At 41.9% G+C, this 71,443-nt stretch overlaps 3 protein-coding genes across 8 annotated transcripts in view; all 3 read right to left on the bottom strand.

Annotated features, from left to right (window-relative positions):
• The window catches only part of IFNAR1 (interferon alpha and beta receptor subunit 1), a 22,365-nt gene extending 16,192 nt beyond the window's left edge, over positions 1 to 6,173 (bottom strand). The window contains exon 1 of the mRNA XM_055702075.1: positions 5,879 to 6,173. Within this exon, the coding sequence (XP_055558050.1) occupies positions 5,879 to 6,098 (220 nt within the window). The 5' untranslated portion in view covers positions 6,099 to 6,173. The remainder of the gene's footprint in view (positions 1 to 5,878) is intronic.
• A 10,711-nt stretch (positions 6,174 to 16,884) lies between these two features.
• Positions 16,885 to 29,673, bottom strand: IL10RB (interleukin 10 receptor subunit beta). 2 transcript variants are annotated; one of them, XM_055701311.1, is made up of 7 exons: positions 29,450 to 29,673; positions 27,223 to 27,346; positions 25,745 to 25,914; positions 23,300 to 23,484; positions 21,536 to 21,686; positions 19,847 to 20,004; positions 16,885 to 17,646 (listed from the first exon to the last, which is right to left on the bottom strand). In XM_055701311.1, the coding sequence occupies exons 1-7, from the start codon at positions 29,496 to 29,498 to the stop codon at positions 17,434 to 17,436; spliced, it is 1,050 nt and encodes a 349-aa protein (XP_055557286.1). In that variant the 5' UTR covers positions 29,499 to 29,673; the 3' UTR covers positions 16,885 to 17,433. The 2 variants fall into 2 exon arrangements, with proteins under 2 accessions (XP_055557286.1, XP_014134992.2); XM_014279517.3 differs by lacking the exon at positions 29,450 to 29,673 and having other exon boundaries at positions 27,223 to 28,390.
• Positions 29,674 to 30,667: 994 nt separating this feature from the next.
• IFNAR2 (interferon alpha and beta receptor subunit 2) lies at positions 30,668 to 47,529 on the bottom strand. Of its 5 annotated transcripts, none has more exons than XM_055701307.1 (10): positions 46,936 to 47,066; positions 45,804 to 46,042; positions 43,837 to 43,933; positions 40,535 to 40,576; positions 40,074 to 40,203; positions 38,887 to 39,050; positions 36,406 to 36,578; positions 35,494 to 35,656; positions 34,934 to 35,058; positions 30,668 to 31,946 (listed from the first exon to the last, which is right to left on the bottom strand). In XM_055701307.1, the coding sequence occupies exons 3-10, from the start codon at positions 43,925 to 43,927 to the stop codon at positions 31,260 to 31,262; spliced, it is 1,575 nt and encodes a 524-aa protein (XP_055557282.1). In that variant the 5' UTR covers positions 43,928 to 43,933; positions 45,804 to 46,042; positions 46,936 to 47,066; the 3' UTR covers positions 30,668 to 31,259. The 5 variants fall into 5 exon arrangements, with proteins under 5 accessions (XP_055557282.1, XP_055557281.1, XP_055557285.1 ...); XM_055701306.1 differs by having other exon boundaries at positions 45,804 to 46,037; positions 46,936 to 47,065; XM_055701310.1 differs by having other exon boundaries at positions 45,804 to 45,991; positions 46,936 to 47,052.
• Between the last annotated feature and the right edge of the window lie 23,914 nt (positions 47,530 to 71,443).

Here is a 71,443-nt window from a genome sequence, read left to right as displayed (position 1 = left end):
AAACTACATTAGATCATCAGAAGACAAGAAAGCAAAGGAAATAACTTTTTATCCCCTCCAGATATTTATCCAACACATGGTTACACTTCAGCCGAAAAGCTTATGATAACAAAGGCAGCTATCTCAGATTTTGGCAAATAGAAAATTTGAATATTTATATCCTTCACAAAGAAAATACTTCATGGGAAAACATGATTTTTCACTTTGAGAATGTTTGCATTAAATTTAAGAATCCAAAAGCCTGGAACAAAAAAGTTCCACTAGCTTTTAACTCTGCTATTACCATAGAAAGTACAAACCTGTCAGAGCTGCCTGGAAGAAAAAAAAAAAAATTAATTTGAAGAATACCACCACCTATGGTAACTGACAGACTGAAAATTATAATCTTGCATAGTAAAATTAATTGCCTTATGATGCAGTGGAAGATCATTTAAGTGTTGTGATACAGCACAACACAGTTCTAAAGAAACATCAACAGATTGACATCTTTCATATCTGAAGTGCAGGCTAGTGCTTTTGTCTGGTATTCACCTATTTGCAGACTTTAAAAAAATATCACTCATACACTCAATCTGTTTAAATATTTATTTGTAAAAGATCTTAAACAGTATAACAGAAAACCTGTTTCAAACCACCTTTTTGGAATGCAATTCGACTGCTCACATTTGAACAGCTTCCTAAAGAAGACAGAAAGTGAGATACAGTTTCCTCAGATCTCTAACAGTACACATATACCAGGTTTAAAAACCTGCCATGGCAGTACTAAACAGAAGCAGTCTTTACTACAGGAGATTCCCAAGCTAGATTCTTTACCCTGAACAACACAGAACCTTGAAGTAAGCAGTAAGAAGGCAGGATTAGCATAGTATTGGCTGAGAACCACACTGCACCTACAGAGCTCCAACACTACTATATGTTAAGGCTATTATTTTTTGTTTGCCTTGGGTAGAAAATAAAATACTACACTTCCAGAGTATATTTCCCACATTGTAAAGCTTCATTCATGCGATGTTTAAGATAAGGATTTGACAATAACTCCTGTTAGACCTTTTCCATTTGACGTCAGATGGGAAAAGGAAGACTGGAAAGAGAAACAAAATAATTTCAAGATTCATGTTCTAAGGAGATACACCTTCTCTCCAAGTTACAAAAAAATATGCTGACGTAAAATATCCAACTAACTTTTTAAGCTAGGCCAGCTTTTTCTAAAGCTGGTGAATACCACAGCAAATAATCATATCCTCCCTGCGGATACAAACAATGTTGTAAAAACACAGCTCTGGATTCTGGCATTTGGGAGAAGACAGTGTTCCAGTCCTGTAGTAAAAGCACACACAATGAATTAGAAGGGATTTATTCCAGATTAGCTTTGGTTAACGGCCCAAAAGACGACTGTCACAAGTCTCAGATTAGACTGCCTCTTTCTCCGAGAGCTTCCTCATCCAAGTTTGAACAAGGTTGGACTCAGTCTTGACATTTATTCTTTTTTTAATCCTCCTTACAAACTCCTGAAACCAGGCATGAAGGAGCTGTTTTCAGTGGCACATGATAGGCTTTACAGTACAGAGCTTTAATAAACAGAAACGTGCTACTCAGAGGCATCACCCGTAAAATTCAAATCCACTACAGTTACAAGTAACTTGTACCAATTGCTCAGGGAAGACCCTATAGTTTTCAGGGAATTCTCAGGAAGTTGTTCAGTGTCATGTTCAACAACAATGTACAAGTGTGAGAACTTGCAATCAGTGCTCAACAGTAGTCAAAAAGGGGGAAAAGTTAGAAATGGATATGGAATTAAGGGATTAAAAAAGAAAGCTTAATGTCATTATATAAGTTCATTACAGACTTCTCTTAAACACCAAGTGCAGCTCTATAGAGTACCCACTCTCATAAGCAGATAGCAGAACAGAATAAGGTAGAGAAGGGTGACAAGGGCAATCCAAGGTATGGAAGGTATCCTGGAAGGAATCAGGCTATGATTCTTCAGCCTGGAAAGGGTATTGAGGGCAGGATATGACAGATCTACAAAGACTTAAAAGTGGCATGGCGAATGCAACTGGCAAAAGATGATTTGCTGTGTTCTTAACACCAAGCCAGAAGCATCAGAACAAGCCCCGCTCTTGTGCCAACAAAGTGAAACAAACATGAAACTGTTGCTTCACTGCAGGCTTCGGCTGTGGAATTCCTTCCCCTAGGAGCCTCTGAAGGCTCAACTCTTACCTGGCTTACCAGCTCAGAGTCAGATACAAAGTCTCAATGCTACAGATTGCTGTAACACCACCTTGCCAAGTGCAACCAAACTAACTTTCTTCCTCTTTCTACTCTCCCACCAACCACTGCTGTAGATGAACACTGGACTGGATGGTCTTTCGGCTTCACCTAGTATAAAACCTAACAGGGGGAAAAAAAACCCCAAAAACCCAACCACCTGAAAAAAGCCACAATACTCTTTGTAGATCTCTCTCAAACTTCATTAGGTACTTTCGTCCTTGACCTGGTCAGAAAATCAGATTATTGCTTCAGAAGGATCTCCCAGTTCTGACAGACAACCCTGATACAATTATGCTCTTTCTACTCACTTAATCTCCTGTTGCAGGTAAAAAGAGATATAATCAGAGAACCAACTATACTTTTATACTCTGAGGAAAGTATTTGGTTGACATTTATTATAAGTTAATGATCACCATTTTGCAATTCAACACTTCATAACCACCCATTCATATACTGGAAGCATAGAAACAGCCAGAATAAATCTTGCAAGTTCACCTATATTTCATATTGGAGAAAGCAGGTGGCCTTTTCTATATACATCATCAGATGTTTGTGTAGGGAAGTCCTACAGTTTCTATCACTGCATAATCTATCTTTACAGGCTTCCAATCCCTGAAATATTTTGCTATCCTTACCATCAGAAAGCTTTCTGTAAATCAAAAGCAAGGAACTCCCAAATCAGATCTAGTAGATCCAAGTCTCCTTACAGCAAGGATGCTTGCTTAGTTGTTGTTCATAGTCCATGGAAAAGACTGCAAAAACCCAGAGTCCAACCTGTGTCTCCTCTATGCACATTTAGCCCACGTACTTTTTGGCTATGGATATTAAAGCACATTACCCTTTACATCAGATGTATTTGAAAACTATGTTAAACATGACTAACAATGAAAACTGAATGGCAGCAACAATTCTTTCAGTTTTCTTTTTAAGCCATATTTTCTAGCTCTCTGAAGGTCTTTTATTGTCCTCTTTTGTATTCGCTCCAAGTGGCTCAACTTGCTTGAAACAGTCTATTTCAGAACATCGCAGTACTCCAGCTGAGATCAGTAAATGGAAGTCTAGCTTACAAAACACACAACCTAACCTTTTCATTCTAATTAGCACTGCTGTGCCCCAATACTTTTGGGCTTTTCTACAGTGTAGCACTTAAACTTCTACACATAAATTACAAGACATTGTAACATTGTGGTTTTTCCCCCCAGAACTGATCTTTAGACTAACCTTTGTCATCTGTTTGCCTAAGTACACAGCCCGGCATTGTGCCCTTTTTTCAATACCACTGTACCTTTTCCTGGAGTATTTCTCCAGTTTGAGGATACTTCCCAATTCTATGTCTGCTTTTGAAAAAAACTGTGAGCTCCTCCCACTTAGTTATATATGGATTTAATAAGATTATAATGTTTTATCACACAGATTATTAGCATGTCCCTACTCTATACATCCTTACTGCTTGAAAGCGAACTGTAAAAAATTTTGATGAGCTGGAAAAAAAATAAAATCATACTTAAACAGTTCAACATAATTTTTTCCAGTATGCTTATGAAGTTAGTATACAATATAGATTCAAAAGCAACACTAAGTCAAAATACATGCTATTGGAGCTCCTCTACCAACACAGCCTATTATTTCAGAATAGCAGATATTCATGTTGCTTTAATGTAACATTTATTCTCAATACTACAGACACACATAGGTGGTCCACCCATCCATCCTTTCACACAGTACTCTTTATTTCCAGTAAGTGCTTTGTGTTTCCTTCCCTAAATTAATTTCTTAAATCCCAACGAACAGTAATCTGGGAACGAAGGAATAAAGTCATCAACATTTAATTACCACAGGAATGTCATGATTTAACTAGAAAACAGATACACAAAGTAATGTCTAAAAATCAAGACTTCTTCCTGGTTTATTTTACTAATATTAAAAGCCTGACTTTTAAAATCAATTAATGTTTCTTCACTTAAAGCATGATGACACTTTGGTGCTAAGGACAACATTATAAGAGATTCTTTTTATGGAAAGAAGAGATTAAAGACCAGAAAAGCTTTTAGCACAATTGCCTACCTCCCTTCCCCTGTCAAATTTTCATAAACTAAAATAAATACAAACCTGTTCTAATAAATAAACATCACTACTTAATTTACAATATTTTAATTAATATTTTCAATAAATTATGGTTAAAATAATAATGATTATATATCAATAAGAAACAACAAGAGACATTCAACAACAGGAGAAAGTAGTCTTAGCGAATCAGAAATAAACTCTCTCAGGAGACAATGAAGGGGAAATCCTGTGAAGGATACACAATGGCTCACTGCATATTAGATTAAGTATGTGGTAGAAGCAATGGAAACTTTAATTTAACATTTCCATGTAGGAAGGGAGGCCTTTTATATGTGATAAAAAATACCACAAAGCCACAACCAAACACACATCAACAATGACCCAACTGTTACTGGTACTGTGAGCAGAAAGGTGCTCTAGAGAACCAAGAACTCTTACTGCAAGAACTTTTATTACAGGAGCAGCGAAGGGGAACTGCTGGTTTTGACAAGGCAGAAGGTAAGAGGTCACTGCAGCACAGCAATTCTAACTCTATGTGGCATGTTGGTCGTTTGTTATAACACCCATAGGTTAATCAAAGGAGCTAACACCTATCACAAGGCATCCAGTTTTGGGATGAAATGCAGGGCTGATGTACCAAGAATTCACCTACAAATCAAACAGCTGAAAGAAAACAAAAAGAAGTGGTCCCAGAGCTGCTTCTCTGCCTGAATCCTACCGTGAATGCAAAGTGTTGCCCCTGAAAACAGCCTCACCTTAGTCTCCTGGGTATGCCCAACCAGAACAACACAATCCTACAGTCAATTCAAGAGTTTAGGTGGCATCAGAAGCAGCGCACGCACACCAGCCCACGGCTATAATACTTCCATTATCCGAACTAGCTTAGCCCATATACTCTCCGTTGCATGTCACAACGCCCTGTAAATACACAGGCAGGGAATTTACGACTTCTCTGGGCTGCATAATACTTCCCCCTTGCAGAAGGTTTTGCACAATAGTTGTTTCTGGCTGTCTAAGGGTGTAAGAAGAGGCTCATGCCACCATCCTGCCAGACAGAAATTCTCACCCTGAAGTTTTACTTTTCTCATTTCCGTATTTACGGTTCGGGCTCCGCCAGGCCAGGCTGTGATGCCTTTCATCCAAATCAACACGATTCGAAGCCCGTTTGCCCCACACCGGCGCTGGAGCCGCTACGCTTCACAGGCAGCGCGCAAGCCCGAAGCGGACGGGACGAAGCCAGACCACCGAGCTGCGAGTAAAGCCCGCGGCACCGGGCCCCGCTTACTCCCGGGACAGTCACCCCGACCCACGGCCCGGGTGCCACCGGTCCCCGCAGCGACACCTACGCGGCCGGCTGCGGTTCCGCGCCGCCCCCCCACCCCCGCACGCCGCGGCACCGGGTAGCCGCGGCAGGACCGAAGCGGGCAGGGCCCGCAGCCGAGCAGCGGCGGCACGAACCCCCAACCCCTGGGGAACGGGCACCGCGGCAGCCCCCAGCCGCCGCCCGGGTGCCGCACCCCGCCCGCTCACCGGGACCTACCTCCGCAGCGCAGGGGCAGCACGGCCAGCAGGCAGGACAGCAGAGCCGTCGGGGCCCCGCGCCCGCCGCCCGCCGCCGCTCCGCCACCCATCCGCCCCGCGGTACCGCCGGCCCCGCAGCGCTGCCGGAAGCCCCGGGCGGCTGCGCATGCGCGGGGCGCCGCCGCGGCGCGCGGCCGGCGGGGGGGCGGGGCCGGCGGGAGCACGAGGCGCTGGCCCATGGCCGCGGCAGGGCGGGAGCCCGTTGGTCTTCGGAGCGGGCGGGGAGCGACGCGCCGCGGGGACCGGCGCCCCTCAGGCGTTTATTCTGCGCTCCGGCAACAGGAGGTGCCGCTTAAGGGGCGGGGCGGGGCGGGGCGGGGCGGGAGGCTGGGCGCTCCGCGGAAAGCCCCGGCAGGTGGGCGGCTGCCCGCGTCCCCCCCTCCGTCCGTGACCGGCCGTCAGCCCTTGAACCGGCGACCACGCTGTGGCCGCTGCCCCAGGCCCAGTGCAGGCGGCAGAGGGCCGGCGTAGCCCCGGCGCGGGATGTCCCCTCGCAGGGCCCCTGTATCTGCTGTCGGGTTAACTGCGGTCCCGCCTGCCCGTAGCAGCCTCCGCCTGGCTGGCTGGGGCCCAGGTAGCGCGAACGGACTGTGTCGCTGCGGCTGGCGGCCCGGTACCGGCAGGGCGGGTGCCCGGTGTTCGGGGCGGGCAGGCCCGGCGGGAGTCTGCCCTGCAGGGCAGGGGTCAGCGGCTGTGCAGCTCTCACACGCTGTCCTCACAGCGCTCGCGTTTCCTCCCTTTGTTCTGCCCTGGCTTTCTGGTCACATACTCCGTGCCAACCGATAAATGTCAATAGAGCCTATTCACACAGCTCACATGAAAAAGTGCGCTGTTCAGCTTAATCAAAAAATTAAAAATCGTGAAACCACAAGATGCATTGATTCCTGGAGAAGGATCTTAATTCCTCTCATTCAACAGTTAGGGTGCCTGTCTGTGGAGGGGGAAATCTGTGTTCTGGTGCTGCCTGCCCTGACTCTTGAACGAACGAGTGCTGCAGTGAGTATTGAATGCAAGCCTGCATGCTACAGTCCCTGAAGTGAGCCTTGGACTCAGCTCACTTTTTGCAGGCAGAAGTTCCGGGTTTATGTCTAAAGAGCTCATCTTTTTTTTCTGTTTGTTATTTTTACAAGATCACCCCAGCTGCAGTGGTTGGGAGTGTAGCAATCAGGGTTTACCTTTCACTTCCTACCTCCTCAAAGGAACAATACTCCTAAGTGGTCATAGCAATGTATTCAGAGATGAGGATTTGTAACTGTCATAGGCAAAAGTCTATGCCCTCTACATCCTAGGTGTTACAAACATTACACCTTTTATTGCTTGAGGAGATGACAATCCTTCCAGTCATACTTCTGGATAAAGGTGTTCCTAACCTGCTGTTGATGCCTCTTGTGCTATGAGGTGTTCACACATACTCTCAGCATGTCTGCAGCACCTAGGCTCTCCTGGGACACAGATGAAGATATGCATAACTGGAGCTTTAATTCTTTTGGTCTGAAATTTTTAAGAAATGTTTGAAGATTGCTAAAGGGCAAGATAGAAAAATCAACAAAATTATCTTGCGTTCTGAGTGCAGGGATCCCTCCCACATCTGTGAAGCAGTCAAGTCACGTGTACCATCTAAGATGGAAAAAATTGATCCAGACAGAATATGTCTATGGTTTGCATAATTTTTTTTGTGTGTGATAACCTCTCAGTGATTTCCTTTTCTGAGATGGTCATCAACAGGTAACCACAATGTCAGTTTTGCTTGTTAAAAGCCAGTACCATTAACTAACTGTGCTCGTGAAATGCAGATGCTGTTGATACCTGTAAATGAATTAGCATTAGCCAACTCAGGGTTGTAAAAGCTGCAAACCTGTCCTATCATACAGACTGATGATTGAGAAGGGGCTGATAGCATTATAGCGAAGGCTGTGGACAGGAGGTTGTGGATAGCCATGTCCTTTGAAACATACGATGTCTAACATTATCTAGTGTGCTACAGGTGCCTGTACCTAGCACAGTTTCTTTAAAGAAAATGTAGTTCATGGAATGCTTAAACAATCAATGTAATTTTAGTTTCTAGTTTCTATTATTAATTTACTTGGATCAATAATTATGCAATGCAATAAATATGTAATTTAGTATATTTATTATTAAAAGTGTATTATGTAACAGAACTGAGTGAAGAATGGCTATTAAGTACCCCTTGGTGTGGACTGTCATATCTATCACGATCATCGTGTGACACAGTTAATAGACAATTAGCGAGGAGAAAGCATGTTGTGATGAAAGTAGCAAAGTAGGACATAATCTGTGAAACAGTCAGCTCCACCACAACTTCCTGTGTGATTTTATGTAAACTGATTCTCTTTAAGATAGAGGCTGTTATTTATCCTTTTCCTGAGGCTGTACAAAAAAGAAGTCAGTATATTAGTATTGCTGAAGTACCTTTGAAATCTCAAACGAGAGGATTTCAAAGCAACATTCAGCATAGCTGTTGTACTGTCACTGCTCTTTGGTAAATGGAGTGAAATGACAACCTTTTACTAGTTTGTAAATATTAGGAATGCCATTTTCAGGAGATAAGCCTTTCCCATGGCAGTCACATTCCTGTTAGTCTGCTGTGGACAATTTTTTGGTAATTTTCTAGTATTAATCTTGACTGGGGCTCTTCAGGTTGGCAGTCTCCTTGAGAAGGAGCCCAAATGACATACTGTTATGTCCAGTGTTAATGGCTGACACCAAACAGGCCTTCGCTTTGTGCATCACTGATGCTATGCTTCTCCAGCTGAGGAAGACCACCAAGCATCTTATGGAGTCAAATGGAGCCAAGACAGCTAGCTCTTTCCCATGATAAGGTGGGCATTATTGCTTATAAGCAGCAGACTTGTCCCACAAGAGTCGCTCCACACTTTCCCAGGGGTGCTGGATTTGCTGTACCTGTGCAGACCATGTGTGCAACATATGCACACAAGGCTCATTGTTTGCTGGAAGTGTCACATCTTCTGACGCACATGCACTTACAGGAACACTTACACTGACACCTGCGAGAAGCGTGCTGCTTCTGTGCCTGCAGCCTGTTGCTGCAGAGATCTGAGCAACGCTCAAGAAGTGTGAGTAGGAGCAGGCTGCTGCTATCAGAGTGGCTCATGTGGCCTCTCTCAGCTTCCCACACACCTACACGCTCTTGAAACCAAGGTGGGGAGCCCAAGGCTATGGGCTGTGGTGGCAGCACTTGCTACATGATGAGAAGGCGGCTTTGGACAATTGAAGATGTTGGTAGCTGAGAGTATGTGACTGCCAGCTCTTGGCTAGTACAGGCATGAAGTGCTAAAAGCTGAGAGACGTACTTAGTACATGTTTTTTCCATCTTAGTGGAAAAAAACCTGTGCCCTTTAAAGTTAGGAGTTGGCTGCAAGAATTATGCAAAATGTATTCTTGCAAGATACAGGGTATTATGATACTAAAATGCTGACTTTGGTTAAAAACATCTATAAGGCAGAGCTGATCATGGTAAAGTCTGCTCAGCTATGAAAGCCTTGCCAGAAAAAAACCTCCAAAATTCCATTCTGCCCATCAAGAGTGAGCTATTACTGAAATAAGTGATGTGTTGTGGTTGAGCCTGTAGAAGATAAATGCATGGATGTAACATTATACTTAGGAGAATATAGTGTTGCGGGGCATTTCTGACCTTGAGTCAGATTTATGCTATGATAATTTGTTATCTTGTGCTCAGACAGTTTATAGGGAAACATTTTTCTGGCAAGTTATTTATGTAAACCACACTTCACCGTAACCACTTTGTAGTCTAGATCATGAACTACAACTAGCTTACTAGTTTATTACTGGTAGAAATATCTAGTAACCTGCTAAATTTACATTTTATATTCTGGTAAGTTTGAATGCAACTTCCTCACTGATTTTATAGAAGAAACAAACAGAAACTGGTGTTGATAGAATCTTTTAGAAGAGAAGCTCTATCTCAATTACACAGGCAACTAAACAAGGAAAGACAATGTCCACTCCAGTGGCCATCAATGTCAATACTAAAACATATGTGTGATGGAGGAAACTAACCCATGCAGGCCTCAATGAATTTATTTCAGTTGGCTGACAGACAAAGGAGAAATCTTTTGCTTGTTTCTTCTTATGACAGCTCTGGAACAGGATGAAAGAAGCAAATGCAGTGTTTCATCTCATTTGAAAAGTGTAGAAACAAAGGTTCAGGAAGGAAGCACCTTAAGGAGTGCAGTGGTTTATTGTACAGGCCCAAGGGAGGATCCGTTGGATCTACCCCCTCCCTAATGCACACTCGGTTTTAGTTGTTGGGTTTGTAGGTCTGGGGGTGGGGGTGGTTTGTTTTTTTGGTTGTTTTTTGTTTGTTTGGTTGTTTTGGGTTTTTTTGTTGTTTTTTTTTTTTTTAATAAGCCACTTCTCAGGTAATATCTCCTATACTTTTTCTGTTTTCATCACTAGAAAGCTTTCTCATTTCTGTCTTGTTGCAGCCCTGTAACTGCTTTCATGTCTGTCATGGACATATAGCATACTAATTTCCTGTTTTCAGATGCCTTTCACATTTTTGAAGATTGTCATGTTGTCATCAGACTTCCTTTTGCCAGACCACATAATACCATATTCCTTCACAAAGCATTTTTTTGTCCTCATGCTGACTTTTCCCAGCACTGGTTATAGCTCTTCACATGGCCTTACTAGTGCTAAATAACAGAAAGGATTATTTCATGTGTTTCATGGACTATAGTGTAGTTTGTGTATTCTGTTTGGCATTTGCCTCTTTCACAACAGTGAGACATTGTCTCATTTATAGTTTGTGACCCAGTATAAGCTCCACATTTGTCTCCTTTTGCCTAGACCAGTTTTCCTTAGTTTGTCTGTGACAGTATCTTGTAAGAAATTATGAAAAATCTTGCTAAGGTCAAAATATAACTTACTACTTCTGCCTTGTGCACAAAGTTCGTTGATGTTCACTGAAAGGAATTAGATAAAATTTTTATTAATAAATTGATATTCTGCAGGTGAGTGATAGTTTTTCTAGTTTTACAAGTGTAGTATATATTAAAAATACCCCACCTGCTTCTTTCCCAGCACTGTGCTTGTATATTTGGCCTCAATTTCTACATCTCAAATTTTCCAAAATATTTTCCAAATTTTCCAAACTACAGTTTAAATTTTCCAAAATATTTCAATATCCCTCTCATTCTAATTTGCACTTCAATCTGTCCAACTGCTCTGTGGTTTTTATTGTGGCAAAGATGGGATGTTACATCCCTGGATTCTGATACTGGTTTGTGCATCTTTGCAGGTTTGTACCACAGTGGGAATTTCTCCCCGATTTTGCTGGTATTGTCCAGGACACGGTTATAATTTGAGATGCAAACTGATCAGGTAACTTCAGCCTTCCAGGTAGCGCTTCTCCTCTACCTTGCAAACGCCACCTCTTTTTCTTCTACAGTTTCTTAAGGAGTAAATTCCTCCATGTGGTCTGGGTGTCCTGTTAAAGACTTCAGCCACCAGCAGAGGAGCAAGTGAGTCTTCTAGGTAAGGGGGAAATGCCTGACACCAGTCTTAATCTTTTTATTTGTTGCTCCAGCAAACTGCCCTTTCTCTTTAAGAAAAATGTGAACAAGATCTTGCTTCCAGGAGAGGCTTCCAGAGGAGTGAGAGTGGCTCTTGCTGCTCCAGAGTCAGAAGGCCCAGTTCCTGCTACTGTAGATGCTCCAGTGCAATGACAAAAGCTGAAGTAATTTATTTCTCACAGCTGCTCCCATACTGGTGCTGAGATGACACGCTTTGCCTGCTCTGTGCACCCTTCTGGTCTTGCCTTTGCTGTGTTCTGGACATACTGAACTGCAGATGCCAGTTTATCAGTTTTCAGAAAGGAGCAGGATACAATGAGCAAGGTCGGGCTTAGAGCTGCAACAGTAAAGATGGTAGAGCTACACTGCAGGACTTGATTATTAAGGGTATTTCAAAGGATATTTCCCACATCAGTATTTTATTTTCACACTCATGGTGTTCTAGAAAGACCCTTAGGTTTAACTCTTACCCTTTCTTTTTGACCCTCCATCCTAAGATCTACAAGGATAAAATTGGGTTTGGAACAGATGCATTTCTGTGTATCAGAAATGTTTTTAGCCATGAGACAGCTGAACGTTTCAGTACATGAGAAAACTCAGGTAAATAAAACACAGGCATCTGGTCAGAACAGTGCATTAAGTTTTGAAGGATGCCTGAAAAGGTGTTATAATTTGCATTAATCAGGCTGAAAGAATGTGGAAAGCCTGCTGTCAGCTTGTATTTTTGCAGACTGTGAAGACCTATCTAGTATCTTAAAAATGTCTGACTGTAATACATCTACAACATTCATCTTCATAGATAATATTTCATAATGACCAGCAAGTTGTGCTTGATTAGGGCGAGTTTCAGAGCCTGGTTGCTCTGTTCCGTCAGCATGTCTGAAAATATAACCCATGTGCAAAGCTCCAGTTGTGATTCACATAGTTTTTATGATTATGTTACATAGATTAGAAAAGAAAGTCCCTACTCTGAGATCCTTGGAATCTAGTTTTAGGAAGTGTAATTTAAATAACAGGAGCTCAGAGAGGCAAGTAGAAATGAGAGACCATATTGGAGTGCTGCAATGTCAGTCGATGGGAAAATGGAAGAGCTGGAAGTTATTAGACAGATTCTTTGGTCTGGTGATTTGTTCAGGGTGAAATTCTAGCATTAGTGAATGCACATCAGTGCTGCTAGACCCACAGTTTCTTCTGTAAGATTTCTCCAATGGTTTCTCATTTGTCTTTTTTAATATCATTATCATTCCATGCCTTCAGTCTTTTACAGTAATTGCTTGAAAGCATGCAAAATTAACTGAAGGAGATCTAATTTGTAAGGAACAAATAAGAAAGGACTCTGTATTAGGAAGTGCAGATGAGTGATTTCCAGTATATTGCATGCAGGTGCTCAGCTAAGCCAGTTATTTACAGTTCTTCCTGTAAAACAGCTATTTTCACCTTCCTTTTTCAAGACAGTGCAATATCAAGGGAAGGTGCCTTGATCTGCACAGACACTCCATACCACTTATTCAATAACCAATCATTACTAGAAAATTACCCTTTGCCAAGTAATAACGGTTCATTCCCAACCTGCCTCAGAAAAAAATGGGTAACTATCACAAATTCTTATGCTGTATTTCTGGTTAAGAGTCTATGTAAAAGCTTTTCCTATAGCTTGTCATGGATGCAGGGGTCCTCAAACTTTTTAAACGGGGCCGGCGTGCAGATGAAGTGGCAGGCAGTCATCTGTGGCTGCTTGGCTTCCCCCCCCAACCCCTGGCGGGTGGGGGACAGGATGGGACGGGTTCTGTAAATACCGGGGGCCAGATTGAGGACCCTGGGGGGCCGTATCCAGCCCGCGGGCCGTGGTTTGAGGACCCCTGATCTAGAATTAAAGTTTCTGAAAGCCTTTCTGGCTATGCTGATCAGCTGGAGTCCTCCTGGCCAGGCAGGCAGCAGATGTGGATTGCACTCTGCAGCCAGCCAGCCTATCTTCCCTCCTGCCTCTAGGACCTGCTGTGGAGGAAAGACACCAAAGTTACCAATATGGAGAGCAAACAGAAAAACGTGGAGCTGGTGGGTGACCTCATCCTTTGTCCTTCAGTTGGCTGTGTGCTCTGCTATTGTCTTTCTCCCTGAAATACTCGCTCCACTCCATTGACCAGAACCTACTGAACTGCTGATCCTTCTCTTACTGTCTTAACTTGCTGCCCTCTTCTATAATCCGTTTTGTTCACCAGAAGCCTAGATGGCTCGCCCTCAGTTTTCCCCACTTCTCCATTCCTTAATCATCCTGCTCTGCTTTGCATTTCATGTCTGAAATATTTTCCCAATAATCTCCAGGTCTTCAAAGTGGTCTGTCTTACTCATCACTTTGCCAAAACCGCTGGCATGCTGGGCCAGTTAGCAAATTGCTGTACTTTGCAGTTTAAATCATAGCACAGTTAGAAGTTCACCTATTTATTGATTCATTTTCATTGTACTCACCACAAGCTTAGCTTAAGATCAACTCTCCTCTACATTATTGATTCTCTGAAAAGACACTAGGTGCTTTGTACTGCCTGGGTTACCTGTGGGGCCATGCAGCCCGTTTAGGTGCAGTGTCTGGCTTTCCCTTTTCATAGGGCTGTGAATTCTTCATATCCTTGTTGCAATGCTCTGTATTTGTGTTTTGTATCATGTTTCTGAAATTTTACATAAAGTTCCTTCTACGTGTGGTAGAAGAACCTCTTTTGTCTGTGGCAGGTTCTTTCAACTCCTGTGGATCAGCCTGGAGGTGAACATGCTCCACGTTTACTGCAAGTCAGGTCTCAATGAGCACCACATGTAGGAGCTCTGAAGTACAGCTTATCACCATCTTTTTAGTCATGAACCCTCTTGTGAGATCAGATGAGTGAAATTTAGCAAAGAAAATAGGAGTCATCCAAGAAATGCCTCACCTGGTTCAGCAAGCTCAATCTGTCTTCTAACAGTCACTGACCACACATCCTCCCCTGTCCCCCTCACGGTGTGTTCAGCAGCCTTGCTGAGATGTCTCGGGTGCTGTATGTGTTAGCTATAGGCCGTACGCCTCTCCTGCTTCCTCTGTCATTACTCACACAACGTCCATTTGCTTACCTGGGGAGCTTCCGTTTCTCCCATAACTCTTGTATCTGCATACATAATCCTCATTTAAGAGTTGAGGGAATTATAAGAACAGTGTAGCTAAGCAATTGAACCTGAGGAAAGAATTCAGCAATGAAGCACTAATCACAGTCCTCCACAAGGTCAAATCATTCTTTAACATTACTTTTGAATTCCTTTATAAACAGAAACACAAATGATGCTTTACTGCACTGCACAAATGCACATGCTGGATGCTTATATGACTGCAGGGAGAGCAGACAAGCAAGCAGACATCAGTGTTAGAGGATGCCCTGACTACAAGGTTAGCTCTACATGAAATAAGACTCCTGGCACCAAATAATTGAATCAAGATTTCACAGAATATCTCGCTGCCCTTTCAGGATGATCTTTATTAAATATATCCTGCATTGGAGCCTTCATTTCTGTTCTGTGTGGCATATAATCTCCTAATTTTATTTACCAAGTTATCTGCATTAGAATAACACTAGCAATGGTGTAGTCAAAGAGCTCTGTCAACTTGATGTCCTCAGACACCTGTAGCATGGTATGATTGAGGGTTGAACCTCTGCTAGGATCATACAGGTCTCTGGACTTTCTGGAAATGTTGGCAACTTACTGAGATGCAGAGTCAGGGAATTAATTCCTATTTCATACTAGTCACGGTGCAGCTGGAATCTTAATATAGTTTTAATTTTGGTATTCACTATAGAAAGGCTTTTTGATGATGACATAGTAGGTTACAGATGGGCTCACATGAACTTAAAACAGCTGTTTCTTTAAAGACACCATGTTCCATATGAAAAAAAAGTTAAACAAAGCAGTCAGGACAAATCCTTCCTTCCCCCACCTGTCTGGATACATTGAAAGGAGAAGTATTCTGAGAACGGTCTTTCCCTCTTCTGTCATATGATAGTAGAACAATTGGTATTGGCAAAGATGTGAGGGGAAACGCTTCCTCTTTCTAACTGAGGGAAACCAACCCCTCAAAATTTCAGACTATGTTCTTGCACACATCCTTCCTGCTTTAATCTAAAAAGACTGTATCTCTGAATACCTAAGATTTTTTTTTTCTCTCCCACAATTTGGCTTACCAATAAACCTGTAATGATGTGGCACAGCACATGGGATTGCCTTATGTGCCCTCATCATAACCTTTGAACCAGCTGACTGATTTCAGCCACATTAGATGGACAGTAACTTCCTGCTCTTCCATAAAAATAAGCCACCGCATAGATGAAAGCAGCTCTACTGAGAGTGAGGAAAAGGCAGGGAAATCTCAGCCCCCTTCGGACAGCAGCTGGCCAGCCAACTAGCATGTGCATTGGGCATATGAGCTCTGCTACATGTTTTTTGCCTTTCTGAAAGCCAAAAACCAAAAAAACCAAACCCATCCCAAAACAAACCAGAAGCTCCCACTGCAGAAGAAGGGATAGGGAACACACAGGGAGCTGAATTTTTACAGTGGGGAGGTGTACTAGGCACAGGACATCAGCCTTCATTAGGATCAGCACTCACAGAGCAGCTTTGGTGAGAGGTGAAGAAAAGCACTGATGAAGCAAAATGCCTTAAGAAAACCAAACCGAAAATGATTCCCCATTTTTTCCATTATTTCACAATTAAAAAGTGCAGAAATACACATGCAGATTACATATAGCTGGCTGGTAGAAAGAATCGGTGCCTGCTCTCCTTATGTTTTCTTCCTGCAACAGTTCCCAAGAAGTGATTATTTATGCATAAATTAACAAACCTCAAAACTGTAGCCAGGCAATTCCTACATGAAATCATGATGTACGCTCTACTTAACTAGTGGCAAGTTACTTTTGCTGACAGAATTTAATTTTTCACTCTCATTTTGATGCAATAATGCCCACAAAAAGATTTGCATCACTCACAAAATTAGTACACAGTGCAAAGATCATATTTTATGCCCCAATGTCAGCGTGGACATAACCTTCAGATACATGAACAGGGCTATGCAGGTAAGATTGTATTATGTAGCATGGGAGTCACATCAACCTGGATTTATTTTTTTTTAATTAAGAATACCTATCAGTAGATAAATAAAATGAACCTACCTTTTAACTTCCACTTCAGCTGCAAAATTTTCCACAGACTTCAGTGGACTCTGGATTAGGTAGGGAAAATTTAATTAGCCATAGAAACCACAGGGCAGAGAATTGGGGACTGAGCAATACTTGAACATGGAGGGCTACCTGGAAGTACACTGCTGTGTTCCTATTATCCTTTAGTGATGAAGTATGAGTTAACACCTTGCAAAACACACTGAATACTTGTGCTTTGTTTATTCATACCAAGTTCATACCATCATAACAGCTTTACAATTTTGCATCAGGTAAAAAAATATTCAATATGGCGCTAGGGATATCCTTAAGAAGTACACATAATTTCTCATTAAAAAAAATGTCAGCTCAGGTCTCTCTTTACAAAATAAGATTTTCTTTTACAAACCTTATCCTATATGCCATTTTGATTAGCTTTGGTAATAAATAGTTCATCAAAGTTAAATTAATATTTTATATATATAAAAATTATATATATATAATTGCTTTTTAAATTAATGTCATAACACAGTCACAGGTATTGCTACAACTGAACAGTGAACCACTATAAACAGTGGCAAAAATCATGTATCGTTTAATTCCTCACTTATAGTCAAGTTTCTTGCACTTTAAAAAAATAATGATTCCATCCAAAGTCTGTGTACACATCTTTCTGTATGAATTTTTACTGTCTTAAGAATGCAGCAATAAGAAGACAAACTCAACAGCCCATTTGCTTTTCTTTTGGCATGAGTGAAGCATAAGGAGGGCGTTTATGCCTTTTCTAAAGCTGGTACTATTCTTGAATCAGAATCTTCTTGTTCAGAGTCCTGAAGGTGCTCTGTTCTCTTGTTGGCCTCATCCCCAGTCTCATCACTGTGATTTTTGGATTCTTCTGAAATGACAGTTACCTTGTCACAAAAAAGATGCTCTTCTTGTGGGAAGGGAGAAAAAAGCTGTGAACCACTGGGAGGCTTGCTCAAAAACTGTGAAGGGAAGAGGAAATGAGAGTTAGGCTGCACCAACCATAGCATCCTGTTAGCTTACAAATATTTTTATATTGTTTTCCACACATCAATTGGCTTTCTCAATCCTTAGAAGTCCCAGAGTGGTGACAACATAATAACCTCTCTGCTTGCTTCAACATCCTTTGCAAGGCTTGGAAGCAAGTCAGAAGTGCCTTTATTTGCAAGAAGATACCCCAGGGGTTAGTGACTTCTTTGGAATATAAACTTTCCTAAAAAAAAAAAAAATACCTAGGTTCTGTACAAAACTAAAAAAAGGTGCCTTGACTGTCAGTGAAGAAGTTCGCAGAGAGATTTTTCAAATGGTTTTAAGAGATGTGAACTGTTCCTGCCACCTCAGAGAGCTGTCTGCTCACACATCAAATAGTGACACTTTAAATGTCAATATAAACCATAACCATTTAGTCAAGGAGAGGCAGGGAGATTTCCAGGGCTATGCAGTTCAGTGACAAAGATAACTTAATTTTAGTACCAAAACATCACAACTTCCACCCACTCCCTGTCCTATTGACTAGAAGAAGCCACCTTCAAGAATCAACACGGACTTCACAGGATGTCATGACTGTATTTTGAATGTCAACACAAGAATAGCACATCTACTCAACAGAGTAATAACATGTCAACCACTCATTTTTGCAGCTGAAGTGGCAGTTCATTTTATTGGTAGCAGCTTAAGGAGTGCAACTACATTTTGTTCTCATGAGCTGACCACTGTCTATTACTTTAGTGCATTTTATGTAAGAAACAAGCTGCTTGATCAGGAGTCATCTTCAGATTTTTGTATTGAGAAGTATTACAATAACAAATACTAATATTATCACTATTAGACCTTTTTCTAGCAAACTGTGATTTGAAATGTTCTGTCAGTAACCTGCAAACTCAAATGTTCATGTAGTGAAATCACTGCCTTTGATAAATGTCATTTTAGGTAAGCATGACTGACCTTAGATTACTGTGATTAATCACTATAACCTACTAGCACAAAATGAAAATTCTCCCTTTCTTGTGTAAACAGCATGTCATCTGACCCCATCCTGTATTGATCAGAGCAACGCTACCCTCCTGACAGCTGGGCTCCAGGTTCAGCAAATTACTGTGCTGAGGATGTGCTCAACTTAAAGCACAAGACGATTGCTAAGTCAGCAGCAAATCCTTAGTCTCTGACCTCTAGATGAGTCAAAATTAAGGACCCAGAGAAAGTGCAGGAAACTCAGAAGAGTAGAGGTTGTTAGCTTTAGTGTACGTAACACACTGTACAGCCTTGTCTCTTGGAGGAGATTCTGATACAGCCTTTTTATGTTGCTATATGGATAACAGGGTCAGTGGTATACCCCAACAGTAATGCCTAACATCTATTGCTCTTGTTTTATCTTGAATTTCAGATTTCACTACATTCTTAAGTTAAAATTCATTATGTTTGTGAAATAACTTTGTCCAAGGAGAACAAATGTGTACTTTTATGTCTAAAATGGGATACAGGAGTTTCTCAGTCATTCACTATCTAAAAAGAGGAACTAGAGGTTAACACCTGTTACTCTCACTTTAAAATGAAAGAAAACATCCTGTTTCAAAGCCATATAAATATTCATATTACAAATTATGCAGTTGCTTTAGAAATAAAAAGTCTATGCCAAGCAACTTTTAAATATTTTGGACCATTCTGTGCAGAACAGTGCAAAATGACAGTATTTTAAAGTTTATTATACATCAGTTTACTTCAAAGGGAAGTGTAATTTCCCTGCTTTTTACTTACGTCTGTGCAGCACCACAGAACTTGATGAAAAAACAGAGGTAACATTCATGTAAATTTTTGATCTTATAAAGCCAGAAATTAGATATTAAGTGAACTAACTTCCACTACCTTTCTCATACTGAGAAGTACCTTTGTTTGTCACCTTTTTCCAAAGTTCATGACTTCATCACTTATGCTCATTTGAATGGCTTTTTATGTTTGGCAGAAGAGCAAGTTTTACCATACACAACTATATAACAATAGATAACCAGCATTGCTCCTTATAGTCTAAAACCCCCTCAGAACAGTCTGCACTTTACAGATGCCCAATGATTGGGTGCAAATGCAAGAAGGCAAAATGTAAGAAGCTCTAAAGATTTTGGCACACAGAGCCTTTGAAAAGCAAATTGCATTAGGTAGAAAACAAACCTCTTTCAAGTGTTGTGGGAAAATATATGAAGGGCAGAAAACATGTTTGGTGAGTCGATACAGATACAAAAAAGAAAAGAAACAAACAGGAACAGATATTATAACGACCAACATTGATCCTATAAGAACGGCCACAATTACCCACGTGGGAGTTATACCTGCAAGATACAATAAAAAAAATTTAAACGGTGATATTAATTTTTGAATGTATTTTTTCAAATTTTCACTTTTTCTAAGGAATTAAAAAAAAAACCAAACTATTACAAAACTGCAAACATATGTCTGTTTCCAGATGCAAAACACTTCTTAGCTCTTAAATTTTTAGTCTGGATAGGCTGAGGAGGTTCTCAATAAAGTAAGCTTACAAGCCATCATATATAGACATTTACAGTTACACGTGCTGGTGATTCTACATGTAATACTAGGCAAATGATTAAAGGAAAAAAGACCAACAGAGTCATCCACAAGGTAACATCACTTAAAAAGCTACTGTACACTCTTTGGTGGTTCAGGAGTGTAGGACAGACAGAACACTACCAGACTATGGGCTTCCACTGTTCTCCTAAAGAGACTTGTAAAATGGCAGGAAGTAAAGACAGAAGGGGACAAAAGTCTGTAAAATTATAGACTACTGAGCTTTTGCAAAAAATTATGTCATGCCCAGGGATGTCACAACAGGCAAGGGGAATGAAGACGTATCCATACATCACTTTTAAACCAACCTATGCTTACTAAGCACTGTTCTATCTACAACTAACAAGCAACACCGCCACCAAAGCCTACCTGTAATTCAACTGCACTGCATGCAGATAATATACATGTAGGAAATATATATGAGGCAACATTTTATGAGGAAAAACATATGAGAAACAGGTTAGCCCAGTAGCTTCCCCATGCCTTCCCTGGATGGCCTCCTCATTAACTTGTGTTTCTGCCTCTGATTTTCCACACATTATCTGAGGGTGTAAGTTAGCTAAAATACACATTATGCCTGTGAAAAAACCAGTATCTAGGACCCCATCCTTTCTTTTAACTAGGGACATGAAGCTCCCAGCTAAGATGACAGGGTCAGACCACATGGTGGTTGTGGCTGGATCCCACATGCAGCAGCTAAGGTGGCATGGCTGAAAAGGAAAGCGCTTTTGGTATTTAACTGCCTTCAAAATGAGAAGGAAAGTATCTAAATAAAGTATTTGTTCATATTATTGATTAATAACTGCTGTGTTTGACAGAGAAAGGGCATCATGGCCTAGCCTCGTGACAGACACTGGCGATATCACCACAAATGAAGCAGACCGCAACACAGGGTTCAATTCCTTTCTCAGTTACAAATACATGGAACAACGGCTTCCATAGGATGAATACAGCTGACTGTAGAAGAAATTCAGACACACAGTGTGAAGAGCCTATGTTCCATTTAACTCTTGATTTTCAGAGTGTGAGGAACACAGAGGCCTCTGCAGCAAAGTCAAGCATCATGCCGCTGGTGCCATACGGCTTGTAGTTTTCATTTCCAACTCCTTTGCTCCAAAAGTACACATGTATTAACGACCAAACAATACAAAAGTAACAGACATATCCATTTTTTGAAGGTTATACATTACACCTATTTTAATTTTGAACAGCGTTGCACATTTCCCAGTTCCGTACAGTACTCCCCAGCTCCCACTGTGATGCACAAGGTATTACCGTTGTGGGTTGTCTGCTCACAAAGTTCTTTGCTCAGTTTCCCTGTTTTGTTCCACTCGGGGATAACTGCTTGCACTTGAATACAATATACTGTCCATGGTTCCAACTGAGATAATATTTCAGAGTTATGTTTAGTATCTATGTGAGTTACCTAATAACAGAGAAAAACACAAAAAGTTTGAAAAGCACAAGTCCAGTGAATGGACTAATTAATTAAAATTACATTTAGTAAGACAAATCCTAGAAGTTACAACTGCAACATGAATAAGCCTTTTAAAGGCAGAATGAAATGCCCTGCCTATGTCAAAAAACTGATACCTCTACATTGATTTCACCTGTGGTTACTGTGAGACCATTCACACCACCGACTTTCTGGCTGCTCCTAGCAACACTAATGAAGGTTTAGGCTAAAGAGCCCTACAGAGAAGAGATAAATGAGAGAAACAACTGCCTGACCAAATGAGATCAGCTAAGAATGCTGTTACAGACAAACATAATTTAATTTGAGACAGAGCAAGTAGGATGGATGATCTAGACAAAAAAATCCCTGAAAAAATAAAAAGAGAAAGAAAGAAAAAGGCTTGTGGAAGCTATTAGGTGACTGACAGCAGATGCAACTTGCTGTTTAGAGGCACGATTGGTTATGTCCTTGTAATTATACGGTTCCTGCAGAGTATAGGAATCCCTACAACATGCTCCATTACATAATAACAGGTTTTTCTCAGGGGTGAGGAGACTCTATAGCTAGGTTTCAACACTTCACACAAGCATCCACTTCAAAAACAACCTAGGAAGTTAAATAGTCTATGCCTTTTGCTTCTTTGGTCCCTATGAAATTTCCCAGACTTGTGCTCTGAAGTGTTACAAGCACAGATTCTGCCTGAAATTCCCACTTGCTCTGGTAATCTGCCTACTTTTGCATCCCATATGCAGAAATACCTTCATTTCTTGTAGTCTGGGAACTGAAAACCAGTCTGTTTTTTTGGGGAAATGATGATCCCTCATTTTCTGGAACTGAATGCCAGAGAATTTTGCAGGGTAACAAATACAAATCCGAATTACATGTAGTAGAGTCCTATTATATGAAAAATGTACTGAAGTACATAGCACTAATTATACTGTGACCAGTATCTTCCAGAACTCATGACCTTATAATTACTATATTATTTATGATCTTTCTCCACACACTTTGTATGGAGAAGTCTTTTCAGCTGAGTAACATATCCATCTGTGTAAGAGGCTGCCCATGAAAGGAAGAAAGCAAATTACAACTGACAGAACCTGAAGAGGTGAAGGTGACCATGGTTAATATAAGGCCTCAGCCATGGTAGTATTCAAAGGCCAAAGTCCTATGAAAAGCACAAATACTTGAACGACCTAAGATGTGAATCTAAGTCAGCTTGTCGCCATGATCACAGATACTGCTGATGTTACGGCTTCTAAGTTTACCCTTGCTCATATGTGTGAAATACAGATTTGGTGGGGAAGACTGCATTGCAAATAAACACATTGCTAAACTGAGGGAATAAATGCTGGTAATGTAGCAGTTATTTCTATCTATGGAAAGAGCAAATTATATCCATGGTACTGTTTAACTACACAGCTATCTGCCATTTGCTCTGAATAGCAGCTGTAGTGACTAGACTTTATTACACTGTAATTAGTAGAGATACATTTTTACTTCAGTACTGTTAACTTTCAGAACTTTATCGGTATGGTATTTTACCAAGAAAAGCATATATCGAAGTCACGGAGTCACAATACCCCAGAAGCAGAAGTTACGTCTGTATTGCTGCGTTTCTTCCAGTACAGTATTCTGTAATTCCACGAGCCGTAATACTGCTTTAGAGACCACTTGTCATGTTCATGTTCGGCAAAAGGGCCTCTGAAATCCACATGCAGGAACCCAGACTCTGACTTCACTTCCACATCAGGTGGCCCAATGACTGCTATATATTAGAATGGTAGAAGAGAAGAAAGAATGGAATTCAGTTTCATGTTATTTTCAATTTCACATTTTTATACAACACATGAAAATTCACGCTTTAATATTTTAAATTAATAATTTTAGCTATTAGAAGAAAGTAATTTCCTTTCATGAGTCAGGCATAAATAAATGCTTTCTTTATAGAACTGTTCCTGAAAGGGATTTATTTTTGTAGTTAATAACATATACTATTGCAGACTACATTTCCCATACACTAACTCGGTTCTCTTTTGCCAGCTGTGGTGGCTCCTGGGAGAGGAAGGACTATTTCTGTAGGTTATTACTCACTTCTCTATCTGGGCCAAGCTGTTGCAACATCTGTCTTTTCATAATAGAGCCTCTAGTGAAGTGTTTTAATGTTTCTTTCATTGTGATAATTTTGAAAAACTGAAACATTGAAAATATTTTTGCGTGTATTACCAATTGCATTCCTTAGACTGAGTATTATATTCTTGCATTTTGTAAATGGCTTGTCATTATTATGTTTTTGTGCCACTATCTAAACTATTTAATGAGTAGCTGCGTTATCAACTACATTGTGTTGGCAATGAGCTCTCCATTAAAGGGTCTCCTGTAATTTCAGCAAACTACTCTGCCGTGTCTGCTTCTACTAAGGTTCTGCGTGGATACAGTCATGCTAGAAACTTTCTAAGAAAGGAAGAGATCAATATACAGACAATCTTACATTCCTTTCAAAATATGTACTTCTACAATTAAAAATAAAAAAGACCCCTGCTTCCTGGACTGTATTCATGGTATGGTCAACGCTGATGAATACATTGTTGAGCTTATGAAAAATAACATGAGGAGGGTCTTGGTTACTCTTTTTCTTAGTCTTTCTATTTCTAGTATTTCTACAATACAGCATGGAGTTTATTAAAAAAGCACTAGCAGAAGTAACAACATAGAAAGGAATATCATTTTGTCACGATGCCCTGCTCAAATGAGCTATGACAACATTAAAAATCCTCATGTCCCCCTGGGAGATTTGGCCAGTTGGCCAGTATTCCAGTTCTTTCTTTCCAGGTAGTTTTACACTGAGAATTTCCCATTCAGGAATAAGCGGCCTTTCCAAAGCTAAGCCTGCTCTGAAAGCCACATGCTCTTTCAAATATACGTCAAACTACAACTCTGTTAATGGTTTACAAGTTTACTCTCTACTCTGAAAATCCATCTATACTTTTTGTATTATGTTTTCCTTTGGCTGTAATTTATACTTGCAAGATGTTTTGGTTTTGTTTTGTGGGGTTTTTTTTTTCCTTCATGTTATGCCTCAGTGCTTCTGTTCTATGCAGATTAAATTATATCACTGTTATGCTTTTGGAGAGAAAACCAATAAAAAGCATTTTGAAAAACAAGGCTGTAAACAGTAAAACTACACTCTGGAATCCAAGTAACAGAATGATCAAATTCAAGCAGATGAAGAAAGAACAAAGACAAAAAAAAAAAGTTTTTCTCAAAGATGAGATATAACAAGCTTCCTGCATGGTTTTGTATGAATAGCTGTGAGGAGAAAAAAGCCTTGGGTACCATTAACTACTTACTCTAAGATAATTTTATTTTTGCTTACAAGTAGAGTAAGAACATACAAAACAAAGGACGCTCACTGGTAAAAACCACTCTCTCATTCCCAAGCTCAGGTGACAGCAACATGACTAACATCTCTGTTGTGCACTCTGATGCAAGGCAATGTCTAAATCACCTCTCACAAAAGACTGTAAAGCTTCACTAAGAGAATGGCAACGTTGTGCAATGAAGATTTCTTGACTAAAAAGTAATCTCACTCTCTTAAATTGTTTTTTGGTTTTTTTTTAAATTAAAGAAATAAAAAGAAAGCCTTTTGCCTGACATAGCAATGAAAAAGAAAGTAATTGAACTGATTTAGATATACAGAAAGTCTGAATTCTTGAAGAAAAGCTCTCCCTGGCTGAAAAACATAAATTATCCTTATTTTAAGGGAAAAATGCACATTTTTTGAAAACCTCCTCAAAAGAGGTTTCAAGTACCAATACTAACATATAGCTATAATAGCTAGAACCTAGTATGCTTTCTGACAGCAACTTCTGCCTTCAAAAAACAAGTGTTACAACTAAGATTTTATAGCTCAATGTAATTACATTTGAAGGTTATCTGCATGCTACAGCTCTTCTTACGGAGCCAAATTGGAAAGGTGCATTTAATAGCAGACAGTATTTTTTGTGGAAGATTAGAAAAAGCCTTACTGTCATCCATTGGCTTAAATCTGACAGTCACCCAGTCTGAATGGTTATTTTCCGACTCCGCTCTGACCCGTAGAATGTAGTCTCCATATGCAGACAGAGAAGAGACATCGCACTCTGTGAGTGTCAAGTTTGTGCTCACATTTTTGTATGCGTTTCCCGGTAAATTGATGCTGTATGGAAGAGAAACAAATTGTATATTATGTGTAAATTATAACTGACTAAATGTCTTTCCTCTCAATTAACTGGAAAAGTGGCATATCTGTTTGTTAATACAACCAGCTATAACTCATGAACAAGAAAAAATAGATCCAGTGTATAAGAAACATCATTACTAGTGTGCACACACGTTAAACATCTTATATGCATCTATAAATCCATGATAAAGGTAGAGATTAAAACTATGATTCAGTAAATAGATGTAATTTTCTTGCCAGTGGTTACAAAAGTTCATTTAACAGATAATATTTACAGACTTGTCTGATAACTGTTAAGACAATATTGCTATATATGGCTTTGCTGTCTAACTCAGACTTTGTTCAGAACAGTCTTTAAGATATTCATATAAGGAAAAGCCAGATAAATAAGAGCCTCAGAACTGACTGGGAACCATTTAATATATGATATGCTTTCTGTTTTGCATCAAAAGTCCACCTAGGAATGTAGTGATCAACAGGTAATTGTTACCAGAACCCAGAAAAATCTTTCAACTAAGATGCCCGTACCCTTGGTTCAGGGACTTCTCCTTAGCAGGCACCTGCCTATGGGTGCCGCCATCTCCACTTTACATCCTATCCTGTCTTGGCCAAAGAATTCAACCCTCAGCAGGAGATGTCTGGCCCATAGCATGGTTTCCTCATCAAGCACAGAGGCAGGCAGGGAGCCCACCGCCGTGCCGGGGAGGCGGATGCCTTCCTCAGTATAGCCGCACGGACCACCTTTCCCAACAGGAAAGACCAACTCAGCAGGACACAGTTGCAAAACCGAATCAAAGCTAAGTCAACCTATCAAAAATGACAAAAGGAGACCTCAGAAAACACGTCCTAAGTTTAAGGGACCGAACAGATGACCCACAAGGCTGCAGTTCATCGGGCATTTCCACTAAGGGGGCAGGCAGGCTGACTGCATTTGTGGCAGAGCACAAAATGCTGCTGCAGTCAAAGGTCAGATAAGGTTCTAATGCTCAGCAGGACTAAGTCTCTTGAATTGAAGGTAACAGCTTACACGATAAACACACACACAGAGCTAATAACAGCCAACATCAAAACGTGTTTCTGGTTCCAAAAAGTACGTACAAAGCTGCCTTGGGTGTGAAATGTGTAGAAAACACCTCTGCCCTGTTATTTAGCTCAGAAAATAAGCCTCTTACAGACTAAAAGAAAGGGATAGCTACTGATCTTCCTATAGAAAAAGGAAACAAATCACAAACACACCCAGCTGTAAAACATGAATTAAAGAAAGCACAACTGCCCCGGACTTACCTCTTAGATTGGACAGTGTAACTTATATTCCCTTTGTGAAAGCTAGGTGCATCCCACTGAAAAATGCTATGAAGATTAACTGAAGTGATTCTTGCATTCTGTGGCTTTGGCACTGTTGCAGATACTGTGGGAGCAATCAAAACCAAACATTTTAGTGTGTGTTTCTCTAGTGACTTCTCAGTCATCCGAAACTTAAATACAGCCTCCTTTCTCTCCCTTGCCTCACTTTTGAAAAACGGACTTAAATACAATTAATTTAAATCCTGATGCCTATGGCTTTTTCTGAGCTTATGCAACAAAAACAAATTAGCCAGCATCAGTGATTTCCAGTAACTACAGTCTTTATGATATCATCATTTGTTATGCGTGACTGACTTGTTACTGCATGAGACTCAGGGCCCATTAGGCTACGTGCATGGACTCTCGCAGAGATTATCAAAATCAATTTTTGCTAAGTAGTGCTCCAGTAGCACTTTGAATATAACATGGGCGTGCCGATCAATTTGTTTTTTCTTGTTTTGTTTTTCTGAAGAGGAACACAAATAGTCTTTCTACATAGACCTGGATATAAAACCGAAATGATTTTTAAAAATCCCACCATAAGCATGTTTATACCTCACTGCATGGATTAGCATTGCCATTTGAAACGCTTCACATATTCTGTCAAGCTAACCTTTTGAAAAAGGGAGATGAAAAAGAAGTACCTTTGAAGGCAAGAGAGCTATAAAATATAACATACGGATAAATGTATCATTAATTGGCACTCTTCACAAGGGATGAAACCACCATTGTTTTGCTTTATTGAAACTGAATACAGGAAATCCTAAAGTAGTATTGATGAACGGTCCATTACAATTATGACTTAGTTCTTTTAATGTAATTGTTGGTATTGAAACCAAAATAGAAAAGATTTTAGCCCATTATTGCAACACAAATGATCAATGGAAACCCTGTCAAATCAGATTAGTGCTTAAATGTCACAGGAGTAAAACCTAACGGCATACGCTCTAAGATAGGTAACATATTCTATGTCTATAGTTGATGCGTAAGTACAAGACACGAACGGGCAGCTACCCACCTTTAGCAGACAAGAGTTTGAAATCTAAACCCTGCTTACAGGAAAACTATTTCACAGGCTCGATTCCTAAGTTACCCTTGCACCCAATAAAGCAGCTCAAACACACTTCACATGCTGAAAACAGGAGCTGCTTGCTCCCTGCGCCTCCCAGAGATGCCGCCCTTCGCCCAAGCGGCCTCACCACCATCACTTCGGGCACTCGTCCTCGGCGGTCCCTGCCCGGCTGCTGCTCCCGCACCCGCTCCCGGCAGCTGAACCGAACGCTAAGGAAGGAAGGCGGGTGCAGGAACGCACCGCAGGGATTCGGCGTGAACAGCAAAGCTGGAAAAAAGTTTGGCTGGCGCAAGGCATCCGATTCCTCCTCTCCCGTCCAGCAGGACGTGGTCCTCGCTACCACAGACCCTTGTCGGGGCGCTGCCCACACCTGGGGGCAGCTCCCTCCGGCTGTAACCCCCCAGCAAAAAGCACAGCGCCCCTGAGGGCCCCTTTGCTGACAGCGTCTTCTACTGGGGAAGGCCCCAGCTCCAGCTTTCTGCTCGGCACCCGCGTACCCGAGGCGATGAGGCAACACCGCGGGGCTTCGCGCCTCCTAAACGGACGGTTTGCACGCGGCTGGGACACGGCCCGCCCTGGGCAACGTGCGGCCCGGCCCGGTTTCGGAGGCGGCTGCGCGCTCCCTGCGCCGAGCTCCGCGGGAACCGCCGTCCCCGCGCCCAGCGGGTACCGCGCCCCCCGGAGCCTGGCCCCGCCCCCACCGCCGCGCTTCGCCGCTGGCACCTGCGCAAGTGTCCAGAACCGGGAAGTTCCCGTTTCCCGGCACAGAGGCCGCCTACGCGCCGAGGCACAGCGCCCGGCAGCGAGCCGGGCCCCGCCAGCGCTGCCCCCGCCTCCGGCCCGCCCGGCCGACCCCCGCTCCCCGCCCGGCGCGGCGCAGGGCGCCCGCTCTCGCTGCCGCTCGGCTCCTCACGGCAGCGCCGACTCCCCCGGGGCTGCCGGCGGCCGCTCGCTCCCTACGGCCCCCGCCGGGCTCTCGGGGCGGCGGCGAACGAAGCCGCCCGCGCCCGGCGACCCCTGCTCCCGCCGCCACCCCCTCCCCGCGACGAGGCGGGGATCGGGAGGGCCACCCCCGCCGGGCCGGGGCGGACTCACCGCAGAGCAGGAGGCAGCCGCAAAGGGCGCAGCGGAGGGCAGCGGCCATGGCGGCTCCCGGCGCGGGCCTCCTTCAGCGGCGGTGGAGCCGGCACCCGGCGCTGCCCTCGCAGGCGGCGTGGCGGGGCCGCCCCGAAACCCTTCCGCCTTCCGGGGGCGGGGCTGCGTCCCCCGCCGACCGGGCCGGCCGCCTCCGGTTCACCACCCGCGCCCCAGCCGGCCACAGCCCCCCCCGCGGCGGGACCGCCTCCCCTTCCCGGGGGGAGCGTGCCCAGCTGCTGAGCCTGCCCCACGGGCGGGAACGCCGTTCGTCGGCGCCGTTTACAGTACATTGGTGATGTAAACAGGCGGGAGATGGGAGCTCAGCATAAAGTGGGTAAGCAAAGAACACGTAAACCGATGTCAGATGACCCGTAATGTCAAACCTGATCTTGAGGGAAATTCCCACTGCAGGAAGGAAGAATGTTACCCGAGGAAAAGTTTATCTTCTGACTTCAGGATCTGCCCTGGACCAAAGATGCCGATGCCGCTACTTCTACCAGAACATCCAGCACCCCTGATCAAAACCAGCATGAACTTGGGGGGAAGCAGTTTTATCATTCACCAAGAGAAAAGTGTTCTTTCTCAAGCTATTACTGTTGCCAAGTGAAAATACCAGTTCTTTGCCGGGGGGGTTTAATACATTTGTTTCTGGCCCTTTTGGCAGCTGCTGTTACAAAAGGAGGCTACAAGGCAGGTCTGACCTCCCCTGGGACAGCCACAATCCCACTGCCTTTGCTTGCCAGAGAGCGATTGCCCTTGGCTTCTGCCACCAGGGGACCAGCTACACTGTGCAAACAGCCGAGTGCTACGGGCTCAGCCCGAGCAGAAGTTCCATCCACTGATTCTATGGATGCATAAAGCTGCAAATAATTAGCTGTCAGGTGCTTACACCTACTTAGTCCTTAATGGCAGCACAGCAGCAGAATATATTCCAGCACTTTGTGGGCAGAAAAGTAGTACCTAAACAGATCAATGCAAGGTGAAAACAGCTGCGTTTTTTTTCAGCTATGTGATACCTAAAAACCTTCGCATAAAGAGTAAAATCTTAGCAGGCTAACTCAGGTAGCTTTTCAAAGGCATGCAAGACTCACAGTAAAAAAAAAAATCAGACAGGGATATGAAAAAATTTTTTTGAGGCACAAGTGTTAAACTGTACACCACAGTAACTTTTAAATGTCATATTTAAAAACTATATTTGTATATATATTATGCAGTCATATTACAAAAAAATATCATTACAAGGTATATTTAATGCCTTGATTCACAGTAAGAACTCGTATAAGCCGAGTATTCTTATCTATGCCCCCACGATTTCACTTATCAGCTTTCTCTGCACAAATGTAGACGTCAGTGAACTGACTTGAATACAGCAATCCATCCAGCAAAACAGGTTTCAGAGTAATCCATCCACAGAGCTGAATAAAAAAGAAAAAACTTAAAAAGCAGCCACCGTACTACTACTAAAAAATATTTACTTCATAACAGCTAGAAGGTAAATTCACTACCAAACTGCAAAATGAAATAGCTACTCTTTCTGCTGCACCTGAATAGTCATTTTTGTTTCTCTGTGGATAATCCAACCTGAACCATACCTGGAACAACCTGGAGAGATCAGATTTTATTTATTAAAAATGAGTGTTACGTATTTTAAGGGTTCAGACATATTCACGGAATGCTTAAAAAAAAGACAAGATCAGTATGTTGAGTCCAGAAATAAAAGTTGGACACTATCAATCTGTATGTTATGAAATAATAGTAGTTCTCACAATCATCTTCTTATGTATTCAGTGTTTTGCTCCATATCTGAATCTGATGAGTCACTTTCATCGGAAGAATGACAGGAATTTTGCCATTCCTGAGAGTCATTATGACAGTTTGGTTTCTGCATGTTTTCTGTGTCATCCAGATTTGCTTCAAAAGAACGAGCACATTGCCAGTCAACTGCATCTTCTTGGGAAGAAAGAAGAGCTGCAGAACTATCCACGTCCTCTTCAGAGGCTCCCAACAGCACAGTTTTTAAGTCAATGGTAAAGCAAGGACTCTCTCTTTGCCTAGAAGAACAGTTACTATTTACCTTAGAGAAAGGATTAAGTAACTCACTACTTGTGTCTTTGTCTTCTTCAACGTCCATCTCATGGTTTTCAAAATCTTCTGGGTTAGCATCTGGATTTTCATTTGCCTGGCTGCTGCTGTCATCACATGTACTATCTGTAGAGTACGGCACAAATACATTCGACGTGTCAGAGAAATGAGGTACTCTACTTAAAATATCACGCCTTGTATAGTCATGATTACTTATGGCATTGCTTTCACTGTCATCACTGTCATCTTCATCACTGACACCACCACTAGATTCATTTGCCTTTTTCTTCATCTCTTTGTAAATGATCTCTACAGAGGCTATTTTTTCAGATTCAAACGTCCAAGGTGAATAGGTTAATGTCCTTATGAACACCTAAAAGAGCAAAGTGAATTAAAACAAAAAAAAAAGATCAGCCAAATTTGCACACACGCAAAAGAAAATATGAAAAAAGTACCCCCAGTCATGAGCTTGCCAAACGAACGAATCCTTCTATGCTGCTTCTGTGCTTCTATGCTTTTTCTGCAGAGTTTAGGGCATCTAGGATTGTTCCCTCTTCTCTGTTCCTGTAAACGTGACAGCCTTCACTATAAATCAAGGCACACAGCACAGGAGAGCCTCAAAGAAATGACACTACTGCCAAGCAGTGTCAGGTACTAAATGTTTTAATTGTAATTTTTGATATCTTTCTAAGACTAAAAGCTCATTTTAGAAATACAGTTTAAACCTGAGGTGAGTCTTGCAACTCTCTATTACCTCTTGCTGTTACCCTGCAAAAGAGAAGCCTTATAGGATGATCAATTTTAATGTCCTTTAGAAATGTACCACTGGAAGCAAGTCACTTTCTCAGCTTTACTCTACACTATATTTACAGCATTGGGGAAAAAGGCTGACAAAAAACCCCCAACAACTAACCTTAGACACTACTCGGCAAAGTCATGTTCAGCAGTCTTAGGGATATGAAGGTAATGACATAGTAAAGGACAGAAACATGAGGAAAAAAGTCTTAGGAAAAGTTGATACCAATCTGCTCTGGATATGTTTGTAGAAAATGTAAAATATTTATGCTGAAAACCCAATAGGGTTAAAGTTTTCTTCCAGAGCTATATTGTTTCTTTTCTCTTCCTTTGCTTTTTGTTTTCATCCAACTCCAATATTCAGGTAGATCATGACAGCCTGGTTCAAGAGTTAGTTTCTAAGATACTATGCCAGCTCTAGATTCTGGCAGAGTTAACTTGCATATGGATATCCTTTTTCTCCTACTAAGTGTTCTACTATCAGGCATCGTTTTCAGTAATACCAATTTATAACAGAGTACAGTAATAAATCATTACTGAGACCGGAGAAGGAAGATAGACATCAGGCTGCCCAGAGAAGGGATCCTGCACTTGCTAGTAACAGTTTGGAACTAACAGCTAGGATACTTTTCTGGCAGAGACGTATCTCCATGTAAGTGAATCCCAACCACAGGTATGAGACACCTGTGAAACTGGAAGGTTGAGGACCTGCAAGGTATGTCCGATTTCAGTAAACAGGATTCTTCCTTTGACTGAGAAGCTACTGTTGACATTACAAAGTAGAGTCAGGTTTCCTGAGAAACAAATATGCTTTAGAAACTGCTTCCTCAAAGCAGTATCTCATCTCTATGAAGGCCTTTGAAGATCCTTTGTCTCCTTGTTGAGGTGAATTGAGAGTAAGCTCTCATTTACTGTATGTGAGATCATTTCCAACAACCATTCAGATCTTGCTTTTACCAGACTGCTGAACTTTTTACTTTTAGCACTTCTCATATGCTGTTCTTGACTCCTTTGCATAGCTTTAAGAAAAAAAAAAAAAAAGAAAAGAAAGTCTTGGAGCACTAACAGTCACTCTTCTCCAGATGTGCCTAAATAACTGTCCCATCTTTTGGCGATAATGAGACCAAAACTTCCAGCTCCAGGCCATTTTTATGTATCACTACAGAAAAAATATGCCCATACCCAACTAGGCCTTAAAGCTACCTTTTGTCTTTTCAGCTTACTTTCCTATGGAAACATCATAAAGAAAAGACCTTGAAGGCAAGTTTAAGATACTTGCTTTCAGTTGTAGAATCTCTCAAAATTTCTTTAAACTCCAGCAATCAGGGACCTGGCTAAACTACCCTCAAATCTTCAGGGAATGCTCTGATTTTTGGTGTGATAAATGGAAAAATATTATAGGGGTAATTGGTTTTGTTCTTAGAGTACAATGCTGTAGGATCAAGTAACAGAGGCAAAATGTGCCAGAAACTGCTTTGCTAAGGAGCAATGGATACACATTGCTCCTGAATGTTTTCAGAGTGTCCTTCTCGGTGGAGAACAGGTCTTTTCCCTATGTACTTCACCTAAGAACTGGAGTAGGCCTTTTGTTTTGGAGTTATTGCCCTAGCTCAGAGAGTAGGAGAAATTTGTCTGCTGCAAGAAGGATTTACATATAAGGTAATTTTCAAAGGGCAAGAGGTTAACTGTCTTACCCTGGGTGCTCTGCTGTAGGACCTAGCCTGCTTCTGTGTACCATAAAGAATCAATTTAAAAGTTACTTTGCGGGAAACTTCTCCCCTTCGCTACTGCTTACCCCCTCTAACTTCACAGAATCATAGAACAGCCCAGGCTGGAAAGAAACTTGAAAGACCATTTATGGTCCAGTCTTTCATGGAGAGGGAGCCTAGATGATATCAGCTAGCACCCTGTCCAACTGCATATTGAAAACCTCCAGTGATGGGGACTCTACCACAGCCCTGGGGAGGTTGTTCCAGTGATTGGTTGTTCTCACTGCAAAAAAATCTCTTTCTTATATCAAGATGAAACCTCTCATGGTGCACCTTGTGCCCATTGTCCCTTGTTTTGAGAGCTTCTGTCCTGTTTGTAGCTGCTTTTAAGTACTGGAATACTGTAATGAAGTACCCCCTGAGCCTTCTCTTCTCCAGGGAGAAAAGACCTAACTCCTTCAGTCCTTCCTCACAGGCCAGGTTCTCCAGCCTTTTGCTCATCTTCCTGGCCCTTCTCTGGACCCTCTCCAGTCTGTCCACATCTTTCTTGGGCTGTGGGGATGAGAACTGGACACTACATTCCAGGTACAGCCTGACAACCACTGAGTAAGGTGGGATGATCACATCTCTATCTCTGTTAGTAACTTGTCACAGAACTAGCAAGAAATGGTTTTGAAAAGACTGTTCCACAGAACAGACAAGATTTAGCAGCCTATAGACTATCTTTGACATAAGTAAACTGCAAGTTAAAACATATGTACTTGCATAACTTGTACCTAACGCACAGGTTAGAAATTTCAGATAGTAAACTTCCTCCTTCCAAGCAGGAAGCTTAAATATGAGAATTATTACATACCAAGGCACGTGGAAGTGCTTGTGTTTGAAGAATATAGCCTCCTGCATGCAAACACTTCAGGACACCAGCTAACATCAGTGAAACACACATAGCACCTGCGACTGCAGCTGTATGATAATCTGCAACTGAAAAAACCCGGCCAAATAAACATACATGAATGAAGTTTCCAATGACCACATTTCATATTTCACATTCAGAATAGCTATTTAGAATCACAGAATAATCTTGGCTAGTAGGGACCTCTGGAGGTCATCTGGTCCAAAGTCAAAACAAGACCAGATCTCAAATTAGATTCAGGAAATAAAGAAGAAATTACACCATCTTTGATAACTATATATGCAGTTAGTGGAGATTTATATGGCTCACAGGAATAACATAGATTTATAGCCCAAAGTGGATGGGTTTTTATATTTCACATAAATCCCCACAACATTTATCACACAGAAGGTACTTTTTCTCTTACTATTTTTAGGACTGACTTGCAAATGTTCCTAGATAAAAAAACTCCACTTGCACATAATCAAGTCAGATGATCCATTGTTGCACCACAGCACAGTTACCTGGTTCAGCTACAGAGTCCGCAGTTACACATTTCCAGGCTGATGGGATGGAATGTTTGTTTATAGATGCAGTGATCATAACAGACACACAGTAATTTCTATTTGGATACAATTCTTCAATGACAGTATTAAAAATTTCTTCAGTGGTTTCCTCCTGCGGCCTCTGCCATAAAAGACAATGTTTTAAAGTTAGCTATTTGCCTAAAAAGAGATCCCCAGCCGCTGATAAAGTGTTATAGCTATTTCAGAGAAATGCAGTAGCATGCAAAACCGCAAAAACTGGCACAGTAACTCAGCAGTTTACCTAGACAGCTGCTTCATATCTAGTTCTAGCTGATATCAAGATGCCTACCTTATGCCTGTTTGTGAAATATTGTGTTATGAAAGATAAATTGTCTGCTCTCTCCAACTGTTGATCACAGTATGTCCCCTTGAAGTAGCCTCACACAGATTCTACAGATTTGAAACTGCAAGTGATATTCCGATTCAGAAATCAGGGGAAAAATATCCACAGCAGGCAAGCTGAGGTCCTTCTGTGACTGCCAGCAGAATGAGTTACTCTGGTTAAATCCCCAACAGGTACCCGTCTGACCTGCTGTTTAAAACTTCCAGCGCACACACCTGCTAGCAGTTCCTGCTAAACTGTCTTTCCCTTGTCCTCCCAGAGGATAATCACTTGAGCCAGTGCCCCATGCTTTACTTCAGGTAAGGATATGGGACAACTAGTATTTTTCTTCTAGGCCTGTTACTCTGCAGTAAAAGTAAGCTAAGATTACATTGGCCATTCTCTTTGTTTTCTTCTAAGTATCTTCCATTCACATATTTTCTTCTGTGAATCTGCTAACCATCAGAGCCATTTTATGCTTTCTGTATTTCTCCCCTAAAGCACTAATAAACTAAAAAGTTCTTTACCTTATGCTCTCCATCAGGTGTTTTTAGTGTTATAACATAATAAAGGCTTTTATATATATCAATTAAAGACAGGAGCTTTTCATTTTCTCTGTAGTAAGAGGTTGGCAGCTTTATGGTAACATTTATGCAGTTGAGACAGGAACTGATATTAATTTCTGGTGGTCCCAGGAATGCTATTGAAAAAAAAGATTTAAAAAAAGTTGGAAAAAATATACATTATGTATTCAGTACCAATTCTGTTTCCCTGACAGCTATATACCTGACTAAGATTCCAAAGTATGTCACTGTTGTAAAGCCACAAGGCCTTGCAATATTTAAGTTCCCTAGTAAAACGATCTTTTCCCGCATGACTAGATTTTAAAAACAGAAAGCAGGGAAGGTGAGGGAAGAAGATGAAAGGTGACAGAGGCTTTGCTTTGGATCCACAGATATGTGAGCTTTTTATCTATTTGAGAGGAAAGTGGAAGTTAATGTATAGGAAAAACTGATTACTTTCTTGCTCATCACCATCTTCTAGTCACTGTCTGGAAGGAATCTTTGTAAAGTTCAGTGGTATATAGCCCTGCACATATTCACACTGGTTGCAAGGAAGGCTACAGGTCTAAACTTGACAGCTGAGCTTCAAGACTTACTGACAGTGCGATAGAGGACCTAGCAAAACATAGTTATACTTCTGTGAGACTTCCACTGAGTTCAGAGCAATCTCTCAGGCTTAGATCCTCAGAACATGTATATGTTGGAAGAGCTATGCACACTAATTGCCTCCTCTCTCCAAAACTACACATCCAGCAAGATCAGAGGAACTTCTATAGTGAATCAAGCCTAAGATATTCTTTCCTCCAACACAGGAAAGAAGTAGGAATGCTAGAAAATGGTGTGAAAACAAACTATCCACATAATCCTCCATTGCTGCATAGTATGTGGGGGGGAAAAAACCCATGAAAATTTAGAGTTTGCATTTCACTTTTGTCTTTTCCAGAAGCGCGAACATTTTGATCAAGGTGGACACTGGTTTGCCAACCTCTGCAAAATTCAAAGAAGCAATACACATTTGCTATCTACTTCTGTTCCTGATACAGAGTAGAAAATAGTAAAAAAAGTTTCTATACTTAGAACAAATGTGAGCCTTCATCTACTCTCAAACAGGAAAGCATGTCCTAGTGAAATGGTTGCACACCTACTCCTTTCTCATCTTTTAAGTTACAAACAAATATTAGCTTAAATCTGGTTACAGTCAAATGTGGTTGTTCTCCTGACTCTGTTATGAAGCTTTTCTGTCTTTGCTTAAATCCATTTGTCAACAGGAGTGAGATTCCACTGTAGGTATTTGATATCAACTACACCCAGTAGGAAAATATCTCAGAATATTTATTCTTTGATATTCAGGCACAGTAAAACAAGAAACTATAGGGTTCATCTAAGTCCTGTACCCTGGAAAACAACACTTCACTCAACTGATTATGGTTTAAACTAGAGAACTACTAGCAAAACATCCAATTTCAAGTTACAAGTTGCCAGTGATGGACAATCATTCAGAGCACCTGACAGCTTGTTCCAGCAGTCAATTCAAAACATGCCTCTTGTTCCTTGCTAAAATTTATCGAGCTTCAGCTTCCAGTCAGGGCATGCTGTTATGCTGTGTTTACAAGACTGAAGAAGCCTGCCATCACATTAACTAGTGGTCAATGCATCTTCTTATCCTTCTGTTTATTAAAATAAGTCTGAAAGACTGAAGGCCTCCACCTCAGATGGATGTTCTCATATTCTTCAGTTATCCTTGTGGCTATTCTCCCCATCTCTTCCAATTTTTCATCATGTCTGAGAGTATAAGTGAACACAGCAGCAGCTACCTCTGCGCTGAATTCAGAGGTAACATGACCTGTTTCTCCTCCACAGTCCTCCAGTTGTTCCTCAGTCTTGGTCTCTGTTACTTCAAAACTGAGTATTAAGCAGAACTAAGGATGAAGCCACCTCTAGCATTAGAGTATGTTGCAGCTAATAAGCATCTTCTTTCAGAAGGAAAGGGAAAAGAGCAGGCTGATGAACAAACAAGTAAATCTCTTCCCCTAGACCTAGTGCAGACATAGGACTTCTTTAACTCTTAACACTGATTAACTGAAGTCATAAAAGCAATATGTTTTTTCTTTATGTACCTTGTGCACATCAGAGATTATTTTGTGCTTGTCAATGCTTGACACAATGCTATTTCCTGTATATTTTATATATATACATATGATTTCAAAACCAGAGCCTTGTCCATTTATCATAATTATTGTAGCCATTAATTTTAGAAAGCTATCTATATATTCTAGGTCTTGTAACTGACACATGACAGATTATATACAAATTCATATTGTCTTAAAGTGTTAAGCTACTGATCAAGTTAGTTTGGAGTGTCTTACTATAAAGCTAGCAGAATATCATTTATACATCAGCTACAAATGAACTACTAAAATGAGCAAATGCAGACAGAGAACTTACTATCAGTAAGTGGCGCAAAATGAAGTAGAGAAGAATTGAAAACTTCAGTTCCTATGATGCTCTCAACCAATGCAGAATACTGAGTAAAAGTCTCTTTAAAATCATCTGTCAGATTACAGGAGAGTTGCGTAATATCTGAACACTGTTTAGCAATCTTCCAGTTCCTGTAAATCAAACCAAGTTAAAAACAAAGATCAAAATAATCTGGATTCTCTGATAAAAGAAAGCACAGAGGGAGACATTTCCGAGTGGAAAAACAGACAAAGCAGGTCGAAGGAGGTGATTCTCCCCCTCTACTTTGTTCTCATGAGACCCCACCTGGAGTACTGTATTCAGCTCTGTGGCCCTCAACATAGGAAGGACATGGATCTGTTGGAGCAAGTCCAGAGGAGGGCTGTAGGGTACTAAAATAAGTTGACCTTGTAGAGAAGCAAGGCTGAATTGACAAAGCTGTTGGTGTACAGGTAAGTGGCCACATTAGGCAGTGAAATCGCAAGTGCGTGAACAGCTCACAACAAACAACTGCTTTGCTACACATAGACAAACTCCCAGGTGCTTGCTGCATGCAGGCACATTCCAGGGCAGAACCTGGGTAGATAAGTGTTTGTATGTAACTAACACTTATGTATGCAAAAACAATCTCACTTCTTCACTGACTTAGGGTCCGTACCTTCATACGCCACAGAGGGCCACAAAGATGATCAGAGGGCTGGAGCACCTCTCCTACAGAGAGGCTCAGAGGGTCGGGGTTGTCCAGCCCAGAGAAGAGAAGACTCCAGAGAGACCTTACAGCAGCCTTCCAGTGCCTAAAGGGGGCCTACAGGAAAGCTGGAGAGGGACTTTTTACCAGGGTCTGTAGTGACAGGACAAGAGCTTTAAGCTGAAATAGGATAGATTTAGATTAAGTATTAGGAAGAAATTCTTTACTGTGAGGGTGGTGAGGCACTGGCACAGGTTGCCCAGAGAAGCTGTGATGCCCCGTCCCTGGAGGTGTTCAAGGCCAGGCTGGATGGCGCTTTCAGCAACCTGGTCTAGTAGAAGGTGCCCATGTCTATGGCAGGGGGTTGGGTCTAGATGATCACTGAAGTTCCTTCCAACCCAAACCATTCTATGATTCTAAACCAAGAAACCCCCAGTATTTTGAGTCATTAAACATTAGAAGTGAAGCTTGTATCTATAAGACTTGCCTGCGGTCAGTATACAGCACACGATAGTATGTTGGAAGAGCTGGATCACTTTTTGCCTGCCAGGACAAAATATGCTGAAAATTGGATGATTCCATTTGTAGGTTGTGAGGTGGCCCTCCCAGAAATCTTTCTAGAAAGGTAAAAAAAAAAACCAAAACCAACACACAACCCACAATCAAGAACAAAAAACCCGCTAATACGAATGGCAAACAAACGTGAGATTGCAACAGTTCTAATAAGTAAACCCAATTAGAGCAGCCTAATACTTGCCTCAAAATAAAGCAACCACAGAGCAGAGTTCAAGCACAATAGAAACAACAATGCAAAGGACTGTCCTCCCGTATCATATTTCAATTAAGTTCTTGAAACAGCATGAAGTTTTAAAATGATGCTTGGTGAGAATATGCAAGTATTTTGAGCTGTGTTAGGAGAAGCATTTGAAAGACAATAAAAACTCTTACCAGACAAGCTGCAACAAGCTGCAGACAGAACGATGATGTACACTGGAAAATGAAACTATGTATTAATGCATTTGTATGTCTACAATATCTGACTATTAGCAATATTAATCTGCAACAATTAGAGACAATACTCAGTGTTCCCTCAGTGGAACTGTTTCTTCCTTTCACATCATCTTCCTACTTTCCTCTACCCTTCCCTCCTTCCCCAGAGTATGGGATGTCCCCTTCCAGCCTCTGTCATTAATCCGACGCTTCCAGGGGCTAGTTCTTTGATAACTACACTGTGGTGCAGGCTTATGCCGATCCCTGCCAGATGAGGTTCGAGACCCCGTGTGAAAAAACGTACTTTAGGTGTTCTTAGCAACTATTGTCTTAGAGGATTCTGACTATTTCAGGTAGCTCACTGTCTATTAAACACCACTTTAAGTCACAACAAGAAACTTAAAACTGGTTTGGGAATATATACTATTACTGCTTGAAGTACATTACTGATCTTCACAGATGTCCTTCTTTGCTAAATGTGGGGAGTCCTCAAGGCTATAGCTGTTGGTGTATTACTCATTGTCTTCAGTCAGCTAACTCCTGTAACTCCCCATTTCAGGCTCTGTTTAGTAACTCCCTGTCTATTTTGTGTCCTGTTTCTGTAACATTTCCCTGTGAGTGCTTACAGCATTCTATTCCCTGCTTGCAAAAGAAAAGAAAACAGAACAACAGGTACTGCAACACTTCTGTTACAGGGTATGGTTAAGGCCATATTCAGCCTGTCAGTCGGGCCTACTGTCCAAGTAATTTCTGGAACCCAGCCTTCTTGCAGATCCTGATGTTCTAGAGGTCCCCACATCTTCTTGCATAACCTTCATTAAGAGACTGTCATCCAGATTCCCATTGTACCCAGAATTCTTTTGCTTAACCAACCCAGTCTTGCATCATTAATCTTTTCAGCATGGGGCATCAATAACATTCCTGAAATTCTTTTTTCTGACCCTTCTGCTTTTCTTCAAGATCCTTCATCTCCCTTCTGCTTTCTGACTGCAACAAATACAAACTTCCTGTCCTCATTTCAAAGGCATTTTGTGGTCTGTCCTGCTGAGGAAATGCTGACTCCCATATTCAGTTGGCCAAAGAAGTTTAGTTTAATTTCAGACATGCATATTTTTTTCCTCATGCTTTAGACAAACTCCATGGAAATATCTGCAAAATTACTTCAGTATTTTCCCTAAAACTGTTCTCCATGAACTCGTTTTGTCTTGACACCTAAACCTTCTACCCTGAAATATGACAATACCCAAAACACTGCTGGCCTGCTACCTCTGTTGAACTGTGTTGATTACTACTGCCTTAAGATTTTGTTTTATTCTCCTCATCTCACTTAGAATGATAACTTCCGTAGCATGACACAGGTCTTTGACTTTACATTTGTACAGCAACTAACACAGTAGCACTCTGGTCCACAACTGAGGTTCTCAAGTGCCACGCTATGACAAATAAGGTAACAGAACTGCCTGATGTCTCAACAAGATATATCACTAAGAATGACTGTGAAAAGACAAAGAAATCTGGGACATACCTCATAAAAAATTAAAACAATCCTTATGGAGATTTAAAAATAATGGATAGGACAGGACCCTCACAGAACAGCTGAGGTTGAAAGGGACCTCTGGAGGTCATCTGGTCCAACCCCCGACTATGTAAAACATAGTATAGAATACATATTCCTGGTAAAGCAGAGGGAATTCAGAATAGTAGTGAGTCAGTGGGGACTGTCCTGTCCCAGACACACTTGGAGAATTTCCTAATGGATTAATGCAATTACTTATGATCCTTGTCTGCTTTTGCAGACAGCACTGGAAAAGGAAAAATCTTCTACTCAATTAATTAAAGAGATATCTGCACAGAATCTTTATGGCTGCAGAGAAGTGCCTTAAAAATTGCTCTTTAATTAGCAGTGCGCACACACAGAAGTGCACACAATTACACTTGGGCACCCAAGTTTGCTGAAATCATTTGGGATGGATATTTAGCCAAGTATCTCTTATAACTCTGGCTCACAAATATTAAACTATGCTCCCAGCATCCCTTCTGAAATTAGATGCAAAGAGATTAAGCAGCTCACTTGGGTTTTGCACATGCAGCAAATTTATATTTCCACAAGACAGAAAATTCATCTTTCTCAAGCTTCATTTTGCCATTCAAACCACAGACATCCTCTCTTGCACATCCTCCTTTTGCACTTGTCCTTCTATGTTACGACTGAATAATAAACAACCCCTTAGAGAAGTGCAGTTACAAGTAGAACAAATAACTTGTAACAGATCACCTATCTGGAAAAACCATCCGGTGAATATGAACAACAAAGCGATACTTTTAACAGTTATTGCTCAACTGAACGCAAGCTCACATTTGTAATTGTCTGTGGCAGGAATTTTCCCTTCTCCCAATACACACACGGCCCTTAGCACGTTAAAGGGTATTCCCATCACAGAAACAGTGTCAGTGCACAGACTCCAGTAATGACATGCTTCCTTGGAGCAAACCCTTCGGATTAGGGGATGCAGTCTTTTGCCATTATCTCTTATGCCACCCACCTCACGTGTCAGATGTCTTGCTGATATATTTCCTGTTGACATTAATGTTTTTTTGTTCTGTCTATATTTGTGATTTTCAAATGCCTCTCCAAATTCCTTTCATCTAGAGTTCAAACTGCCTCAGAACTTTGTTTCAACAAACGTGTTTAGCAAAGATAGCTGGAGAGCTGCAAAATTTTGTACCTTGCACTCTCACGTGAGAGGCACAGACAAGGAAAAAAATTATCTTAGACAAAATAACTGGGAAAATCAAGACTGGAGAAATAAAGACAGTCTGTAAACTGAATGGGGAATCTTCTTTGCTGTCTTATCTTTTTTAGAGAATTAAATGACCTTATCAAAACAAGTTGTCACTACAACTACTACTCAGCCAACAAACTATGTTTGTTGCGCCTGCTAATCCAGAAACTAAGAAGTCCTGAAAAAAAAATAATCAGAATTATAAAAAAAATAAAAGCCAACACATCCAACTAAGAGTTCACTGGACATTTAGAGAGACAGAATGCAGTATGCTGTTTCAAAGCATTTCTTTCTTACAGGAAGATCATGGTTTATGTATAGAATGGAGTATGTAGAATATAATACCCTAGATTCCTGAATCTGTGAATTACTCCAGGCAGAGTTCTGTAATAAGATGATGGTATCTTACTTCAGTAACCCAGGAGGAGTGTTAGTGAAAAATTAGCTCTTGCAATATAAAAGGTACAGGCTACTTACCAAGCTGATAAAAATGCATTGGTACATCCATCAGTGTTTCCACAGTGATTAAGAAATATAAACTACTGATGATAAAATCAACATTTTGCATCTGCACCTGCAAATAAATAATAATAATTTTAAAATCACATTCAGCAAATCATCTTAGTACATTACTTGCAAGTAAAACGAGGTCTATGTACAAAGAGTTATTTTAACCTCTTCAGTGTTTTTGGGGAGGCAATGGTACTGAAACAGTTACTGTTATCAGGGGTGGGGTGGGGCAAGGATCGTCAGATTAGACAGGCAATTTTATTACAATAGCACTTTCCATTTTTCTCATGGAAAGGGTTCTTAACATTTCAAATAACCATACAACGCTTTCTGTGTTTATTTGTATTACTTTTGCATGAAGGTAGTCCCTGAAAATTCTACACCATTCACACCAACTTATTAAATACAATGAAAATAAACATTGCTTGGCTTTATTTAAAATATTACAAGAACTCACCACTGTTGTAAAAAATGTTTCCAAAAAGAGGGTAGATCAAGAGGAAGGTTAGGAAAAAAACCCCAATTATAGAATTATTAATTATAAAGAAGTTATGAGGTTTATATTACAATTTTTTAATACATAAGGCCTATTAAAATATTCCCTCTCCTCCACGTTATTATTTTACTTTACTTATTATCCTCATAGCATTAATATTTGCAGGATCTGGTTTTGAATTATAGGCATAACACTAAGAAAAATCTATGCATCTACAGACAGCTAGGCAAGGGTATAACTATTTCCAAGGAATCTTCTACTCAGGTTTAATGCCAATAAATTGTTTTTTAATTTTAAGTGATTTTAAAATACAATGTAAATTATTTTCTCTGCAAAACAAACAGCTTAAAAATTAAAATCATGACAAAATGTGCTATGGTCAAACTTAACACAGTAAAAACAGACGAATTTAAAAAAAAACCTCAAACCTATCTGAGATGCCAATCTTCCTCTGCTCAAACTATATGAAGTTATTGGATAAAAGTTGAGAACCTGTATCAGTGCAACTTATAATCATTCCACAGACAAAGAGAATGTTCTTCTCATTTCAGTTTGGTTCATTTTATTGATTCATTCAAGCATGAGGAATATTTAGGGCATATAAAATACTGGTCTTCCAAGATAAGATTTACTAATTACAAAATCTTTAAGGTCATCGCTGCTATCAGCAGACTAGAAAGCAATGAAATCACACATATCTATCAAGTCCATGTAGTTTTGGTGCTGGCAAATGTGACAAAATAATTTGACTTTCTCATTCAGCTCAAACTTACAGATTACACAAGCAGGGGAAAAAAAAAGGTATCTTTCTACTCAACAAGGTTACCAGCTCTGTTCAGAAGTGACAGAGAACAATGTTACTTTCACAGTCACTTCAAAGTTACACCTGCAGGATCTGATTTTTCAGGTTGTTCCAAATTTTCTCTTACAGGGAAAACTTTGAGGATCCTGAATTCACTTAGCAAAATATTTCTTTTATGCCTTCATCCTTGCAATTAGTTACAAGACATGTTCAAAGCACTCCATATGTACTATTAGGCAATACAGTTACTTGCATACTTTCGATCCCTGCCTGTACATGCTGTCACGAATAAGAACTATGCCACTCTTGGAATCTGAAGTGGCTCATGTGTGACTCTGTAGGCTGAACACCACATATGTGTTACATGATGCATATTCAAAGCCAAGTTATGTATTTAGCACCTTAGAATATGTAAGAAAACCATGACAAAACAGGTTCATCTCAGAGTTTGCACAGTTGTCTAAATCCGGATGTGTTCTGCAGATCTATCAATGCCAGTGAAGCTCCGGGGGAAATTCCAGGGGAAAACTATTTCTGTCAGAATTCTGATTAGCTTTTGTTACTCGCCCTCTTCAGAGCTTCAGCAATTCCTGGAAAGACGTCATACAAATCCTAGTGAGTCCAGCCCCCACTCACCTTATCAGCCTGGGCTCACAGTAACTCCCCTGGGAGCTGTGTGAAGCCCCCAGCACTTTCAAAACTCAGCTTCATCCTTCCTCATAGTCTTCGGTAGCAGCCCATTTTTAACTGGAGTTCAGATTGGGTTGTTTTGCGTTTGCTTCTCATCAGAAAAAAGCAGCCTTTGAAGTTTTGGAAGTCACCAGCTTGTATTTCAGAAAAGCTCCGCATCAGTAAAGCAGAAAACACACCCTGTTCTTTCAAACAAGCAGGTGGTGTATTTATTTATAGAAATCTAGTTATCAGAACATCGACAGAGAGACAAGACACCACAGGAAATGTTTCAGGCACAGAAGTCAGCAGAAGAATGTTCCAAACCGACGCGGGTAACACAGTGTATGGATCAACTTGTAACGCTATGGGCCTTGCAGGGGTAAGTCGCTTGTACGGAGACCGAACTCAATTAACCCTAATGACCCAAGTCTGTTAACCAGAAGCCCATTTCCCACGCTGCCAGCAGTGCTCCTGCCCGGCAGCCCAGGCCGTGCGCGGAGGAACCACCGTGGGACGGGCAGCATCACACCCAGCACAGCCCCGCGCTGCCCCTGCCGCTCCGGGGGGGCGGGGGGCGCACGACGCGACACCGTCTGCGGCAAGCGGCTCTCTCAGTTCACCGCTGTGTTTTCCCTTACAGATTTCTGGCCTTGAGCTACACGATTACCTGCCACCAAAACCTGCTACAAACGCACCTCACCGAGTGTCGCTAGGGTCAGTTTTGCACTGGGTGACACTGCCGGCGGGGCGATCCCAACAACCCGCTGTTTCCATCTGCGGTTCGGTCGGGTTTGCGCCACAACGCGTTGCGGGGACGCGGAATCCGGCCGACAACGGCCTCCACAACGCGCCCGACAAGCGCCAACGGCGATAGGAGACCGTCCTCCAGGAGCCGCCGCCCGCCGGCGCCTCCCCTCCCCGAGGGAGCGGCGGGAGCGCACCGCGGCGGCGCCGCCGGCCCGGGCCTGGCGCCGTCAGGGGCCGGCCCAGCCCTCGCTCCGGCGGCCGTAACGCAACAGCTCCAACGCCCCACGCCGCAGACGGGCACCCCGACCCGCCAAGGCGAAGCGGGGTGACGCCGCCGCCCCAGCCGTACCTCGCAACAGGCGGCATGCCCGCGGGCTCCGCTCCGCGCCGGACCCCCATGGCTGCCCTGTCGGTCCGAGGGAGACGCACCGGCCGCCGGCGCCCAACGGGAAATGGCGGAGGGGGCGCTGCGGCGCGCGGCCGGCCCCGCCCCGCCCCGCCCCGCCCCGGGGTAGGGCAGCGCTGGCAGCGGGCAGCGCCCGGGGGGCGCCGCTTCACCCAGAGCGGGGCCTGCGCCTGGCCGGCGGCTGCCCGGGCGGAGCGCAGCTCCCCTGCCGCACCCACGGAAACCGGCTCCCGCCCTTATTTCGCTTTCTTTTACGCGCCCCCCCCGCGCCCCTCCCCCGCTCTGCAATGCTCGTCCCCGTGAGGGAGGCCTCGGCCTCCGCGGGGCGCTGCGCAGCGCTCCCCCGCCGCCTTCTCCGCGGTCCCGACGCGGGGCGGTGCTGCTGGGAAGGTTCTGTAAAGATTTGCCTTGATGGGCACCGAAACGGGTGAGGTGTCCTCTGCCCGGGCGTTTTCTGCATGCGGGAACAGGAGTTCTGTGGCGTTGAATACATCCCGTGTCTGCCGCGTGAGCGATCTTCATGAGGTCTGGCACCTACCTGAGGCGAGTGAGGGGTGCGAAGCCAGGAGTGGTTCATGGCTATGTCCGCAGGCCCTGCGGCCTCACTGACACCTCCTTGCCCCTTTCCTCCACCGTAGGTTTCGTCCCTCATGGAGACACACGTAATTTCGGGAGTTGTTTGGCGGTGGGACGTGAGGTTACGCTACATCTCCTTCAGCTGTATGAGGCAAAGCAACCAGAGGTTTCCCATCACCATCTTTTAGGCACCTACAGACTTTCTGGTTAAATATATCTATTGCTTTAACACATGAATAGATCATGTATGAAGACAGGTTTTTTTCCCCATTTTGCTTCATGAAGAAATAACGTTAGATCGCAGATGTAAACTGAAAAAGTCCCAGTTCTGACTAGAAACTCCAGGCTAAATTCACTGTACGTCTTTGCATCAGTTTGTCTTACAAGTATGATATGTGGCACCATGATTTGTGTTTTCTGATTCCAGTTCCCAACTAGCTTTTTGAAGGGCAGAACGTTTATCTGGAAGCAGAGCCTGGAATGAAAATCAGAAGGGCAAGTGAAATTTTAATGTTACTCTGCTGTGATCAGCTCTGCCACCACAGTACTGTGCCTTCCGGCATGCCTACATCTGCTTTATACCTCTGACACTACCTTCCCATGGCTCGCTCAGCTTCTGCCTACCCAAACATAAAGGTCTCCTAAACTCTGATTTTTATTTTCTTGTTGTTTCACTTGTTCCAGCACACATTTTTTTTTCTTAAGGCTGTTTTACCTGTAAGTCTTTCTATTTTTCAGCTGCTTTTCCAGCATTATTTTTACTGAAACCTCTTCCCAATTTTCTGCCATCTTTGCAGAGGTTTCCCAAACTCCGTTGTTTTCCTGCCTATCAGATTAATTCACTGGCTCTTGTGGTCTCTCAGCACTTCGTGTTGAAGATGCTGAAATTTAGCTGTGCTTTTCTTCTCTTAACATTTCCTTCTCCTTTTTTCTGATCATTTCTTGTCTCTCCACTTCTTTAAACTATAAACACAGCAAAAAGTGAGATCCTCAGCTTTCTCGCCAGCCTTTCTCGTTGTCTCCAGTGATGATGTTGTCACTTGGTCATCCAGAGAATCTTCTGTCTGGCCTAGGTAGAGGAGGGATGAAGTAACGTTCAAGTCATCGGCTCCATTGTATGGGGGAGAGAGAAGGGTGAGGGGAAAAAAGCTTAACTGAGCAACAGCAGGAGGGTTGAACAGTGAGTTCAGCAGCTTTGGCTCATGCAGGAATCAGCTACTTTGCCCTTGATTCTTCAGATGCAGGGACTCTTTCACCTGCTTGCCCGCCTACCTATCTACCTACCTACCTTGTGATGAGGAAGCCAGTGAAAAGGTGACCATGTTGTGGCAGACTGTTATTCACCAATATTTGTAGGGGTGAAGGGAGAAGAATTTTGCTGGGATGAGTGAGGACACCAGCCTTCAGCAGGGGTGACTGGCAAAAAAGCCAGGAAAACCGTGAAAAACATTTCCAAGGAAGCCTTTTGGATAAGGTGTAGCTGAAGATCCAGTGGATCAGGTTCTCTTTTTATAGGTTCCCAGCTACTGGCTACAGGGAACTGTTTCCATCTGTGCAGTGACTGCTGAGTAAGCTTGGTTGTAAACTTGCAGTAAACTTGCAGTTTGCAATGTCAGTTGTGTGCTGGTGCCTGTGTTGTGCTTTACCCATGCTCAAGGCCAACTTCACAGTCTCTGGTGTCTCTGAATATTTTAACTTTAGGATATGTCTTTTTTTGCCTTTGCTTTTTCCTTTCGATGGCTGCCGGCTTATTCTTTTCACTCAGACTAACAGAGTACCCAGAGCTGAATTGTTCCCTTGGCTGGTGTAGCGTATCCTTGAGCTGCAGGGCTGCTGAATTACCTGAAGAGAGCTTGGTCCTTTTTGTAAGTTTTAATCCCTCTCACTTACATGTGGTATCTGTTAACATTCTACTTTCTTCCTTCATGTAGAATATGTCTTTTCCAGCTAGCCTCAAGGTCTTTCTTACATTGTTTCCCATTCCTAGCATTATGCCTTTCCTGCATTTGATTATTTTTTAAAATATATTTATTTATTTTCAGACTTTCCTTATTTGGACTAATTTTTCATAATACCATACTTTTTACTTCTATTTAAGTAGGGCTTTCTTTCTGTGGGCTTCAGAGCCCTTTGCAGAGAATGGGAAAAATAGTATTATTTCATGGGTGAGGTGACTAAAGCAGAGAGGTAAGAAGGTGTGTTTTCAAAGGTGCATGACCCTTCCACCCCCTGGTGATTTTAGGATGAATTACATGTTGTTGGCAGTTCTGGTAACTAGGATTAAAGTCAGAAATTACTTGTCTGAGGTTATCCTGTATGTTGGTGGTGAAGAAGAGCTAGAACTCAGTTTTCACAAATTTTTGGTCAAGTCACCAGGTCATCGCTATTACCAATGTAAATATAAATTACCTCCTATCCCATGATCTGTCTGTGACTTAGAAATAAATGTATCCTTGGGTGCTGAATTATTACTTCCACCTCTAGCTGTTCCTGATTCTGGAGCACTCAGCAAAGTACTCTCACTCAGGTACAGACCCAGCACAGGTGGGGATAAGGGTAGGACTACAAGCAAGGAATTGTGAAGATTTGTATAGTGCAAAGTATAAAGCCTCCCAATTTTGGCAGCTCAGCTTGCATTTGCCATGAAAGAAAAATTGTGCTGAAATCAAAGGGATACTCAGCTATACCAGGAATAAGATTCTGCAATGAAATCTCTAGTAGGTTTTTTTGGTTGTTTTTGGTTGGTTAATTGGTTTTGGTGTTGGTATTTAATGTAGAGAATGGCTCCATCCCTTGTAATTAATGTGAAAAATTGCCAGTAGAATTTGTAAGTGCAATAGGGGGTCAGGCCTTGAGCTCTGTCCTAGTAAACACTGACATTATTCTTCAAAGAAAATTGGGAAGAAATTGCACAGACTAAATACACTCATATCGCAATTATTTTCTTAGTTCTGTTAATGTGTGTGTGTATGTGCATATGTGTGTGTTTATACATACATATCTATTAGTGCGCATGCAGCTGGTTGATCAGTTGCTCTCTGAGAGATCGTCTGATACATTGCTTGCACAAGGTCCACACTGAATGAAGAACAGCTCATTACATGTGAAACATGGTGTAAAGCTGATACTGAGGAGGAAGGCAGGTATTTTGAGGAAGTAACTGAGGTGCTAAATTTCCTATCAATGAAGGCATCTGCCCTATATTTCTCAGTTTCTCTTTTTGCAATATAAGGTTACATAAAATAATCTGGAGAATTCATTGTGATTCATCTGTTACAGTGAAGCAAATTTAATTTACAGTAAAATGAATCCTCAGGATTAAATGTGCCACTGCTAACCCATGCCACACATGATTGGTAAAAGAGCAGGAAGTTTTAGAACTAGTTTCAAAACTCATATAAGAAAAGCAAAGTTTACAAAAGGCCAACTAACATAGAAGAAGTCATTGTTACCCATTTGTTCCGTTCTGGGCGTATAGAGGGGTGGTTGCTTTTTCATTAGGGCAATGGCAGAAACATTTCCTTCTGTGTTTTAATACTTTATATCTGAATTTGGAGCAGGAATCTTAACACCCAATGGCTGGGTTAAAAGTTGGATTTTGACGCTGGTGAAGTAAGCACCCTCTCTTTTCAGTTGTCACTTTGCTGTTCGGTTTTTGAATGCAAGGCTGTCTGGAAGGAAAATCTGATCAGTCATGACCAACACAGGGTCAGACCGTTGCTGTCTGTGCAGGCCAAAGCTTATGGAGGTTGTTCAGAGGTCCAAAGTATTCTAAGCATATCACAACTAGCCAGCCTGGTGCTTGACAAAAATATCATTCTGTTTCACCTCTGCAGCTACTGTGGTATCTAGACAAGGCAAAGAATTGCCAGCTGTGGGTGGGTCTGTGAGTGCAACTGCTGCTGTAGAACTGGAGGAGTAAGCACAGCAGCTAAACACACATGGCAGTCCCCATGCTGTGGTAGTTTGCAACCTTTATGGAGTAACAGACCATTGTTATGCCGCCTCTCTTGTGGCTGCTCAGCCTAATTGTGCTCAATAGTTTTTACTATTAAAGATGATCATGTGTGTATGCCACAAGCACAGGAAGTATCATGAAAATAATTCAAAAGCTTATTTCAAAATAGCTCAACAAGCTGGTATTTATCCTGAAGTTATGCACTGGTACATCTGGTTTTTGCCCTGGTCTGAAGGAAACTCCTAGTGTGCATGTAGGTCTTGTTTGGCTTGACCTAATTTCTGCTGATAGCTTCTTGTGCTTGCACATCCTGAAACATCCTGTTTTCTGTCATTCGTACATCATGTCCACCTTTTTGACTGTATTATTGTTACTGGGGATTTCAGGTGGCAAAATAATTGCTATAGTAGTTGGCTACTGATAGGTTTGTTGGTAAAGTTTGTCCCATTACAAAGAAAGAGAGTACAAAGGAAGATGAAGAAAGACAGGACTGAGTTGCTCTTATTTTCTTTGTGAATTCATGGGGCCCTCATTTCATCTCACACATCTAACCGAGGTATCCTCAACTTCCCCATATCCTGTGTGATTTCATTTCTTTTCCATACATCCTATTACTTCCCCACCACTGACACTTCTAGTAAGGGCTGATCCTCTATGCAGGCAGGGTTTCACTGAGTATACAAATGCAGGAAATTGATTAAAACTAGTAAAATACTAGGACGTAAGCCTGTCTTCCAATTGCTACTTACTGTTAACGTGACTCAGTGATAGTGTTAGGGAGAACATTGCTACACAATTTCCAGGTATAGGCATCTTTATATAACTTTCCCTGATTATTTGCTTCTGACACGTCTATTTCTATTAAATTTTATTGCTGGTTTTGCTATCTTTATTTTGTTCTCAGCTCAGCTGTGTGGACTGTTCAGAAAACTCAGTGGATCCAAAACTAGGAGAGACTGCCCCTTCCCACCCCCCTTTTTTAAAAAAAATTTTTGTACAGCCCTATAAATTTTTTTGTATGCTCATGTTTTGCAATCTAGGATCAGAAAAAAATAAAAAATGTGCAATATTTTAGTAAGTAATTATTAAGTCTTTTGCGACTAAAGAAATTGGAATGCGATCTTTTTTGGCCTGAAGGGGATGCTGTTTCTCTAGGAAAAAATACTGGAAAAGCCATTGAAGAGGAGTATTTTGAAAGTCTTGTAGAAAGTACTTATATTAAAATTAGATATACACCTATCTATGCTCTTTGACTTTGTCTTAATAAGATTTCGTCAACACTTTGGAAGACTGAAACCTCTCTTAGGAGAAAACCAAATGTACTTTAATAAACCTTCCAGGGTATCATGAACCAGCACACCTAAAATAGGAGCCATTACATTTTTTTATTATTATTCATACATATCTTTAATATGTCTTTTTGTGTTGATCATATATTTTGAAATGCTTTCAGATTTGTTGGTGGGAGAGAGGTGTGGTTTCTCTACAAGTCCCCACACAAGATGCTAACACTCATTTGTTCTGAAAGATTTCACTGTGCAAAGCTGAGAGACAGTAGATTTCTGGTATTACTTAGGTACCTTGCAAATGACTCATTTCAGTCAGTTTTTACCACCTCCATGTTTTGACTCAAATTGCAATAAAGGGCAAATTTCTTAATTTTGGCCCAACTCCTTTGTTGCTTTTTAGGTTTAGCAAACTGGTGAGATCCTTCTCCTTTTTACTAAGAAATATTTTGTTTCTTGAAAGATTGCTTAAAATCCAAATCCAGTCTTAGATGCTTCTAGGATGTGGCCTGTCACCTTCAGTGTCACCTGTGTCACCCCTGTGTCTCACCTTGCAGGCCAATTAATCCTGATGGGGGAGAGAACTTACCTTATCCTCAACTTGGGTGGGTGGGGAAGGGTGTCACCTATTGCCTTTTGGTGGAAGGGCCTGAGGTATGTTTCTGGTGGGGGGTCAAGCACAATCCTTGGGTTTTTTTGGAGTATGAGGGAATGCAGAACTCTAGGATAGGTTAGACAGTGGGTGTAGGTTGTGTTTCCTCCACATAGGTATTTGTTGGGTCTGCACTGTTCAGCACATTCAGAAATCATTTGGAAAAGAGAACAGGCAGACAAAGTTTACTGCTAGTGTGAATTTATGCAGGGTAGAAATATTTTGCAATACTTCCGAGGTACCACTGGGCTACAAGATACAGTGGCAGATGGCAGATGAAATTGGATGTTAAGGTATAACTAGATGCTTAAACCATTTTTACATTATTCCTGAGATCTGTGTTGCTGGCTGCTGCATGAGACAGGACACGGGTGTAACTGAATTTTAGGTACGATGAAGTCTGACTGAGCTTATGTCCTTAAGGCTGCAGAATCAGGAGGACAGACTCAGACTGCATGACATCCAAGCCAGGTGTGCTTAAGGATAACAGGATTTTGTGAACATGGGCTGTTTCAGTGCCTGTGAACTCCCAGAGGTTCCCTGTGGATTTTCAGGAACTGTAAAGGCTCCAAACTCTACGTGAACCCAGTAGGCCTAATGGCCCCAAGAATACAGCTGAGTTCCTACATACAACTGCCATGTAGCAGAAATAAAATGTGCAGGCATGCCAAGACGTGTGAAACTCAATGTTATGTAGACCTGGTCGCATTTCAACTGCACAGGGGAAGATTCTGTTTTGTGTTTGCAGAAAATGGATTGTCCATCAGATCTTTTCCTTGCCTAAGACTCTATCCCTGGGTTGTGGAGGTCCTTGCTGTACAGGTTCTGCTTCTGTCTTACATGCCTTGCACTGCCTCCTGCCTGTGTTACACTGTGAGTCATGCAGCTCTTTCAGGGTAAAGATAGCTGTCAGGCCATGTGCATATGAAAGGTCACTACTGCTGATTTCTGATCTTTGGCTGGTGTTTTGAGACACTTCTATAACAGCAATGACAAATACTACCTTTCTACACTTTATTCTAGAGAACCTGCTAACTTTTCTCTGAAAACTGCTGCCTTAAGTAACCTTGATCATTTGCTCAGGGGATGCGCAGGTGCTAGACTGAATCCTTGCTTACTGTGATCTGTAAAATTTAATTTGATCTCTGCATGGTTCATTATGTAGAGAATTACAACTGGCAACATGATGTTGTACTTCCCTCCTTGGACTAGGGAGACGTAGAAGAATGGCGACTCCCTGTTGTCTAGTGAATACCTTTCACCCTGAAATCTGTCCCGTACTCTTTGTCTGGAAGAAAAGAACTAAAGATGGGAAACACTTTCAGTTTTACAGTGACTTTTATGTGCTCTCTGAAATATTGTTTGTTTTCAAAAATGGAGGTCTGAATAAGCCTTTTGTTTCTGGTTGGGTAATCAGCATTGGCAGCTTACCAGTTGTTAAGTGGTCTTAAGAAAAGTTTGGTTACATTTCTATGTAACTTTATATGACAGATAGGAAAAGAGTACTACTTGCCCATGGCCCTGCTCTTTGACCTTTGCAATGGTCTTACGAAAAAGGGAGCACTTAAAAATATAACTCATACTTGCTTTGAAAATTTGGCTGAAGATCTAGTCAGGGATTAAAAAGAAAGTTTTAAGTACGTACAGTGAAGTTACAGTTCATTCAGTATTTCACAGTTCTAGGATAGTCACAGGAGTTTCTGTGCATGAGGACCATGTATATACATACCTCCCAGATGGGTGGGTGGGAAACAGTGCTTATCCTTACCTTATAATGGCACAATGGAAGTCCATGATTGTGCTTCTAGATGGGACACTTGCTTTGGTTAGGAAGATGTGGCCACTTTCCAGTGTAAATTCAGCCTTTCAGGAAGTATCACACCTCTTTTCCTAAAGAGGGTGGTCTCTGAAGTCTAAACCTTGGAAAAAATTCCAAGTTGCTGCTTTTTCCTTTGTATAATGACAAAGGACTTTTTCACCTATTACTGCAAATTTTTACAACTTACTCTAAGTGCATTGTATAGAATAAATTCAAATTACTTTCACTACTAGTAGTAGTACTAATTGCGTGGAGACGGTTTTTGTATAAAGAAGTTAATATATGAACTCTTTTCCATGTGACTACATCTCTGTGCTTGGTACTTGGCCCATAGTTTTCATTGCCTGTAGTGCAATAACTGAAACAATATAGGTATGACTTATTAAGCCAAATTCTGCATGAACCCATGCCACCTCAGTGAGGTCAATTAACCTAGTAGGGTTTGCAGTAGGGTGGTACAGAATCTGCTCTCTGGTGATTTGTATTCATTAAAAACTAGCACTGAGCTAGAAGACTATTAAATGTTTTGTGGGGCTGCTAAACTCTCAGAAGTGGTTTGATTTTTTTCAGAATACCCAGGTTTGGAAGAACTTGAATCAACCTGTCATTGATGAGCGCTTAGCAGGGGTAGAGAGCTGCAGAAACTGCACAATCCTGGAGCATATGATAACATGTTATTCCCAGTTTGGGACCATTAGTTTCACAGTTCTCTCAGATAAATATAAACATAGAAACATGTAAGCATGCATCACCTGGGATTTCACTCTCTGCAGGTTTTAAATTCACTGGTGTCTCCAAGGGTTAATCAATATTGATGGCAATTATTCTTAGTCCACACACCAAATGAAATGAACATGTACTCTTCCTGTTTTGCTTTGTTTCTTTGGTAAGATGTAACAGAGAAATACCAAAATAATAAAAAGATTGTGTTGGAGCTGCAGAGGGCTGACAAAGAAGTTAGATTTATTTTGTATCAGGTATTGTTTAATAACAGTCTCATTGCCTTAGTCCTTTGAGAGAAGGACAATGTGTAGCAGCTCTCTTTGGTGCAAAAGAATGAAAAACCCTCAACAACCTTCATTCGAGGGACATGTGAAGACTACCTGAGAGGTTTTTATTTCTGTTCTCCCTTTTGCAAACTTCAGCTTCTGGAAAGCTGGCGGCTTAGATCCCTGGGAAGTTTTTCCTCAGTATTTGACAGGCACTAACATCTAACATGAAATGCATGTAAACCATGGTATGGTAGCTAAATAAAGGTGATGAAACTTAGGTGTTACTGTAGCCCTGCAAGCATTTACATGCATCCTTGGACTTGAACAAATTGTCTCTGTGAAATAAATAAGATTATTAAATCCTTACATGACTGCATGTGAGTAAAGTGCCTTAAAATGGTAGAGAAGGGGTGTAAAATGTTCCATTGCTCAGCAGCAGGATTTTCAGCCTACAAAAGCTATCAGAATCTGAACATTTTGTTTGCAAACAAGCAGCCTGCATGTTAGTCTGGTACAAAGACTTCTGCTGTTCTCCTTGGTTTTTGACTACTCCTTTTAAGCTTTGCATCAGGTAAGGTGTTTTTTTGCCTCACAGGTGTGTTTGAATAGATGTGAAAAGAGCAAGTGAATGGCGTTAGAAATTACCCAGCTAGTGAAGGGCTGCAGGTCCCACGTGCAAAACGTGCTGTGGTAGACCTGGGAAGTAGGCTTCACAGGTGTGGGCAGAGATTTCTCTTTCTGTGGATATTTTGTTCTTGAGAGCATAACTCCTGTAGTCTCAAACACTGAGTCTCACTGTTTTAATGCTTCCCCTCCCTTGATGTCCTCCTTCTTGTAAGTAATCACTTAATAACATGTCAGAGCCCAGGAAAATCATTGTTAATATTATAATGATGTAATTTGCAGCTCAGCTGGCAGTAACCAACTGCAGACTATGTTTCTACATGGGGTGATAATTTTTAGCTTGCCATGAAGATGCATTTCCATTAGTTCTGTAATAGGAAGCCCAGAAAAGAACAGTTAATATAGAAATTTGGGTAGAAGTGTGGAAAGAGGGTAGAAGGAGTGACCCAGGAAAGTCCCAGAGAAGATAGGTGTGCAGTTAATGTGACAACCCAGTGGTTTCTCCCTCTTGCAAATCCAGAGCAGCCTCAGTTTACTGAACATCAGTGAACCCAAAACCTTGAGCAGTCAGATTTGTTTTCTGGGATGTGTCTGGATGTGTTGACACTCTTGGAACTGCAAGGTTTCCTAAATGGCAGGGCTGAAGGGGAGAGCTGGAGAGGAGTGACTTCCCCTTCAGCCCTGTATTCTCCAGAAGCTTTTGCTGGAGGGCAGTGGGTCTGATTTTTTTTGCTGCAGCTCATTAGTCCTTTATTTCACAAAAGTTTGAGGTCTTTGCCCGTGCTTTTAAGACCTGTAGCCTCCCCTGCTTGTGCAGACCACAAAAACTTCCACCTCAGCAAGATTCAGTGTGTTTGCCTTCACCTTCTATCGATAAAAAAAATCAGAGTTTCCAAGCCCCCTTGCTTTCGAGCACTCCTTGCTGCTGCGGGAGGCTAGGTGTGGCTATGCCAGGATTCCCAGATAAAATGCAATAACGACAGAGTCGTTATTAAGCAGGTATTCTTTATTTACAGCACCAGGTGCACAGAGGAGCACTCCTCCCAGTATGCACATCCCAGCTCTGGTTCTCACTATTTTTATGCTACAATCTAACACATACGCATAACATCTCCCGGAAAACTAATACATATTCAAACTATATTGCCAAAATGTTTTACATATTTTTCCACCTCCTCACGCACGCGTGCTGCCACGCGTGCTGGGGGTCTTCTCAGAGGGTCTTCTGAGGAAGTCAAAGTCTTCCTTAAAGTCTTTGTCTGCATAAACTTTTGACCCAGGGTCTCTTGTGCATGTGCAGTTCATTTCTACTGATTTAAAAACTTTTTATCTTATTGTTTGGTTCTCGAGTTACAGAAAACTTGTATCTTCCTTTGCAGTGCTTGTTTACTATTGTCCAAGGTTATTTATGACATACTTTTATGGTTCTATATCCCCAAGTCTAAACTCCCAGGCCACAAATATGTAGCAACTAAGTATTTTCCTACATTCTGCATATCTTACCACATTGCACAAAGGTTAGTGAAGCCCTGCCAACCCACCAAAGCTGACCAATCTCTTATTCTTTTAACCCTTACATATCACTATGGATTTTTTCTGCTAATGTGAGCACTTCCTTGAGTATGGTAGGTAGCATTCCACCTCAGCGAGAACACAGACCTGTCTGGCCACTGGGCACTCAGTGGCTGCAGTAATATGGAGAGTTACCTAGGAATTTGGTTGTTCTTTATTTTTTTTTGCAAATTACTGAACAAACTGCTTACAGTCATTGTGTGAAAAATGACATTGTTTAGACTGATTAGTAGTCTTTATTTTGGGGAAATAACGTGTAGTTTTACCAGAAGATGGCAATTGGAAACACTTATTGTAAAACTCTATTCATTTAATTTCAGTTTGGAACACCTTATAATAAAGGGATTTGGTTTGTAGTGGGGATGTGTTGTTAATTATCATTACACCTCTGCTTTTGATTAATGCTGCTAATTAGTTTCTGTCCTTGACTTTTCCAATTAAGGAGTAGGTGCCTTGGTGAGCATATTAACATGTGGGCATATTATCTAATTAGATGAAAGAAACATGTACTCTCTTTGTAGGTAATTATTTTAACTTTCGGTAGCGGCATTGTACTAGACAGGTAGTTCTGGCTCTTTGGATGATGGCACAGGAAACATCAAGATACCGGTGAGCAGTGCAGTAGGTGTAAACCAGTTCCTGCTGGTAATTTTTGTGATTTACACGTGTGAGAAATGATCACTCTTCTACTCCTGGCAGACATAGGGCTTAGGAAGGAGGAAACAAAGCAAATTAAAGTGCAAGAGAAGGAAATGCAGCCCAGCTCCTTAAATAAGATTAGTGGGAAAAAACTTGCATTGCTTTTAGAGGAAGTAGCCACCTGAATACATTTAAGATCCTGATGGAGTCTGCTGGTGTATGTACTTGAAAACTCTCTACTTTCTGGAAGAAGCAGCTCCTTGTGTAATGGGCTCCCAGGACACCTCAGGGGAAGGAAAAGGATCAGCTTCAGGAAAACAGCCTGCCATCTCTCAGCTGCACCTCTCCCTGGCCTCCTTCCTGAAGGCGCTGCCCAGATCCACCTGAACATGACAGTAACATCTGCCTGGGAGACCTGACAAAAGTGAATGCTGTGTTGTGTGGACATGGCTGTCACAAGCCCCTCTGTGGGGCTGTGCTCCCTCCCTCTCTTGTGGGATGAGTTATGTGCAGCTCCTGTCACTCTCTTATCTGCTGCCAGGATTTGAGGCGCAGTCCTTAATCTCCAGATTCTGCCTGTGGATGGTTACAGTTCTGGCTGTCTGGGGCACAAGGCAACTTCTTTACGGGCAGGCTTTACTGAGAAGAGAAACCAGCTAGAAAACACCATCTATTGATCCTTAGTTTTGGATTCCACAAGCTTTTCAGAACAGAAGACTTTTGAATAAGAGGTTTGTCTCTCTTGTTAGCTTTGTAAGATGCATTTTGAAGATCCTAGCTGAGACTGAACCTGTGCAATGCAGGTAGCATATAAAGCAGGCGCATCCCACAGACTGCATCTCCAAGTAAGCATCCCAACCCACTTTGTATAAACAAATAAGGTAAAGTTTCAGACTCAAAGAGCTTATTATCTAAATTGAAAACATAGGGACCACCATATCTGGAATATGGGTTATCCATATTCTGGTCTTAAACAACAAAAAAAAAAAAAAAAAAAAAAAGGAAAAAATTGTTACTGAGTTTTGTGTGTATTGGTGAGGACAGAGAGGAGACTCAGATGTCAGTAAGGGACAGATGGGGATATGGAGAATAGACTGTTGCACAAGGAGACAAGAACAAATTGAGAAGACTCTGAAGAGTATTAATGCTGGCATGTGACATTTCAGTGATGGAAGGGTTGACTGGTGTATAGGAGGGAAGGCAGAGGATTTTAGTGTTATTGTGGTGAGATTTTTTGATGTGTGATTTCTAAAGCAGCAGAAATAGGATAGGCAATGGTGTTAAAACAAGAGAAGCACCCAAAGCAGCATCTTGCCACTCAGAGCAATGACAACCTTCACATCTTTGTCTCAAGAGTAAGCTGCTGTGTCAGGCTTGCCAGGCTGAGGAACTAGACAGGCTGCAGTTAACTGGCAGTTCCCAAGCTATAGGACAGTTGTCTAGAGAACACCCCTCATCCCCAGTATTTCTTAATCCTAAAAAGAAAAATAAACAAGTATCCTGTTGAGCGTTTTGGATTGATGTCTCAGGAGAAGCAGATGTGTATCAAATATCTGCTTGACTGAATGACAGAATCATAAAACCATAGAATTGTTTGGGTTGGAAGGGACCTTAGAGATCACCTAGTTCCAACCCCCCTGCCATGGGCAGGGGTGCCTTCTGCTAGGCCGGGTTGCCTAAAGCCCCATCCAGCCTGGTCTTGAACACTTCCAGGGATGGGACATCCACGGCTTCTCTGGGCAACCTGTGCCAGTGCCTCACCACCCTCACAGTGAAGGATTTCTTCCTAATAGCTAATCTAAATCTAACCTTTTTCAGCTTAAAGGTGTTACCTCTTCTCCTGTCACTACATGCCCATAGGAAGCTAGCAAGACCTGCTGGTGCATCTTAATCGTAATCTCTCTTTATACAATCCACTGAACTATTGGGAACATCTGTAAAGTTGCAGCATGCAGGGAGCTGTGGGGGACTACTATGCAATTAAATGTTGATTTGCATATAGTATTTATTCAAAAGCAACAGTTTTTGAACCAGTTGAAATTATAAAACATTTCCATTATGTTAAATACAGTTCAACTGAGAGCAGTTGAAAGATTGCAGAACCATATTTTCCTAGTCAATTTGGCAATATAAATTTGAATGGTCAAAGCGACAATTTCTTCAGTGCTTTGAATTCCTTGTATGGAAGTCACTATAAAAGTGCAAAGTATTATCATGCTAATAATGCGTTGTAGTGGAATGTCATGATTCTGCATATACAATCAGAAAACTATAATTTTCCTTGTTTGCATAAACAACTCACTTTACATTTCTAAATAATAAATGGAAATCCAGAGAAGATTAAAATAAATGAAGGAAGGAACAAATAATTTTCAAAGGCTAAACCTTTACAGGTCCTGGAGTTACAAAAGAATGAACTAACTGCATTTCCTAAACTGTATTTTAGAGAAACCTTAGTGTCTATTTGCTTTGAAAATAAATGTTACCCAAATCTATATTTATGCTTGCAAGCATGGTGCCAGATACCACAAAGCAGTCAGTTCTGATATTCCCTTTGTAAAGTTGTTCAAATTATCTTTGTGTTACAGCTGATTAAAACCTGAAGTTGTAATAGGGTTCCCAGAAGTTTCAAAGACAGCTAAGGTGGTTATCTGGTATTTGTTGAACTTTGTGTAGTAACTGTAAGGTCAGTGTTGTGTCCTTGGACTTGGGAGACCTTGGGTCTGTTCCTTTCTCTTAATTGGCTTGCTGATCTGTGCTTACATGTGCCTCAGTTTCTTCTCTATGACATGAAAAGAATTACTTTCAAAAAGAAGTTTTCTATCTTTAACTGTGTTTGATCCCAGTTATAGTTTGTAAGTAATTTTTGCAGCTATTCTATCAGGTGAGGTCTGCTGTGAAATGTAAAATTTGGTAAAAATAAATAAACACCACTAGAACTTCTTTGGTATAAAAGAATTTCTTGGTGTCTGTGAGAGAATTACCCTGTCTCATAAATATGTATTTGTAATCGAGGCATTCTTTTTATCATCTATTTATTTTTAATCCTCTTCACATGCATAAATGGTTCACATAAGTGTGGCCTCTTGTGTGTTGTTCTAAACAAAGAAATTATCTCATATTATACATAGAACATACATATCTCATAGGGCACATAGGTTTTTGATCATTGAAAATGTTAGTACCTGTTGTGGAAGAGTAGTTTCAAAACAATGCACAGCGTGTTTTTTGAGAAAACAGATGTGATACAATCTTTTTAATTGTAATACTTCATAGGATTCAAGAGAAAAACCTCTTCTTTTGGGAGAAAATTGTAGTTTCATCAGTTGCATTTTGTTTTCATGGCTTTTTCTGTTATGAGATTGTATTTCTTTCTTGGAGGAAAATATATTTTAATTCAGAAGATAAGGAAATAATTTTCATCGTATTATTTCTTGTTGTGCTGTAACTACCCTAACAAATCATGCCCAGAGCCTGGGTGTTCTTCAAAAAGATCATTGACTTTAATGTGGAGGTATGCTAAAATACAGTTACTCTTCAGAAATAACCCTTATCCATTCCTTTATTGTGTTTTCTATTGCTAAATCTAATAGTTCTGTGTTAGCTTTAATTCACTGAATTTATCAGAGGGATTTGATGCAATTGATCTCAAATGCTTAATGATAACACCATATTTGGGGTTTAACAGTGGGTCCTCCAGCAGTTCTTTCTGGGAGCGTTAATTTCAAGCTTTTGGCTTGATGAGTTTAGTTTGACAGTGGCATATAATAGCGACAGTGTTCAGGACAGTCCATATGTATAATGCTTTAAATCAAGTAGGTTTGATATAGTATATATATATAATATTCAGATTTATTTTTCTGAAGGTTATGTTTCTCCTTGGTTTTCCTTTTCAGCAGATCTTTCCAGTGGGGTATACATAAACTGCTGGCACAAACCATGGCTAAAAGCCTCAAGTCCTTTTACAGTAATTCCTATACAATCCCTTTGCTAAATTCTGCCTCCAGTTTGCATGTGGTGAAGTCCAGATTTCCAGTGTTAGCCTTCCTTGGATTAAGGTAGAAGATGGGAATTAGACATACACAAGTGATTTTTTCAAGCAAAGTGACAGCTTATTGAAGTACTTATTAGACATTTAGAGTTAGGCTGTCATGTGGAAATGAAATATTATTTTCTTTCTGTGTGCTACAGATAACTTGATTGAAATGATAAATTTTTGGGTTTTTTTTCAAAGATCACCACATTTTGACTTTCAGGCTATTTGTTCACTAAATAGGTTTCTCTGTGGCACTGAAACTAGACAGGTGATGTTGGATTTCATTCCTAGCCAGCTCTGAGGTGGAATGAAAGCCTTTCGTGTATGAGTGTGATATAGGTAACTCATGAAAGAATTCCTGTAGCTTTAATCCAAAACAGATTTTCAGTGAGTCATCTCTAGGAGCATGGAAGAACTTCGCAAATTGTTAAATGAAGTGGCAGCTTCTTCTTTCTTAACAGGCAGGAACACAGAGGAACACTGAGGAAATGAGGCACTAAGAGCAGCTTCCAAAGAGGCAGTAACCTGACTGTGCGGGCAGCACCTGTCCTGACTATTCCTAGAGAGAAAAGTATCAACAGACTCATGGAAAGAAGGGGAGCATTCATGCTGTCCAAATCATGCTAAATAAATTGAACATGCCTATTTGCTCAGTTGGGATACTTCAAATGCCATCACTATAATATATAGGGGCTGGTTTGTGCAGGGTCAGAAGAAATGTGCCTTGAGCCCCACAGCCTGTCTCCATGCATTGGACCCAGACACACGTGAATGCTCCTACAAGCTTTTCAAGCACCTACAATGCAGAGAAGCAGGAAAACCCCATAGGTGGTGTTGGCCATGCTCGCAGTCCTTGTGTGTGATGATGAAGCAGGGCTACGCTGGTGAATTAGAGAGAACTGATGATCACACAGGTGGGAAAATTGTTGTTCATCTCCCAGGCTGACTCAACAAGTGTGATGTGATCCACCTCAGGTTTGGTGCTCAACCTATGGGCTTGGGAAAGCAGCAGAACAGCTTGCTGTCCTCCTGCCTGCTTGGTTAGCACTGACAGCCTTAGCTGGCATTAGGGACTGTGAGAAAGTTTGTGAATACACAAAAGAGACAAGATCCTAGGTTCTTTTTCTAGACTGTCTAAAATGGCTACTCTGACAATTCATTCAAACCCAGAGACCACTGGCTAGTGTCAAGGATTTAGGCAAAAAACCCTGAAAACAGGTAAGGACCCACTTGAGCCAGAGAGACACACTGAGTCATTCCATTTTAAACGTGTTGTCTGACCTAACAGGGAGCTGAATCAAAGTATTGGTTGCTATTTCAATTATTTTGTGTTCTGCTAAACTGAGACTGAGCTTTTCCTGTCTTCCTATTCTGTGAAGACCTTTGTGAGTTTGTAGGTTTACATATTGTGTGGTAATGATGCTGAAGGGAGAAGGTAACCTCAGTTAGCCCAGTTCTTTCTGAAGTGTGGAGTCAGTAGACAAAACTCCGCTGCTTCATTACTGAGTAGGGGCAGTAATGAAGTACCAGGCTTTGCAGTGGGTTTAAAATTTGCATAGTGCTTTGAAGATGTCTTCTATACATGCCTAGAATGTACAGGTTTCTTACTGTGCTGTTTTCCATGGTTCTGAAAAGTCCTTCCAAACTTTGCAGGTTTGCTGTTGTGCAAGGTCTCTTTTGATGGAGATTCCCAGTGATTAGATTACGTGTCTTGAACCCATCACACAAGCAGTGTATAAGTAGTTCTGGAGGCTTCCCTTTGCTACCGGGCACGGGACTGCTGCTGTTGCTGCACATGTTCTTTGGTCATTTGCAGTGCATTGTTCTATTTGGATTATACCTCCTCCAGTACTTCTCCTGATCAGGAATTCTTCAGATGCAGATAGACTTTCACCTTTGTCCTGTCAACTAAAGCCAACCAACTACCCGACCAATGACTGACAATGACATAAAAAGTATATTCTGTTAAGTTGTTTGGGTTAGCAGACGTGGAAATGTTAGCACACTGCACTCTCATTACCATACACAACAGAATTAAATGTAGATTTCCAAGGAGGGGTAAGCAGAAGTTTGTGCACAAATCCCTGTGAACAATGCAGTGGGATTTGTGCAGCCCTCTGAAACTGTCCCCCTTAGTGTATGTGAGAGCATTAACTCCTCGTGGATGAATGTGTTATTGACTCTGAGTAAACAGCTCTTTTTAAAGACCCTACAAAGTGTTATTGGCCAATAATACACAGTAAATAGACAAAGAATTACACTGTGACAGTTAGGACAAAAGAGAGAAAGAGAGGGATACAGATAATGAATCATTAATGATCAGGAGTTGTGCGTTGCTTTTTAAGAGTTGCCTGAGGGAGGTAAGTGGGAGGGCTAAGACTCCTCCATGTGGTATGGACATCAGGCTGGCTGTGGGGAACACTAAAAGGCAGGTCCTTTTTCATCTGAATGGGGCTCCCTCCTGATACCGCCAGACCCAGAGCGGTCTGTCCAAAGGCTTTAACCATAGTCTTCTGCTATGAGCTTATTTGAAATGCAAGGCCAATAATAGAGAACTGAGGAAAAGAAAGGGTCTCAGAAATAATATATTCTCCTTTCATGACATTTTCTTCATATTTTTGGCTGACTGCAACCTACCAGAATGTGTTTGGCCTACAAGTACTAGGGTTGACTTGCTTAGATTGGGAGGAAGACTTTCTTCACATTGTCCTGCTGTCTGCTCATCATGTAAAAGAGCCTTGCTCAGCTTCATTTAACAGACAAGAGGAGGGAATATTCTTCATTTCAAAAGATACAAAAAAATTAGAAGCTAATTAACTTTTACACAGCATATTAGAAATTTCCTGATTCACCTTAACAGAAAATCCAAGATGTTCAAAGGCAGTTGACACTTTCTTAAATGCGAAGATTAGCTCAAAACCCAATAGTGTGATTTCTGTAGGGAAAAAAAAATAGTCTTTTGCTAACTGGCTACCTATTTATGGCTCCGCAAGTGACTATAACTGAGCCATCCATAAGGAAAAAAGAGTCTGAAATTACCTTATTTGTACATCGTGGAGATTAATCCAATAATCACAGAAACTAGTGTACCTACTCTTAGTTCTGCTTTGGCGGTGTGAATGCGAGCTTTTCCTATTGCTAAGCGGAGTCTATAGGAAAAGATGTACTCTGACAATTACTGTGCTGGGAACAATGGTTTCCTGCTGCTTTTAAAGGTTCCATGTGAAAGGGAACATGACCCCTCAAACGTAGCCAGACGTGGCATAGAGAGATAGCCTCCACCAAGGCAAATGTACAGCACCGGCAGGACAGCAACGCGTGGTAAAGTAGAGATGGAAAATTGTACTTGCTTTCTGCATTATCTATAAATTAAATTATAGGTCAGTAATGCACTGGCTGAACATACAGAATAATCCAAGTCTATTCTGCAGCGTTTTTATGACAGTTTTAAAAACTTCAAAATGGGGGAGGGAATAAGAGGAAAAGTGGGATCCTCAGTCTCCATATGTGTCTGAGTATATAGAGCTAGACAGACATGTGTATATACAGAAATGTATAGAAAAGATCAAATTGTCTTACTCATGAACCAATGTAGGTCTCTTGTCTTTAACCTACAGTTGCTTTTGGGCTGTAGTTCCCAGAGCAGCAGTTTCAACAAAACCAACAGATTCAACTCCCAACAGGTTCCATATATAGATTTCATTATTTACAATTTCACCCTGTGCAGAGCTTTACAGCTTTAAATCTAGCCAGTTTGCGTTGTGTGCAGAAAAGGAGTATCTGCTATCATTTTTAAGGCAAAAATACACTGGTTTCTTTGACTGGGAATACAGATGTGTATGGGATGCTTTTGAGACTCTTCACATAATAGTGTTTGGGGTTTTTTTTAAGCCGAGAAAAAGGTTAAGGACAAGAGTAAGAAAGTGAATGTGTGAGTTTGAAAGCCAGCAGATGCACGGTCTGGAATGGAGGCACTGTCGCAGCCATGTCTGATAACCAGCAACATTTACTGTGCAGAAGGAGCACACGGGGACTTACTAATGATTCTTGAGCCTGGCGGGAAAAGCTGCTGAGAAAGAACCATGTACGGGCTGGAAAATGAAGAGAAATTTGTTAATTGGTCAAGTGAGAAGCCTTCCTTCAGCACTGTGAATGCAATCCCTTTGTGCTCCTTCCCTTTACCCCTCCCCATCTGCCTTTGAGTGCTTCCAAATTAACTTTACAACTCTTAACTTCTGATAAAACTGAGGAAAGAGACAGCACAAGGCACCACAGGTGACCTCTTTCGAGCAGCCGGGAAGGGGGCATTTTCCTGGCAGGCTTTCAGGCTCGGCGCTGCAGCAGGCTGCTTCCCCTCCCTGTCCTGAAAGGGAAACGTCCTTGTCCTTTTGGGTTGCCGCCTCTCCTCTCGAGCGCTGGCCCCAGGCTGCGGTGTCAGCAGTGTGATATGGAGGAGCAGCAGGGAGAGCAAAGAACAAGTGACATCTTTGACTCGCCGGCTGCCCCGCGCTGCTGTGCTGAGTCCAGGGCTTTTCCTGGCTTGGTGCTTCTTCGCTGGCTGGGCTACTGCCCTGCGCCACTCCAGCGAGGCCTCTGCAATGCGCCGCGGCCTGAGGCTGTTAACTTGTCTTGTTGGTTAATTAAGGCTGGCTGCCTAGGAAGGCCCATCTGTTCCCAGGTAAATTGTGTTGCTATTTTTTCCCTTTGGCAGGCATACAAGAAGCTCCCATCAGTTCTTCCAAAGGATGGATGGGTAGTCTCATGTGCTAGAGTCTGCAATCTTTCTCTGCTTTCCTGGAGGCACAACAGCCAACATGGAGTCACACTGAGACTGCCATGTGTTGCTATAAAAGACAGGGTAACACCCTCCCCTATGGCTGCACACTGAACGCTTGCAAAACATCCGCTCCTCTTGCTCCGCTTCTGGCAGCTCCCGTGTCCTTTCCTTTCTCTGATGTCTCCGCTGGCTGTGGCTACGTGGGCACCTCCACACCTCCTTATTGTAAAGCTGGTCTCTCATCTGATATAGGTCTTGTCTAGTGCTCCGGAGAGGGGCATGGGAAGGGAAACATTCACCTGGTGTGCAAGTGTGATAGTGAGCTTGGCACATCACACATATTCACACGCGGGTCACTGTTGTCACAAGAACAATGGGTTTATCTTCACAGTGTCCACGCTGGTGTGTAAAGAACCACTCTTTCCTCCATTTCAGGGACTGGCAACTGAGGAAATAAAAGGGCAGAAAAACAACTCACCCCAAATCTGTGGCATGTCATCCCAGTCTTCCCAAAGCGTAGAAAATGCCTGGGTTCCCAGCCACCTTTGCTGTTGCTCTGCTTACATGATGGGGAGGAGATCATAACTGTCATGGACAACTGAACACTTGCCAGCCACACTTTAAGAGAGCCTTGGCAAGGCCACAGCCTGTCCATATTTCCCCTCCTAAGCCCGTTTGTCCCCTCCCAGCTGTGACTGCTGTTAGCAGCACTTACCAGTGAAGAAGAGAGACTTTGGGGGGAAACAGCCTGGGGACTCAGTGATACTAAATAATGACTTCATCACAACAAATCCTTATTTAAAAATTGCCTTTATGATACGTACCCAGATATCTGGGCTTGTTCCAGCAGTAATTGAATCAAAAGGATAAAGGGGAGCTAAGAAGAACAATCTAAGTCATACAGAAATTGGATAGGAGTGTGGAGACTGCTCTTCTCTCCTCCGGTGCAAGGTGAGGGTGCTGGGATGGGGACAGTAGCAGCATGGTCATCCTGTGCTGAGGGAACATGTCCACCACAGGAAATGGGGAGGTAAAATACAAGAAGTTTTAACATTCTGAAAGCAGTGGGCTCTATTTCATCCCCTGTTTGACAGTCTTGCCTGGCACTTGTCAGCCTACTGCTGGCAACACAGCGCCTGACCAGAATGCTTAAGAATGTGCTGGAATGTGAGAGCTTTTAGTTGTTTTAAATTTTTTTAAATTGGTTTTCATTCTGACTAGAAAGTAGGATAATGTGTGAGGGCACTACTGTTGGTCCTCAGATTCAGCTGGAGATGAGAAGTTCTCCACAGAAACCAAGTATATCAAAGGAGCATATTTGGAAGAACTTTACTAACAGTCCTAAGTAGGGAGAGGAAAATGCAACACAAATATTGCATGGAAGGAAAAAAGCGTAGTATTGCACTTATACAGCTAACAGCATTAAAACACCTCAGTTCTAAAATTTTAAGTAGCACTGAGAAGGGACCAGCCCTGTATGGGTAATGCTTCCCAAAACTTCTGGGACCATGCTCTGAACAGGGCAGGTCTTGTTGTGTCTGCTCTTGGAAACATCAGCTCAGGTTAAGTGTCAGAGCAGCTCTGTCTCTAGGCAGAGGTCTTCCCACAAAGTGAACACAAGGCTGCATTCCCCAGCCTCACCGAGCACAGTGTGTCTGGTGAAACAAGCTCCAGCTAGCCTGGGCTTGCTCTGTGTGGTTAAGTGCAAGGGCTTACACAGGTCCTAAGGCTTCTGACTTCCCTTGGCTGGGCTTTATGTGACATCAGCTATGTTAGGTTTTAAAGTATGTCTTAGAAACCATAAACCATTTGTTTCTATAAAACATCCAGCAGCTTTCTAGAAGACCTGTAGATGCACAGCAACCACCTATGGTTTTATTTGTGTGACCTTTTTATTTGTGTATCCTCTGCTTGCTGCTCCGAGGAGAGGCCATAGCTCTGACCTTGTGCAGCACGGTACTGCTGCACGCCTGTGCTTGGAGGTGCGGCTTGGATCCTGACAAAAACACTGCGACAGGGAGTCCCTTAGGCATGGGATAAATCTGCCCAAAGCAGGCTCATTGCCATGGTGGGAGAATGCAGGGATCAGAGCATGGAGGTTACTGCCCGGGCCCCACGACTGTCCTTGTCTTGGAAGGGCGTGAACAGTAACCAGCCCCATCCATCAGGACAGCCATGAAGCTGTTGCTTTGAGCCTGCCCTTATTGATGCTGTTACAGCCTTGTTTCTCTGCCCTGCCACGTACTGCAGGAGTGGGTGGGGGCACAGTGGGGAGGAGAAATCTGATTCTACCTTTCCCAAAAATACCCTTTTGCGTCCACCGACGCTACAAGCTGCTCCTGAAGGAGACAGTAGGAACTGGCCCCGTGTGTCCCCAGACAGCTGGATCCCCCACTTTTCTCTGTGAAAATAATAGTAACAATAATCCGTCTAAGAGAGATCTGAGCCGGCACATTTGATGTTGCAGTGAGTACCAGCTACCTATGCACAGCAAGGATGAGGAAGGTCGTTGGGGTGGCTGTGGTAACTGGGTAAGCCACCAGAAGAAGGCCACAGCTCACTACATGCCATATTTCCTATAGAAAGACACAGGCATTGCTTCTCCCGGGCAATGTGCTTTTGGTCAGCCGTGTTGTAACTCAATTCATGGAAGTAACATGATGTAGGGAGCTTATGCTAGGGGGGTGAGATGAGACCTACTGAGAAGAACAGATTGACAAGTTAATGCAGTTGCCTAAATTATAGGTATATACATATATATAGGTATATATAGGTATGTATAGGTATATATAAAATATACAAAATTCCATAAACCTCAGGCCCTGATATACTGCCCTCCTGAGGCGCTGGGCTGCACATATTCTCACTGCAGGTTCGGTGGCATCAGCCTTGTGGCTTTGCTGTGTGACAGACTTGGTGGTTTACACTCAAAAAAAGTTTAAGTTGTATATTGCTGAGGCAGACCGGGACATAGCTGGAAGTGTCATGTGCTCTTTGTTAGACATGTTTTGCTTTTGTGAGCTACATCCGTGGCCTTGGCATCCTCACCTTTCTCCTGGAGAGCCAGTCGCGAGCTTACGTTTTGCAGTTTCCTAGTCCTTTCTCTGCTACGAAAGATAAAATGCTTTTATTGAAACGTCCCCCATCTGATACACAGCATGTCAGACAGTAAAGAGGTATTAAACCGAGAGATGGGGCTAATAAAGCAAAACATTACTAGTCTAGTTACGAAAAGATATGAATCTGAAATGCATTTGCTCAAAATTAGAACAATTGTTTTTTGTTTATTTTAAAAGAAAAGAGACTGGGGGAGCACAGCTTTAGGGCTAATGTAGCTGAGCATTTTCTGCGGTGGGTTTCCTTCTCCCTGTGAATAGGTTGGAAATGAAAGACAACAATTCTGTCGGAGGTGTTCAGATCACACTGGCAACAATCAGCACATGTTTTGAATGAATAAAATAAGGACATTCTTGCCAAGTGGTTTCACAAATGCTCAAATATAGTCAAACAAAGACTTAAT

Source organism: Falco cherrug, chromosome 2 (assembly GCF_023634085.1).
Source record: "Falco cherrug isolate bFalChe1 chromosome 2, bFalChe1.pri, whole genome shotgun sequence".
Classification (NCBI taxonomy): domain Eukaryota; kingdom Metazoa; phylum Chordata; class Aves; order Falconiformes; family Falconidae; genus Falco; species Falco cherrug.
Note: the sequence above shows the minus strand (reverse complement) of the source record. Positions and strands in the feature narration are given on the sequence as shown.

What these genes read in the sequence shown, in the direction of transcription:
- IFNAR2 (XM_055701305.1), bottom strand. Translation starts at nt 47,514, where the DNA reads ATGAAGATCGCTCACGCGGCAGACACGGGATGTATTCAACGCCACAGA. An exon ending in AATGCATTTTTATCAGCTTG is followed by an intron (nt 40,577 to 43,836) that starts GTAAGTAGCCTG and finishes TTCATTTTCCAG; the next exon opens with TGTACATCATCGTTCTGTCT. An exon ending in AAGCACTTCCACGTGCCTTG is followed by an intron (nt 31,947 to 34,933) that starts GTATGTAATAAT and finishes TTGCTCTTTTAG; the next exon opens with GTGTTCATAAGGACATTAAC.
- IL10RB (XM_014279517.3), bottom strand. Translation starts at nt 27,407, where the DNA reads ATGACTGAGAAGTCACTAGAGAAACACACACTAAAATGTTTGGTTTTG. An exon ending in ATTTAAGCCAATGGATGACA is followed by an intron (nt 23,485 to 25,744) that starts GTAAGGCTTTTT and finishes TCTAATATATAG; the next exon opens with CAGTCATTGGGCCACCTGAT. An exon ending in ACGTAACTTCTGCTTCTGGG is followed by an intron (nt 21,687 to 23,299) that starts GTATTGTGACTC and finishes CTCTGTTATTAG; the next exon opens with GTAACTCACATAGATACTAA.